Source organism: Zea mays, chromosome 5 (genome assembly GCF_902167145.1).
Source record: "Zea mays cultivar B73 chromosome 5, Zm-B73-REFERENCE-NAM-5.0, whole genome shotgun sequence".
Classification (NCBI taxonomy): domain Eukaryota; kingdom Viridiplantae; phylum Streptophyta; class Magnoliopsida; order Poales; family Poaceae; genus Zea; species Zea mays.
This window is the reverse complement of record NC_050100.1, coordinates 80,976,693-81,048,781: the sequence shown is the minus strand read 5'-3', so window position 1 is coordinate 81,048,781 and position 72,089 is coordinate 80,976,693. Positions and strand designations below refer to the sequence as shown.

Below are 72,089 nucleotides of genomic sequence, written 5' to 3'. Positions count from 1 at the left end.
TTGAATGGACTATGGACTATTTATGTATATGTGAATGTGTTTTGTGAATTATGTATTTTGCTTGTGAATCTGTATATGTGAATTGTGATATTGTGTATTTTGCTGTGAATTATTAATAGGTGCAGAAAAATCTGTTTTGGGGGAACCATCAATTTTCGTCGGCCTCGGTGGTGGCCGACGAAAATATGTTCCCAGGATATTTTCATCGGACACCACCCGAGGCCGACGAAAATATCCTGGGAACATATTTTTGTCGGCCACCACCCGAGGCCGACGAAAATATCCTGGGAACATATTTTCGTCGGCCTCCACCGAGGCCGACAAAAATAGTGAGTCGACCAACTATTTTCGTCGGCCCTGGGAAAGCCGGCGAAAATAGGTATTGTTCGTCGGTACCGACGGAAATAGGTGCTTATTTTCGTCGAACTTATTTTCGGTGGCTATTTTTGTCGGCAGGCCGACGAAAATAGCCTATTTTCGTCGGTTTAGGCTTATTTTCGTGGGTTTTTGGCCCACGAAAATTTAGGCGTTTCCTGTAGTGCAAGGAGAGGTGCTTATCCCAGTTCTTGCCACAATCAATTGCACAAGCTCTCAGCATATCCTCCAGGATTTGGTTTACCCTTTCCGTCTGACCATCAGTCTGTGGGTGGTAAGCTGAACTTCTGATTAGCTTGGTTCCCAAAGACTCTTGCAATTGTTCCCAAAATCTGGCAACAAATTGGGCTCCTCGGTTAGAAACAATGGTGCAAGGTAATCCGTGCAAACACACGATCCGGTCAATATACAATTCTGCATACTTCTGAGCCTTATCAGTGGTGTGCACAGGAAGAAAATGTGCCACTTTCGTCAGTCGGTCCACAATAACCCAAATCGAATCATGATGACGAGAGGTGTTGGGCAGACCCACAATGAAATCCATGCTGATGTCATCCCACTTCCACGAAGGTATAGACAGGGGTTGCAAAGCTCCAGCTGATTTCAAGTGGCTTGCCTTTATCCTCTGATAGGTGTCACATTCTGATACATACTGGGCTATCTCCCTCTTCATTCTGGTCCACCAATACAAAGGCTTTAGATCATGGTACATTTTGGTGCTTCCCGGATGCATAGAGAATTTGGAGAGATGAGCCTCATCTAAGATTTTCCTCTTGAGGTCCTGGTTTTTAGGAATCACCAATCTGTTTTTGAACCATAACACACCCTTTTCATCTTGGCGGAAACAATTATACTTCTCAACCTTCTGATGGAGATTCTTCTTGATAATCTGCACTCCCTTGTCACTGAGCTGGGCCATGATGATCTGGTCTTGCAAAGCTGGCTCGACAGAAATGTGAGACAGAGCACCAGAAGGAATCACTTCAATTTGCATCTTGCTCAACTCATCACACAAGGTGTTGATGCGAGAATCCACCAGAATACAATTGCATTGCAACTTCCGACTCAAGGCATCTGCTACCACATTGGCCTTTCCTAGGTGATAATGTACCTCCAGGTCATAATCTTTGATCAGCTCTAGCCATCTTCTTTGCCTCATGTTGAGATCAGCCTGAGTAAAGATGTACTTAAGGCTCTTATGATCAGTGAAGATGTTGCAGTGGGTCCCCATTAAATAGTGCCTCCACATTTTTAATGCATGAACCACTGCTGCCAACTCGAGGTCATGAGTGGGATAATTCTGCTCATGAGGCCTGAGTGCTCTTGAGGCATAAGCGATGACTCGGTTGTCTTGCATCAAGACACAACCTAGCCCAGTGCCAGAGGCATCGCAATACACATCAAAAGGCTTGCTGTTGTCGGGTTGCGCTAATACTGGTGCTGTGGTCAGATGCTGCCTCAATGCATGGAAGGCATCTTCGCACTTCTGACTCCAAACAAACTTGGCTTCTTTCATTAGAAACTCAGTTATAGGCTTCGCAATTCAAGAGAAATCCAGAATAAATCTTCGGTAATAACCAGCTAATCCCAGAAAACTCCGAATCTGACGGATAGTTGTTGGTGGCTTCCAGTTCATCACCTCTTGCACTTTATCAGGATCAACAGCTATTCCTGCCTGAGAGATAGTGTGACCCAAGAATTTGATTTCCTTTAGCCAAAAATCACACTTGGATAACTTGGCATAAAGGTGGTGCTCTCGCAGACGTTGAAGCACTACATGCAAATGCCCGGCATGTTCTTCTTCGTTCTTTGAGTACACCAAAATATCATCGATGAAAACCACTACGAACTTGTCCAATTCAGGCATGAAAACAGAATTCATCAGATACATGAAATATGCTGGTGCATTTGTCAACCCGAATGACATCACCAAAAATTCATATAGCCCATATCTGGTTGAGAATGCCGTCTTCGAAATATCGCTTGCTCGTATCTTGATCTGATGGTAGCCAGAGCGAAGGTCTATTTTGGAAAACACCTTGGCCCCGACCAATTGGTCAAAAAGAACATCAATACGAGGCAAAGGATACTTGTTCTTGATAGTTACCGCGTTAAGAGGGCGATAATCTATACACAGCCTCAAGCTTTCATCCTTCTTCTTCACGAACAGTGCTGGACATCCCCAAGGCGAAGTACTTGGGCAAATAAATCCCTTATCTAGCAACTCCTGCAATTGCTTCTTCAATTCTGCCAACTCAGCGGGTGGCATTCGGTAGGGCCTCTTGGAAATTGGTGTCGTTCCCGGTTGCAACTCGATGGCAAAATCAATATCCCGGTCTGGTGGCATTCCTGGCAATTCATCAGGAAAGACATCTGCATACTCACAGACCACTGGGATCTTCTTCAGAGGTAACTCTGTCATAGAGAAAGCACATGACTGAGTAGAACCTTGACTGGGCAGAATTAAGGTAAAGTTCCCGCAGAACGGAGAATTAACTTCCACGGTACGGCTGGCTACATCAAGCACAACTTGGTGCAAGGTCATCCAATTAGCTCCCAGAATAATGTCCACATTTTCCAAACCCAAAACAAGAAGAGTGGTTTTGACAATGTGGCTTCCCAGTTGAATAGGCACACTTTGGTTTAATTGATTAGTTGAAATTTTACCCCCAGGTGTGACTATCAAGAATGACCCTTTATAGTGAGAGAATGGCAGTTCACATTTAGCACTGAACTTCTGGCTAATGAAACTATGAGATGCACCAGAATCAAACAGAATTAAAGCAGGTTGATTATAAACTGAAAAGATACCGGTCATGATAGGAGCTCCCTTAGGTACTTCCTCTAGAGTAGTGAAGTTGAGCTTCCCTTGCCTGACTTGCACCTTCTGCTTTCTTCCCTTGTCTTGATTTGGTGCTGGCATCTGCCTCTGCTGGTTCCTGGGACAATTCTTGGCATAGTGGCCCACATTGCCACAAGTGAAACACTTGTTCCTATTGCCCTGGCGGAACTGCTGCTGCTGCGGAGGCTGATTGTTCCTTGGAGCGGGAGCTTGAAAGCGGTTGGGTGCCGGCTGCTGCTGCTGAGGTAGCCTGATCACCCATCTGCCTGCCTGCTGCTGGAAACCCCTGCTCTGATTGTGAGAAACAATCTGGAACCTCTGAGCCTGAGCGGATGGTGCTGCCATTGGTGCCTTTCTCTTATTTTCTGCCCGGTGAGCTACAATGCAATCCTCCTGGGAGATGGCCATGCTGACCAACTCATTGAAGCTATCAGCCTGGATAGTGTTGAGTCGTTCCCACAGCTTGGTATTGAGACCCATGCGGAAGCGGTCTCTCTTCTTTTCATCAGAATCAGCATGGTACCCTGCATACTGGCATAAGTCGTTGAAGGCTTGCGCATACTGCAGTACCGTGCGGGTTCCTTGATTAAGTGCTAGAAATTCATTCAGCTTCCGATCAAGAATGCCAGCTAGGATGTGGTGTCCTCTGAAAGCAGTCTTGAATTCCTCCCAAGACACTTCACGATCAGCGGGGAGCATAGCACGGAAGTGGTCCCACCAAGTCCGAGCAGGGCCACGAAGCTGCTGCGTGGTGAAGCGAGCCTTGGCTTCATCAGGACAGTCTCCCGTGAGGAGTGGAAACTTGGACTCAATGACGCGGAGCCACACGTCGGCGTCCAACGGATCCTCTACCTTGGTGAACAAGGGTGGCTGCGTACTCAGGAACTCCTGGTAGGTTTCCATTGCCGGAGGTCGCTGATGCTGGCCTCCACCATGCTGCTGAGGGTGGGGCTGGCGCTGCAAGAGCTGTCGCAGAATCTCGTTCTGCTGGGCCATCAGCTCCTGCACTGTGGGAGCTGGAGGAGGTGGCGGGGGAACCTACTCGTTATGCCCGCGACGCTGCCTAGCTGCCATCTGAAAACAGAGATTGCCGCCATTGTAATCCCAACTCACAATTTCGAACGACAAGATATCATCTCAGATGGAAAAGAAAAATGCCATAATCATAATATTAGGTTCGAAATGAAGATAACATGGTGACAAACATCCCACAGATTTCAAAAGTTCACAGGGTTACATTAATCAGGGGAAAGTACCCGTAAGCCTAGTCCAAAATCTGATATTAACTAAGCTCGCATAGGTTTCTATCCGCCTAAAAGTGTCGAAGTGACTGCTTAACCCTGAGCGGTGGAAGCGACACTGGATACGGGTGAAGGAGGCATCGCGGAGGTAGTCCCATGGGCACCAGGGGCTGGTCCTAGCTCCTCGGGAGCCTCTTCTCCCTCGCTTCCGGCCTCATTGGCCTCCATCTCCAGGTGGTGCATGTCCAGGTGGTCATTTTCTTCTTCGAGTTCCCTCTGCACATCGTGAAGCTGGTTCTCCAAGACATCAATAGTGTTGTCTCGGATCTCCACCTGCTGCTCCAAGGTGGTAATGCGCTGGCTCAGCCTCTCCACCTGCAGATCCTTCTCTACCAACTCGGTGGATAGATCGACCACAAAATCTTCTCGACTGTCGAGAGTGAGCTTGGCGGTTTGAGTGGTGTTAGCAAGGAGTGCCATAGCATCGCCCTAAAGGGCCTGAAGGCGGTACAGCGCACTCATGCACTGAACGGTGACCCTCCCAACCAAGTCAGGATACATTGCCCACACATCCTTCGCATGGCTCACGCGGTTACACCACATGGGATCATCCTTCTTCTCAGCAGGGAAGAGTCCCAAGGGGTGCATCACCATCTCCAGGGGATGGTAGCCACAGAAAGTCGTCAGAGTCTTCATGGTTGCTGCTTCAACGGTGTCGTCCGTCCTGAGTCCAATCGTCTCAGAATCAAGAGAACGCCAACCCGGCTGAAGGGGATGAGCCTCCAAAGTCAGCCAGACCCGACAACGAGGTACCCGATGCTCCTCATACAACTGCACCGTGTACAAAGGGGGAGTAGGGTAACCGGCGGAGTTAAGCACTTCCCACAAGATGGAAGGAAAGCCATCGCGAGAAAGGAAGTCGGAACTAAAATGAGTGTCTCCTCCACTAGCGGGGGTGGGTGAATTCATCTGCGAAAGGGAATCAAAGGTAAAGATTATGAGAGCCCGGATGGTTTTAAAGGAAGTGGGTTAGCTCAAGTTTTTAATTCCTCTTTGTGTTTATGATGCATGCATGCTAAAAGTAACGTTGCCTCTCCAACAATAGGGTGCTCTTAGGGCATCCTTAAAAATATAAGTACTGGCCCACGGGGCCTAATTAATGAGCCACCTATTTCTCCCTCTATGCCTAAGGCCTTTCGTCCTAGGTCTAGCGGTCTAGTCCTGACGATCCGTAGCAGTTTCTAGGCAAGTTTTAGATTTTTGAAAATGGTATTCATGGTTTATTATCCTTCTCTGTGGTGGAATTTGCTCCGATACCAGCTGTGGCAGAACCACCCGAATTATTCCAGCTTAAGTGCCTAAGTCACGCCTCAGGGGCCGTAACACACTTAAATCGGAATAACCCGTCAGTCCCTCAGATCTAGTCTGATAGAGCCACTTAACCAGGATCAAATTCCACAGTCTCACTCGAAGGTGAGTCACAGAAGAAATACAATAAAACAGGAAACCTCAAATTAAGTGCTGAATTATTACATAGATCGGAGTTTTTGCGTAGCAAATAAGAGTTCACAAAATAAAGTGCAGCGGATAATCGATGTCGTCGGTATCGAGGAAATGGGCAAGGCCTAGCCCACTACTCCTCGTGCTCCTCTCCTGCCGAAGCAACATCCCACTCGACCGTCCAACCCGGTGGCAGGGTGGTAGGCCAAGTGAAAGTGCATTTATCCCTTTTGTGAGTTTTGGTGATTTGGATAACAACACATTTAAAGGTCTAACAAGTTTGCTAAGTGTTGAACAGGAAATTTAGTATGATGAACATACTTGAATAGTGTATAATGATCAGTGAACAAGGTTCAACACAAGGTCAAATAACCAGTGAGACAATGCAAATGGATATAATATGGTCTCTATATTGGTTTGAATATATGGACAAGTCCTGAGAAATCACTATGCATAAATATGATCATAATAGAGGTTGAAGTGATTAAGAGGATTGGTCAAGCCAAAGTGAATAAGATATGAGGAATCGTGAATTGACTTGACCATATTACTATTAGTCCATATATGAATATATGAGAATCAAACTAGAGCTTGATTGATCTTAGCAGTTATATCTAGATGACATTCAAGCAAGGTTCACAATATTGAAGAAATGATTCTCTCAATGGATGCTCAATAGGATGTGACTCAAGAATGGCTTGATAGGGTGAAGATAGCAAGGAAAGGGCTTCGAGGAACTAAGCGAAGGTGAAGGCCAAGCGACGGCTTGTAGACCGAGGTACCATGGCTAAGGTGAAGAAGAGAGTACTTGCACTAAATCGATGAACTAATCAGCTATGAAGAGTTACAACATGTTGATGCATCAGTAAGGTGACTTGAAGCCATGATTTGAACTCATATATGGTGAAATGGCACAAGTCACAGGCTCGATTTGTGTTTGCTTCAAAAGGTGAGACAAAGATATTTGTGATCCTTATGAAGCAACACCATGGAGAAATCACACTTAAGACACCAATGACTCAAGGAGTTTACTTAATTATATTTTATCTAACTTGAGTATAGGAATCGTCGTACTATCAAGAGGGATCCATAAAGAAGGTTGGTGTTGGTACTAAAGCTCAAAATCCTTGATCTAAAACTTCCATTTTACCCTTGTTTCACTTCACTTTTCTCAAAATCTGCGCAACAGTTTCAAAAATTGGTTCAACCGAATTTAAAAAACGGAGCAACCGAATTTTGGCCTGACTCAACCGAATTTGGAAAACGGACCAACCGAATTTTGGCCCGGCTCAACCGAATTTGAAAAACGGAGCAACCGAATTTTGGCCTGACTCAACCGAATTTGGAAAACGGGCCAACCGAATTTTGGCCCGGCTCAACCGAATTTGAAAAACGGAGCAACCGAATTTCGGCCTGACTCAACCGAATTTTGCAAACCGGTTCAACCGGTTTCTGCACTGTTCCCCTCTGTCACTGACAGTCTGTCAGTCAGTCCTGTCAGAAAAAGTCGTGTGCAGATTTTTGGAAAACCGGTTCAACCGAATTTGAAACCGGTTCAACCGAATTTGAAACCGGTTCAACCGAATTTGAAACCGGTTGAACCGAATTTGAGTCCGGTCCAGTCTCCGACTGAGTCCGCCAGTGAACCGAAAACCGACTGGTGGAATCCGGTTCAACCGGTTTTAGAACCGGTTCAACTGAATTTCAGTCAGATTTCCCCAATGGCCACCAGCTTTTGGGGGCACCTTTATATACACCTCCCACACTCTTCCCCTCAGCAGAGTACGCACAAAACTTCATTCCCAACCTGAGAAACACCTCCCACTCTCTCTCACACACCTCTTGCCTCTCCCATTTCAAATCTTTGGAGAGAAATCTTTGAGTGAGTTTGAGAGCTGCGGTTTTTGTGCTTCATCTCCAAATCTCTCTTACTCTTCTTCATTCGAGCTTTGGTACTACATCGAGTTCTTTGTGGATTCATTACTCTTGGAGCTTCTAGCTCCTAGATGACTAGGTGTCTCTTGTGAGTCTCCAAATTTTGTGGAAGACCACAAGAAAGTTTGTATTACCCGCTCGTTTGAGCAAAGATTATTGTGTGGGCTTGACCTTTGTGGTCGGCAAAGGGAGGATTAGGGTTGAAAGAGACCTGGCTCTTTGTGGGCGCCTCAACGAGGAAGTAGGGCACCTTGGTGGTGTGACCGAACCTCGGGATAAATCTTGTGTCTCTTGTGTTCTTGCTCATTGTGTTTGTTTATGTTCTTCGTTCTCTCACCACTCCGTGAAAGATTTGTTTATATCTTTTAGGTGTGTGGATTTTGAGAAGTGCCCTTCTCAGATCTACTACTTTGAACCCTGTGGATCATTTAGAACATCTCATTTCCAAAGTTAACTGGATGAATTTCGAGATCAATTCAGTTTTACCCAGTTTGCTTCTAGTTTTTTGTTGAAAAAGTTTTAACTTGCCTATTCACCCCCCCTCTAGGCAACTTTCAATTGGTATCAGAGCCTAATCCTCGTTCTAACGCTTAACCGCGTGTGGAAAAGATCATGTCGGGGGGGGCTAAGAAATGAAAGTGCTTCTAAGCTTGAAAAAGTTGAGGTTGCCTTGACTTTATCTTTTGGTGCAGATGTTGATCCTAGGGCAATAGATCTTGCCATGAGAATCGCCGAAAGGATGTTCCTCAAAATGAAGGAAGATGAGGCGAAGAACAAGATTGAAGAAGAAGAAAATGATCGATGGAGACCAAACGATGAATCCACCTCTTCACAAGGTTCGTCTTTCAAATCCACTTCTCATATGTGCTTTGTCGCTAATGGGAGTGACAGTGAAAGCGAAAGTGAGGATGAGGAGGAGCATGAAAGTGATAGTGAAGATGAGGATGATCTTCAAAAATTCTTCGCTCAACTAAGCAAGAAGAACCGGATGAGCTTGCTCAATCTCATGAAAAGAGCAGAAGAACAAAAGGAAATGCTTCATAAGCAAGAAGACATCCTCATCGAAAAAATCAAAGACTTGGAGAAGTTGACCAAAGAGCATGAGAAGCTAAAGTGCTCTCATGATGATTTGGTCCAAAGGTATGAAGACATTTCAATTGAGCAAATTAAAGTTGTTCATCATTCATCATATATTGCTCAATTAGAAAATAAAAATGCTATGCTCAAGAACACAATAGAAAAGATAAATATTGAAAATGTAGCTTTGCAAGAAAAACATGATATGCTTATGTACTCTCATAATAAATTTATGGATTCACATATCATGTTAGAAATGGCTCATGAGGTTGTGTTAACTAATTTGAAATCATACCAACCTCACATATGCACATGTACTCAAATAGAAACTATATTACCATGTGCTAACAATTGTTGTTATCAAGCAAGCCAATCTTCCATTGAGCTAGAAATTTCAGGAATTAGTGATATTTCTATCACACAAGAAAATAAAGAGCTCAAGGAAGAAAATGAGAGGCTAAAAAGGAGCTTGACTCAATTGAAGGGAAAGTGTCATGCTCAACCTTCTCAAGATAACCGTGATAATATGGTGAAAAAGCTTGAGAAGGGGACAACCGTAGCATGCACAAAACCTCTTCAAAAGAATACCAAGCTTTCCAAGAAGGGCATGAGCAAAATCCATGGTGAGAAAATTAATGCTCATATGATTTGCTCTAACAATGTACCTATGTGCTTCAACAAAGAAAGATCAAAGAGAAGCGATAGGAGGTGCTATGGATGCAAGGAGAAGGGCCATGAAATTGATTCATGCCCCCACATGAAGAATCAAGACCTTGCACGATCAAGAAAGATGGCCATCAAAAAGGATGAAAGCAAAAGGCAAATGCATTGCAAGGACAAGCATCACATTTGCTACAATTGCCGTGAAAAAGGTCATCTATTCAAGGTTTGTCCAAAGGGTAAAACTCCTAAGCCTAACTTGTCAATACATTCAAATATGCTTAGGAGACCCAAATTTGACTCTTGTGGTAGAAAGGTGATGAGTTCACCACATTCTAGGACCAAGGCTATTTGGGTGCCTAAGTCCTTATTGGCTAACCTTGATGGACCTATCATGAGATGGGTACCAAAATGTACTTAATAAGTTTTGCAGGTACCTAGAGATGATATGAAGCTTTGGGGTGCTTGAGCGGTTTAACTCAATTCTTATCTCGAGCTATCAATCTTACATTATCTATCCTTAAGATTGACCCAAAGATGAATTGAGTTGTTATATCACTAACTTCATATTCATCTGTAGCAAGAACTTGTGTTGTAGGGAATAAGGATTAACCTTTGTGGGAATCAAGCAAAAGGCCTACAACCAAGTGATATCCAAAGGATGGTAACAATTAATTCTTAAGTGCACATTGCTTTTAATTGGTATATTCCTTTGTGTCTTTTGTAGCCACATAGGAAAAATGAAGCACTTGAGAATGAACTTAAAAGATTTTACCTTGCTTTGGAAAGGATCTAATTATATGGTAGATTGCAAGTTCATATTTTTATATTATGACAATCTACATGCTTTAATTTGGTTGTATGTATCTTGTGGCATATTTCAAATTGATTATCGTATTATTGCCATGACCTAGACATAAAGAGGATTATCCCATGTTCTTAAATGAATAGAGTGCTAAGTAAGAAATTCAAATTCTTAAAGCACTTACCAAAAGGGAAATTCTCTATATGACTAGAGTTGTGAGGCTAATGTTTTTATCTAAGTGATTTATGTAGTTTCACAACATGAGAATGTGTTTCCCAAATGGAGTGTGACATTCAACGTTCAAAGAAGATCTAACCAATACTATGTGATGTATTCATTCTCATTTAAATTGGTTTTGAGTCTTCTACATTAATCACTTACCATGCTATGAATTAAACTTGCCATGTAAACTTAATTAAATAATCATGCTACTTTCATCTTTTTTACAATTGATGTTATGCATGATGCTTGTAAGGGTAATTTAGTTCATATCATGAGGTTTCCTTATTTTAGTAACCTTCTTGTCATTCATATACTAGAGGTTGCTAAATAGGAAACTATTGCTTGTGTTACTAATACAATCTCTTTTAAGATATTTCATGGAAATTCATAAGTAAAGATTGTGCTCTTTCAATTGGTAAAATCACAAGCTTTAAAGGTTAATCTTCACCTAAAAGAAAGATTAGGAATGCTCAAGGCAAAGGTATTGAACTAATTGCTTCAATTGGTTGTTGATCAATGGTAGTTCCTTTCAAGTGACATTCTTTCAATTGCTAATAATATATTCTATGAAAAGAAATGTCAATATGAAGATTAAATTCCTTTTGGCTTAAATTTGTAAATTGGTGCATATTGTTAATTCACTCCTCCATGTGCATTAACTTAAAAGGAATTTAGTTTATGCCTTTATGCCTCATAAATGATGATTTGTTTGACATTCAGATATAGATATCATCATTCATTAAATACTTCCTTGTACTACTAATACCTCTTTTCAAAGTGTTTTATCGACTAGTTTTAAAAGGAAAAGAGATAACAAAGAAGGAAGTCTCCACAAATGATGAAAAGAAGAATACTAAGGTGACACCACCACAGATAGTAAGATCTGTCAAATTGGTATAACAAAAGGTACATTCTATATGGTGGTAAGTATTCTTAGGCATAAGTTAATTCATTGCAAATTTGTCATGCCTTGACCATGATATGTAATGTACTCCTCATGAGACTCTTAACTGAATTGAAAGTGCATGTGGCAAGTCATTCAAATACTTGATGCACATATCTAGTGGGAGAACATTATATATCTTGTGTCATAGAGAATACCTTTCACTTGAGTGAACTATACTAAGACAATCCAAAATGGTAAATTTGTATCTCATTCATATGGATTGTAATCTTTGTTTTCTAAATAGCTACTCTTGATGCAGTTTAAAATTCCCTTATCGTTAAATCTAAAAGTGCATAAGAATCTTTTTGTTGATATTCATGACATACATATGCACTAACATGGATATGATTTTTAAACTATAAAAGGTACAATTAGTGATCCATACTCTCTAAATTTTGGAAACCCATATTTTAATATCTTAGAAATCTACTTCAATCAGTATCCATATGCTTCACATTGAATTGGATCACTAGGTTGTAAATTCCATGCATAACTTGTCTTTATGATATGAATGCTTGTGCGACTAACCTTGATAAGCTAGGTGCACCCAAAGTCAAGGTAGGTTCATCATCAAGAAGGCAACACAATGATGTATTAATAAAAGGAGAAAAGGCTCCTATTCTTAACTCTAGTTTTTATCTATGTGATTAAATATTGACTTGAAACCATGTAAGATGGTTGTCAAGTATATGTGGTTGCCTGCACAAACAGAAAGGCCACAATAAGGATTGTGTGGGTACTCAAGGCTCTTACTACTAATCTCAAAGGACCCAATTCAAATTGGGTACCAAGATATGAAGCTTAAACTTGTTTTGCAGGATCACTCCTTCAATGGATCAAGTTGGGTGCTCGATAATGAATGTATAAATCATCTTTGGAGATAGTAGCTAGGGTGGTAACAACTGAATCTCAAGTGCATATTATTTTCAAATCTTATCTTTTTGTGACTTGTGTAGCCACTAAGGGAAAAGAAGCACTTGAGGATATACACCAGTTGTTGATTATGAAATAAAGGTCTAATTGGAAGTTGAATGAATATTATCATATGGTGAACAATCCAAAATTATGTGACGTATTCTCTATCTAGTTAATTTGGATTTGATTCTTCTATATTAGACACTCACCATAATATGGATTAAGTCATCCCTTTAGACTTCATTGAATAACCATGCATATTATCCATGTCATTCAAAATATATTGTGCATGAGGGATCAAGGGAAATTTAGTCCATATTATGAGGTTTCTCTATTTTAGCAACTCGTTTGCCTTTCACATATAAAGGGTTGCTAAATAAGAAACTAGTGCTTGTGCTACTAATGCCATCTCTTGTGTTGAGTTTATCCATAGAAAATCTATGTTAAGAGATGGTGCTTGTTTTAAATTGGATAAATCACAAGCTTAAAGGATACTATTCAACTAAAGTAAGATGAAGTTGATAAGAGGCCAAGGTATGAAAACTTCCTATCCTTCAGTTGTTTTAGTATTCTATCCTTAGTGGGATGTACCATAGTATAGGTTAAATTCATTGCATTATAAAATGTTCAATAGTGCATATAACTTCGACATCAACTATATGTGTGCACTAATTTAAAGGAATTTAGTCTATCCTTTTGGGTTTCAAGAATGATGGTTCATTTTCATCCACATATAAGGATCATCATTTGTGAAACCTTCCCATGTGTTTTTAATGCTCTCTTTTCTAAGTGTTTGAACAAGGTCCTTCCAAGTGCTTTCAAGATGGATTCAAAATCTACGGATATAACAGTCTTGGTTATTTCAATCATTGAGTTTCAATGGGTCTCATATCATGTATGATTGAACCATGCCAAGATGAATGAAGTTCAAGATTGCCTGGTTGGATGAAATCATAAAGAGAAAAGAGATCACAGTGAATCAAGAAGGGGTTATATATTTTTTTTGTCAACCAAATAATGAAGATGTAGTGACATATTTATATGATATCCTTCATTATGAGGTTGAGGTTCATATTAGCATGCTTTACCCTCCAAGATTTCAATTGATATACTTTTAGTTCTTAAACTTTTAATTGGTTTAATTTTCATCATCTATGTAAAGCATGTTATGCTAAACCAAGATATAGTGCAAACATCTCCTTTAACCTCGTATTGTTAATGTGCATAAGTGTACTTTGTGTACTCTTGCATGCACAAATTGAGGAAGAGTTTAGCCCATATCTTGTGAGGCTAATGATTTCTTCAAGTTCATGTTTTGTAGTCTCACACCTTGGAGAACATCAAATGAGGATGAGTGGTTCCAAGGAAATGATCAAATATTTACCACATGTCACCCCATGGATTAGTTCTATTGGGGAACGATATGTGTTCTCTAGCATAAATTCAATTGTTTCAAATATATTATGCCTTGACCAAGATATATGATGAACTCCTCTAAGAATCTTAATTGAATCAAGTGCATGTTACAAGTAATTCGAGTACTTGATGCATACATTTAGGGGGAGCTCATTCTATATCTTGTGTCCTTAAAGACTAACATTTTCTTTTAGTGAATTTGTGTAGTTCTTTGAAGAGAATGAGTTTCTCTTGATCGTTTAAAGAGGATAAGTTTCTCTTTGAAATGTCAAGCCTATCAAAAGCTAAGATAGAAATTCATGATTATAATGAAGACCATATGGCATGGAACAAAGGTGTGTCACTCCATGAACTATTGTATTACATTTGTGTATCTAGGCTCTTACAAGTTAGTGTATGCATGTATATGCAATATCTTAAGTCACATCATAAGGTTGCACTTGAATCTTGGCTTAAAATATTGCATATCATGTCTATTAGTATACCGTTTGATTATGAGTAATTCCTTAAATTGGTGCAATTTCATATTTTCATACTTTATTTGTACCAAGGTTCAAATTGTAGAACTTAATCCCCTGGCCTCACAAGTCCAAGTGCATAAGCTAAACAAGTATTCATCACTTGTATGCACACATTTTGGGGGAGAATGGTCTATAATTTGAATCTTTGAGACTAACTTCATTTTCAAGTCTATTATGTGTGTAGTCTCAAATTAGAAAGGAATCTTCAAGCAAAGACAATCGCTTCCACTGCAAATTTTGATGGGTATCAAAGATTCTTTGCTCCAATAAATGTATCTTCTATACATTTCATAAGAGAATGAGTTTCTCTTGTATATGCTACTCCAAAATCATCTAAAACTGGTAAACATGTATCATATTCTTTTAGATTGCAAATGTCTAAAGTAGCATAGCTTATAAATTCTCCTGTCTAGAACTTAATTGATTAAATAGTGCACATGTTTCTTATGTTGCATGATTATGTTCAATTGATACTCCTTTTATGCCAATGGTACTTTAAGTTGCAAATAAGTACTCTCAACAGATATCAATTGAATTCATATATATGTGTGCACTAAAACTTGAGGAGAACTTAGTGTAATATGCTATTAGTGATATGCTTATCTATCAAATTGTATCAATTGGTGTTTTTCAATTGATATTTTTCATACATGATCACTAGTTGTATAATCCATACTTGTGCAATTTTCATGCTGCCTCTTGTTTTGATAAGAAAATGCTAGGTGACATCTAGACTCCAGGTATCAAGATTTATCTATCAATTAGTATGACAATATTCATTTGATATCTTGGACCTATGTCACAATTATGCCAACAAGGGATTGCAAAATGAACTCTAAATACAACACAAGTGTGGAACACCCCTTGAAAAGGTAAAATGCAAAGGTACATCACTTTATGTCACTTCTCCATTACCTTTGTGCCATCTAAGGACCCTTTTCATAATAGTGTGTTCCCATCTTGCTTAATCATAATTTCTACCCTTTATATTCTTTGTATCCTTTTGGAGATTTATGACAAAGGGGGAGAAATTGTGCATTAAAGCTTACCTTTAGTCTTATGTAACTAAGTGTAGACTTTAAAAAGGGGAGAAATAATTAAAAATAAGGAAGTCATAAGAAAAACATAAGATGTAGAAAGTTGATTAGTGCATACTATGTCATGAGCATCACGTTTATTTTATGACGCACTGCATCCTATGAATAGTATGATATAAGTTGTCTCCATACTTTGACCCAAATATGTGCTTTTGGCATTTGAGTACAAAATTGGTATTTTCTGAAATGCACATATTTAGGGGGAGGAAACTATATCATAGGATTCAAAATCTTATTTATCAAATCTTATGTAAGCTTTAAATGTGTTGTCATCAATCACCAAAAAGGGGGAGATTGAAAGTGCATTTATCCCTTTTGTGAGTTTTGGTGATTTGGATAACAACACATTTAAAGGTCTAACAAGTTTGCTAAGTGTTGAACAGGAAATTTAGTATGATGAACATACTTGAATAGTGTATAATGATCAGTGAACAAGGTTCAACACAAGGTCAAATAACCAGTGAGACAATGCAAATGGATATAATATGGTCTCTATATTGGTTTGAATATATGGACAAGTCCTGAGAAATCACTATGCATAAATATGATCATAATAGAGGTTGAAGTGATTAAGAGGATTGGTCAAGCCAAAGTGAATAAGATATGAGGAATCGTGAATTGACTTGACCATATTACTATTAGTCCATATATGAATATATGAGAATCAAACTAGAGCTTGATTGATCTTAGCAGTTATATCTAGATGACATTCAAGCAAGGTTCACAATATTGAAGAAATGATTCTCTCAATGGATGCTCAATAGGATGTGACTCAAGAATGGCTTGATAGGGTGAAGATAGCAAGGAAAGGGCTTCGAGGAACTAAGCGAAGGTGAAGGCCAAGCGACGGCTTATAGACCGAGGTACCATGGCTAAGGTGAAGAAGAGAGTACTTGCACTAAATCGATGAACTAATCAGCTATGAAGAGTTACAACATGTTGATGCATCAGTAAGGTGACTTGAAGCCATGATTTGAACTCATATATGGTGAAATGGCACAAGTCACAGGCTCGATTTGTGTTTGCTTCAAAAGGTGAGACAAAGATATTTGTGATCCTTATGAAGCAACACCATGGAGAAATCACACTTAAGACACCAATGACTCAAGGAGTTTACTTAATTATATTTTATCTAACTTGAGTATAGGAATCGTCGTACTATCAAGAGGGATCCATAAAGAAGGTTGGTGTTGGTACTAAAGCTCAAAATCCTTGATCTAAAACTTCCATTTTACCCTTGTTTCACTTCACTTTTCTCAAAATCTGCGCAACAGTTTCAAAAATTGGTTCAACCGAATTTAAAAAACGGAGCAACCGAATTTTGGCCTGACTCAACCGAATTTGGAAAACGGACCAACCGAATTTTGGCCCGGCTCAACCGAATTTGAAAAACGGAGCAACCGAATTTTGGCCTGACTCAACCGAATTTGGAAAACGGACCAACCGAATTTTGGCCCGGCTCAACCGAATTTGAAAAACGGAGCAACCGAATTTCGGCCTGACTCAACCGAATTTTGCAAACCGGTTCAACCGAATTTGCAAACCAGTTCAACCGGTTTCTGCACTGTTCCCCTCTGTCACTGCCAGTCTGCCAGTCAGTCCTGTCAGAAAAAGTCGTGTGCAGATTTTTGGAAAACCGGTTCAACCGAATTTGAAACCGGTTCAACCGAATTTGAAACCGGTTCAACCGAATTTGAAACCGGTTGAACCGAATTTGAGTCCGGTCCAGTCTCCGACTGAGTCCGCCAGTGAACCGAAAACCGACTGGTGGAATCCGGTTCAACCGGTTTTAGAACCGGTTCAACCGAATTTCAGTCAGATTTCCCCAACGGCCACCAGCTTTTGGGGGCACCTTTATATACACCTCCCACACTCTTCCCCTCAGCAGAGTACGCACAAAACTTCATTCCCAACCTGAGAAACACCTCCCACTCTCTCTCACACACCTCTTGCCTCTCCCATTTCAAATCTTTGGAGAGAAATCTTTGAGTGAGTTTGAGAGCTGCGGTTTTTGTGCTTCATCTCCAAATCTCTCTTACTCTTCTTCATTCGAGCTTTGGTACTACATCGAGTTCTTTGTGGATTCATTACTCTTGGAGCTTCTAGCTCCTAGACGACTACGTGTCTCTTGTGAGTCTCCAAATTTTGTGGAAGACCACAAGAAAGTTTGTATTACCCGCTCGTTTGAGCAAAGATTATTGTGTGGGCTTGACCTTTGTGGTCGGCAAAGGGAGGATTAGGGTTGAAAGAGACCTGGCTCTTTGTGGGCGCCTCAACGAGGAAGTAGGGCACCTTGGTGGTGTGACCGAACCTCGGGATAAATCTTGTGTCTCTTGTGTTCTTGCTCATTGTGTTTGTTTATGTTCTTCGTTCTCTCACCACTCCGTGAAAGATTTGTTTATATCTTTTAGGTGTGTGGATTTTGAGAAGTGCCTTTCTCAGATCTACTACTTTGAACTCTGTGGATCATTTAGAACATCTCATTTCCAAAGTTAACTGGGTGAATTTCGAGATCAATTCAGTTTTACCCAGTTTGCTTCTAGTTTTTTGTTGAAAAAGTTTTAACTTGCCTATTCACCCCCCCTCTAGGCAACTTTCACCAAGTCACACCATCAACCATTTCCTGAATGGTACCTGCAAAAATTTTGCCACAAGTAAGGCTGAGTATACTAATACTCAGCTAGACTTAACCGGTGTGATGAGTCTACTCCTCTACCTCTAGACTATGCAGCTGTTTGGCTGAGGGGTTTGGTTTGCCAAAAGCACTAGCTGTTTCTAAAATCAATTTTTAGCTTTTCAAATTCTATCCTCATTAACTTAGCTAGATTTGCTCCTTCTAAGCATACATGGTAACAAGCATTTAATTCAATCAACAAATTATCTCATTGTAACCTCATTTCACTTCTTACTCGATGCAGTACAAGGGGTCAAGCAGTCTCATTAGCTGCGAGAAGCAGACGATTCGAATTGAGTTTTATCCTTGCAAGGTAAACCTAAACACACGGCATGTCAGGGTACTCCGACCCCACACATGACAACCGTCCCCATCGATTCCCCGTTCGCGTCCAGGCCTCATTGCCTTGGCATACAATGCTCCACTGACCCCGGCTGCCGCCGTGCAGTGACCGCACTTGTACCCACCATAGCTAGCATGGGAGACCCAGTCTCAGGTCGCATGAGGGATAAAGTCCGCGCCCGGCTTCACTCAGGTACTAGGTTTATCGGTTACCATTTTTCCCGGCATGTGCTTAGTACGTTCAAAAGCTTGACTCAGGTATCCACACATTAATCCTTAATTCCTTTTCCCGTCTCATGGTCAAGGCATCCTCCCTGGATCCAAGTCCATAGACTAACATAGATCCCGTTATCAAAATGAATACAATCAATTCCTGACCTCGCGCGAGTGCTAGAAAAATCACTCGACTTCTACCGAGATCCTGATTAGCAAGCAGCTACTCGACCTAGCATACTAGTATTCATCTCAAAAAGGAATCCTAAGTTCATGCAACTAGAGGTTTCAAGCAATTCCTACACTTAAGTGCACATCACAATCCTACAAACATTAAGTGTAGTAAAGTAGCATATAATAATACGGTTATGCATAAAACCGGGGCTTGCCTTCAATTGCTGGGGCTGCGGGGAGATCCTCAACAGCAGCCTCGGAAGCTTGCTCCTGGTCCTCCTCTTGGACAGATCCTTGCTCGGGGATGAGCACGTACTCTCCGTCGGCAAGATTACAATCTAATGAATGCAATGCATAAGATATATGCATGATATGATATGTGCTTTAGAAATTACAACTTTTGACGGTGTATGATCTTCTTGAGTTAGACAAGGTTAAACTTCACTTATGTAAGACCTTTGGGTGGTATACTTGGTAAATTGGGTCAAACTTAGCTAAGGTAAGTGGTAGGTTTATTTTTGGGGTTCCACTGAATTCTTTTTAAGCCTTAGTGAGAATTGATAAGAATTCAAGTTGGACTTATTGGGGTGAGGTTTATTTCTTCTTTCTTTTTCTTTCATTCTCTTTAATGTTTTGGAGTGTGTTTGAACTACAAGTTGCTTTAATAAAACTCCAAAAATTCTGCAAAAAATACAGTGGCTTGGTACTGGTGTATAATTTTCTGTCTCAAAATGTGGGGATCAGAAAGTGAATAGTTTTCTCTGGACAAAATTACCAAGTTTTAGGGCAGAAAGGGTGCTTTGAACTACAACTATTAATTAAAAGTAGGTAATTCTCTAAAACTTATTTTTGTTGGCTTTTAGGTGCTATAACAAGACTTGGCACAAAATTTTAGCTATTAATACTTATTAGTTATTTTACTAGGGTTTTCTCAAGTTTCTAGCCAAAGAGGTGCTTTCTACTACCACTATATTTGAAAAATATCAAACAACAGATTTCTGGTTTTTCTTAGCTTTTATTTTGCGCAAGAGCAATTATTCTGAAGTTTGGCATCTTTTTGCTTAAGAAAAGGGGTGGTTTGTATTAATTGGATTAAATGGCCTTTCTTATAAGATGTTAGCAATAGGTATTATTTTGCATCTTTTTAATAGGTTTGCATTTTTCTCTGGTGGCTTTTCTCATCATTGACTTAGCAAAATTTTGGTTGCCTATTTTGCATTATCATGGGTTACTTCATGGTTTATTTGGAAAATGCATCATTATCATGTTAGATTTATTTTCCCTACTTAAAATGTTGGGCTGAGGTGTTCATTATTTTTGCAGTGGGGTTCTGGTGGTTACAAGTCCACTGAATTTTTATTATCAATTTTGGGTCTAGTTTTGTAATTCTAATAATTGATTTTCAGTTGGAATAATGCTAAATAAAACATTTTAATTTAAAACTGATCTGAACTAAAGGTCTTTTTATTTTTCCTAGGTTCTCTGTTATTTAAGCAAACTAGGAAAAATAATTTTACTCACTGTTCATTAATTTCTAATGCCTTTCTGATTTTCCCTAAGTTTTGGGCAAAACAGCTTTAAATGGATATCTACACTATATTCTTCAATACTGGGGTTTCTACTATTTTTAAACAGTGCTTAAATGAGGTTTGAACATCTACAAATTTTCTTAGGTTCAGCCCAGAAGCAAAACTACTTTTCCTTAATTAAACAAGGTTTGGTCAGTATCTGTTTTTAATTTTAAACTCTAAAAATTAGAACAAAAAGCATAGGGTTTATCATTTTTAAATGATAGTTCATAATATTTTGGATCTAGCAAATTTAGTTTGACAACTTTTGATTAAGAATTCATCAAGTTATGGATTTTCTAAGTTCTCTGGTTATTTAAAAAGATTAACATAATTGATTAAATGGAAAACTACTTTGCACTGGGGTCCCTAGCGGGTGTTTTAAGTTTTCCTCGCGGATCAGTCCCTGGGCTACTATTCAAATGAGTCACTGACATTGCAGAAAACCCCCCGGATTCTTCTAATCCTAACCCGAGGTCCTTTTCCTAACTTAAACAGTAACCGCGGCGAAAGAAAGGGCGGAGGGGCTTACCGGCGGCGAGATTGCTCCGGTGAGGTGGTCGAGAACGTAGGGGAGGTCTCGGGGATCGCAGCGATGTGCGGGTTGCCGTCGGGGATGGTCGGAGTCGGCCGGTCCACGTGCGCAGGCGGGGGTGCTCGTCGGCGGCGAGGAGTCCGGCCTGCTCACGGCGCGATAGGTCAATTGAACGGGTCAGAGAGCTTCACCAGGGAACAAGGAAGGGGTGTGCGCGAGGAATTGAAGAATGGCTCACTGGAGAGCTTGGTCCACGCGTGCAGGCAGGCGACCGAAGTCCGGTGAAGTCGATCTCGGGCTTCCGGTGAAGTTCTGCTGGGTCCGAGGGCTTGGAAAGCTTCACGGGCCACTAGCGGAGCTAGCCGAAGCACTGGCTCGACTTGGGGGTGGCCGGAGTGGGCTGGCCACGGTGGCCGAGGTTCTGGTGGCAGTGGCGGGCGGAAAAGAGCTCGCTGGAGCTAAGGAGGGGTGGCTGGCCGGTGATGGTGAGCGAGGGGTGAAGTTAGGCGCGTCCGGTGAGGCTTTATAGGCGCGGGCGGGCACGGCCGAGAGCAAGGGCGCGCGATGGACTTGACCGAACGCCGGGGCGAGCACGCGCGCGGGTTGGGTGAGCGCCGGCGTGCCGACCAGGGTCGAACACGTGTGCCCGTGCGTTCTGCCCAAGTTCTGGCGCGTATGTTCACTCATCCGAGCCTGCTCTCGCCTTGGTCAGTGCACAAAACCTCTTCTCCTCCCTACAAGATACCGATCTTGTGTGGGGGTCATAGGATTTTGCCTACTGGTTGCAGAGATATGGAGCCCAGAAATCCGGTCTGTCTCCCTGCTCAAACCCGAGGCAAAACTAGGGTTTTGTCGTGTCTAGGGCTCGCGTCCCAATGCCATCTTCTGGCACACGACAGAGGGGTTAGTTAGGCACATTTTTGATAATGGGGCCATTAGGATTTGAGTTAGGGATCAAGGTGAACACGCTTGATCTTTGGCTCAAGGTCTGAAATTCAGAATTCTAAAATTCAGAATTCCCCATTGAGTCCCCACATGAGAAGCTTGTTTTGGGGTTTTAATTGAGTTATTTTGGCCAAGCTTTCTCAATCTTTATTGTTGCTTAATGAATATACTTCAATGTTTATAATTGGCCCAAGCCATGATTTTAATTTTTTCATACCCTTTTCCCCATTTTCTTGAATTTTGCACATAGGGCTCACTTAGGGTTTTTATTAGGGTTGCAACATTACTACCTTTTTGAAAGACTCATTTGTTTTGATCATGATACTTTTAAGTATAGGCTTGGTGGATTCTTCATTCTTAAGTCAATTTGATGCTCATGCTCAATTTGGTTCACATAAAATGATGGTTCTTGGTTTAGCACTTTGAGAGAAACCCTAGGTGACACTGGGGTGTCACAAAAATCGCGGCCATCACCAACATGGGGCCTATCAAAGATTTGAAAGGAGTACAAAGGGTCATGGGATGCCTTGCGGCTCTGAGCCGCCTCATCTCGTGCCTCGGCGAGAAAGGGTTACCCTTGTACCGCCTCTTAAGGAAGGCCGAGCTCTTCACTTGGACCCCCGAGGCCGAGGAAGCCCTCGGAAACTTAAAGGCGCTCCTTACAAATGCACCCATCTTGGTGCCCCCCGCTGCGGGAGAACCCCTCTTGATCTACGTAGCCGCAACCACTCAGGTGGTCAGCGCCACGATTGTAGTCGAGAGACGAGAAGAAGGGCATGCGCTGCTCGTCCAGAGGCCGGTCTACTTCATCAGTGAAGTGCTATCCGAGACCAAGATCCGCTACCCGCAAATTCAGAAGCTACTATACGCAGTAATTCTGACGCGGCGAAAGTTGCGACACAACTTCGAGTCTCATCCGGTAACTGTGGTGTCATCCTTCCCCCTGGGGGAGATCATCCAGTGCCGAGAGGCCTCGGGTAGGATAGCAAAGTGGGCAGTGGAGCTCATGGGCAAAACACTCTCATTCGTCCCTCGGAAGGCCATAAAGTCCCAAGTCTTGGCGGATTTCCTGGCGGAATGGGTCGACACCCAATTGCCAACAGCTCCGATCCAACCGAAACTTTGGACCATGTACTTTGATGGGTCGCTGATGAAAACAGGAGCAGGTGCTGGCCTGCTCTTCGTCTCACCCCTCGGGAAACATCTCCACTACGTGTTGTGCCTCCATTTCATGGCGTCAAACAACATGGCCGGGTACGAGGCTCTGGTTAATGGGTTGCGCATCGCCATCGAGCTAGGGGTTTGGCGCCTCGACGCTCGTGGCGACTCGCAGCTTGTCATTGACCAAGTCATGAAGAACTCCCACTGCCGCGACCGAAAGATGGAGGCCTACTGCGACGAAGTTCGACGCCTGGAAGACAAGTTCTACGGGCTTGAACTCAACCATATCGCTCGACAGTACAACGAGACTGCGGATGAGCTGGCTAAAATAGCCTTGGGGCGGACAACGGTTCCCCGTGACGTCTTCTCCAGAGACATACATCAACCCTCCGTCAAGATCGACGACATGCCCGAGCCCGAGGAGGCCTCGGCCCAGCCCGAGGTATCCTCGGCCGCTGAGGGTGAGGCCCTGCGCGTCGAGGGAGAGCGGAATGGGGTCACGCCTAACCCGAACTGGCAGGCCCCGTACCTGGAATATCTCCTCCGAGGAGAGCTACCCCTCGACAAGACCGAAGCTCAGCGACTGGCGCGGCGCGCCAAGTCGTTCGTCTTACTGGGTGATGAAAAGGAGCTCTACCACCGCAGCCCCTCAGGCATTCTCCAACGATGCATATCCATCACCGAAGGACAGGAACTATTGCAAGAAATACACTCGGGGGCTTGCGGTCACCATGTAGCACCTCGAGCCCTCATGGGGAACGCCTTCCGACAAGGTTTCTACTGGCCGACCGTGGTGGCCGACGCCACTAGGATTGTACGCTCCTGCCAAGGGTGTCAATTCTACGCAAGACAGACGCACCTGCCCGCTCAGGCCCTGCAGACAATACCCATCACCTGGCCGTTTGCCGTGTGGGATCTGGACCTCGTCGGTCCCTTGCAGAAGGCACCCGGGGGCTTCTCACACCTGCTGATCTCCATCGACAAATTCTCCAAGTGGATCGAGGTATGACCCCTTACCAGCATCAGGTCCGAGCAGGCGGTGGCGTTCTTCACAAACATCATCCATCGCTTTGGGGTCCCAAACTCCATCATCACCGACAATGGCACGCAGTTCACTGGGAAGAAGTTCCTGGACTTCTACGAGGACCACCACATCCGTGTGGACTGGGCCGCCGTAGCTCACCCCATGACGAATGGGCAGGTGGAGCGTGCCAACGGTATGATTCTGCAGGGACTTAAACCGATGATCTACAACGACCTCAACAAGTTTGGCAAGCGATGGATGAAAGAGCTACCCTCGGTGGTCTGGAGTCTGAGGACGATGCCGAGCCGAGCCACGGGTTTCTCGTCGTTCTTTCTAGTCTATGGGGCTGAGGCTATCTTACCCACAGACTTAGAATACGGTTCCCCGAGGACAAAGGCATATGACGACCGAAGCAACCAGACCAGCCGAGAAGACTCACTGGACCAGCTCGAAGAGGCTCGGGACGTGGCCTTACTACACTCGGCGTGGTATCAGCAGTCTCTGCGACGCTACCACGCCCGAGGGGTTCGACCCCGAGGCTTCCAGGTGGGAGACTTGGTACTTCGGCCACGGTAGGACGCCCGAGGGCGCCACAAGCTTACTCCTCTATTAGGAAAATGACCCCGGGCCATTTAGCTCAATAGGTTTTGGTGTTTGATGATCAACATAACCTGTGGACTAATGTATTTCCCAAGTATTTGTGTGTTGTAGTTCACAGGATGCGAAGTGGATTGGACTGAGGCTCTAAGGATGTAACACCTCAAAGAAGACATTATAAGACTCATAGAAGACATTACAAAGTAATATTTAAGACACTTTATACATGCTAAGAGTCCAACACATCAAGAAGTAGAAGTGAGATACAAAGCTCCAAAACAAAAGTGAAGTTGATAAAGTTGAGAGGAAGGGCTGACTGAATTGGAAATGTTTCATAACATCAAATCTATTCAAACTGACATGGCTTCAACTCTGAGATGTAGACAATTTTATAAGCTTTCCAAAAAGTCCAAGATCATCAAAATCGGAGTTCGGAGCTAAAAGTTATGCCCACAACACGAAGTCGGGGATGTCCGGTGCACACTGGCCTGTCCGGTGTGCCAAATTTACTCAAACTGATATGGCTTCAACTCTGGGATGTAGAGAATTTCATAAGCTTTCCAAAAAGTACAAGATCATCAAAATCGGAGTTCGGAGCTAAAAGTTATGGCCAAAATACAACAAGCGGACATGGGCTGTCCGGTGCACACCGGACCGTCCGGTGCGCCATGTCCGGTGCGCCATCTTCGGAAGCTCCAACGGCTACTTTTAATGGCTAGTACACGTGGCATGTCCGGTGCACCACCGGACAGTCCGGTGCACCTGTCCGGTGCGCCACAGAAAGCTGCAGAACTGCTTTCCAACGGCTATATTTGAGTTGGGGCCTATATATACTTTACCCAACCGGCCATTTGAAGGTGTGGGAGCCCAAGCAACATACCAAGGCATATAGTGCACATTTCCAAGAGCTCAAACACCCAAGTGCTTAATAGAATCACTCAGTGATTAGCGTAGGTGCTTTGCGAAGTGCTTAGGTTAGTTAGACCGCTTTAGCGCTTGCTCTAGGTGAACCCTAGATTGTTGAGTGAGTTTAGACATACCTCACAACCTCGGCTCTTGGGTGAGTCGTTGTAATTGTACCGAGTGGGGCGAGAGTCTTGCAAGACCGTGACAACCGTGTTTGTGTCACGGCCGCCACCGTGTACCGGAGGGAACGAGGCCCACGACGTTTCGGCCGGAAGCTCGATAGTGGAGACGGCGGGGAGCGTCCGAGAGGAGCCGGAAGCGGAGCACCACTTGCGCGTGGAGAAGGCCTGTGGCTCTCTACGGAGTTACTCGACCGAGGTGCTTGGCCCTCGCGTGGGCTTCCCTTTGTGTAGGGGCACCAACGAGGATTAGTCGGGACCTTGCGCGGTTCCGGATACCTCGGTAAAAATACCGGTGTCATCCACGAGAGTTTGCTTCTCTACTTTGCTCTTTAAGTTTCCGCATTTATATTAAGCATTTAAGTTTCAATCTTGTATTCATACTTATCTAGTGTAGATTGAAACTTAGCCTTTGCGGTAGAGATAGCAACACTTAGACAAAACCTAGTTTGCACATTCTAGTTTGATTATTGGCATAGCTTTTGCTCTAGGGATTTAATTGTGGCCTAGTTTAGTAAAAGTTTTAGAAGTCCTAATTCACCCCCCCCTCTTAGGCATCACTCGTTTCCTTCAATTGGTATCAGAGCCTGGTTTTGGCTCATTTGAAACGCTTTAGCTTCACCGCTAAAAGAGCTGACGCTTTTTAGAGGAAGGGATGGATACCCATAGGCCACCACACTTCGACGGCACTAACTTCCCATATTATAGTGCTAGAATGGCTTGTTACCTAGAGGTCGTTGATCTAGGTGTTTGGAGAGTCACTCGTGACGAGATGAAACCCCCCAAGAATCCCGAGAAACCCACCGCGAGTGAGGAAAAAGAAATTCATTTAAATGCTAGAGCCAAAAATTGCTTGTATGAATCTCTTAGCATGGATATTTTTAATCAAGTATTTACCTTGAAAACTGCTAATGAGATTTGGTTAAAATTGCATGAGCTCCATGAAGGCACATCAAATGTCCGTGAGCATAAACATTGCCTAGTCTTAAATGAGTATAATACTTTTGCTATGAGAGATGATGAGCTTGTTAGAGACATGTATTCTCGTTTAAATCTAATCATCAATGAGCTCAACTCTATTGGCATAAATAAGCTAGGTGATGCGGACATTGTGAGGAAGATTATCTCCCTGCTACCACAACGAAGATATGGGAGCATCATCACCATCCTTCACAACATGGAGGACTTGAGTAACATGACCCCGACCATTGTAATTGGGAAAATCACGGCTTTTGAGATGTCACGAAAAATGTCTCGGGGAGAGGAGCCAACTTCCTCAAGGCCATATGCTTTTGCATGTGATGAAAGGAAGGGCAAAAAGAAGGCCCCCACTCCAAGTTCCTCAAGTGAAGAAGAGGAAGAAGAAGAAAGTGATGATGATGAAGATAATCAACCATGCACATCATCCTCCGAGGACGAAGAAACAATCCGACGCGTCGGAAAGGTAATGGGGATGATCCGCAAGATTAATCTAATGGGTGTGCCCCTGCAGGTCGAAGATATTCTCTTTAACATTGACAGGAAAAAGCAAAGAAAGAGAGGATGCTTCGCATGTGGGGAGAAGGGCCACTTCGGGGACAGCTGTCCAACTATGGCCAAACCCAAAAAGGAAAGGAGCAAAGGCAAGGCGCTAACAAGTGTCAGAACTTGGGATGATTCTTCAAGTGAAGATGAACCTCCAAGAACGCGCAGCCATCGGTCCTCATCACGCTCATCATGGTCATCACACAAATGCCTTATGGCAAAAGGTAAAATGAGCATTCCATCCTCTAGTGATGAAGTAGTAGTGATGATGATGGTGAGGGAAAGCCCTCTGTAGATGAACTTGCGGAAGCCGTTAAATTTTTCCAGGATGTTTGCACTAAGCAAAAAGCACAACTTAAAACTTTGAAAATTAAGTTGATTAGCTCCCAAAATGATTACAAAGGATTGCTAGAAAAATTTGAAACTTTTGCAAACCTAAATTGTGAGCTGTCAACTAAAATTGAGCTATTAGAGTCGAGTGCTCCATCCACTGCTACTGATGATGGTCTGATTAAAAAGAATGAAAAACTTAAGGCTAAGTTAGCTAGCTCCCAAGAAGCTATTGAAAATTTGCTAAAGAAAATAGAAATTCTTAGCATACACAATAATGAGCTAACTACTAAGCTAGAGAACATCGGTAGCACCCCAGCAGCATCTTTAGTTGAAATACCTAAAATTATTAAGAAAGATGCTTCTACTTCTTGCTTTGATTTAATTGATGATTCTAACCCCTGCAACCAAGTTTTTGTTGAGAATATTGTTGTAGAAACATGTTCGGATGATGTTGCAAAGGAAAATGAACAATTAAGGCAGGAAGTGGCTCGCCTTGGCAAGACTTTGTATGACAAGAAAGGCAAAGCCAAACAAATCCGACCTCCACAGGATAACACCACTGCGGGAGTGAACAAGCCTATGGAGGGAGAAACTGTGATTTGTAGGCTATGCCACATGGAAGGCCATAAGTCTTTCCAATGCAAGGCGACGACCGGGGATAAACAAAGGCAAAAGCTCAAGCAAAAGTCATCAAGCAAAATCTCCAACACCTACATCAAAAAGGTGGACAAAAAGGCTGCTACACCATATTTGATCAAGAATAAAAAGAATGGAAAGGTGATAGCAATCAAGGCCAACAAGCAAGCCAACAAAGGAAAGGGGGCCAAACGCATCTGGGTGCCAAAGGAAATAATTTCAACTATGAAAAGCACCAAGAAGGTTTGGATCCTGAAAGGGAAGTGAGTGGACCAAAGGTCAACGGGAAATTTGGAGACTTGGCAAAGTTAGGATGTATATCATGGGATACATCACATTGGATCAAGTTTATTGCCAAGAGGGTTAGTAGATACTTTGGACCCAAATTTCCCCACCCATGACTAAGGTAACTAGATTTATTGTATTCCTTATTTTTAGATATGCGTATCTATTTTCTTGTATCTAGTTTTACCTCTCATGCCTAGTATTACAATTTGTACTTACTTTTTCTTAAACGCATGCATACTAGGTAAATCACATGGTAGGACTGCTTGTTTTCAATTCATACACTTAAGCAAACCTACACGGTTTAAAATGTGTATTTAAGCACGGCACATAGCTTCTTTATCACTCCATAGTAAATGATACATCAATTAATAATTTTAAATGCTACAGGTAAAACACTCATATTCTACAAGTTGTATCATTTAACTTATATGTGCCAAAGTTCGGATTATAGATAATTTGCCCCTCTTGATATCAAATCAAAGTGCATGTCTCCTACAAGTATTCAAAACTTGTATGTACAAATCCAGGGGGAGGTTACTCTATAATCTAAGACTTTGAGACTAACACCTTTTCAAGTCTATTTTTATGTGATAGTCTCATTGTAAGGAAAATGAAGTCCCCGGAGAATGACAACAATCTTCCACTGCAAAATCTCCAAGAACTTTCATGTCTCACAAGCCTGCCATTGGTTTTCAATTGGGCCGCCATTGACTTTCGATTGGTATCTTTGAGACTACATTAAGTATCATTTACATGTCTTCTCCAATATTTGATTAGACTATATTTCATATCTTATACTTCCCATGTTGATATAAATGCGTATACTATTAACTCATATTTTGTTACATATGCATAAGGGAAGTTAGTCTATTCAAATTATGTCTTGCACCTCTATTTCTCATATGCTTTTTCCTAAGTAGAAGATCTATGTCAGGGGGAGTTTTTCTTCGTCTCTAAAGGGGGAGAAAATTCTTTCTAAAGGAGAACACTCATTTAGGGGGAGTAATCTTTTAGTGCTTCTATTGCTATTAATTGATAATTCTTTAGAGAGGGCAAGTCTTATTTGCTTCCTATATGCTTTTAATGTCTTCCTTTTCGGTGGTTGATGCCAAAGGGGGAGAAGTTGTAGGGACCAAAGCAATGAAAATGTTATCAAACACCAAACACCACCAAATTAAAATTTTGATCTTTCAAGTGGTTTTTGCATTTTGGACTAAAATAGGAAGTAAGTGAATTATGGAGTTAGGGGGAGGCTTAAGTCCATAATCTCACTCTATGAGGACAATCATGCATCCTAGCAAGTAGATTGCATATTTTCATTCAAATGTTTGTTATATTTGCTTGTTTTGGTTGTGTTGTCATCAATCACCAAAAAGGGGGAGATTGTAAGGAAAATGACCCCGGGCCATTTAGCTCAATAGGTTTTGGTGTTTGATGATCAACATAATCTGTGGACTAATGTATTTCCCAAGTATTTGTGTGTTGTAGTTCACAGGATGCGAAGTGGATTGGACTGAGGCTCTAAGGATGTAACACCTCAAAGAAGACATTATAAGACTCATAGAAGACATTACAAAGTAATATTGAAGACACTTTATACATGCTAAGAGTCCAACACATCAAGAAGTAGAAGTGAGATACAAAGCTCCAAAACAAAAGTGAAGTTGATAAAGTTGAGAGGAAGGGCTGACTGAATTGTAAGTGTTTCATAACATCAAATCTATTCAAACTGATATGGCTTCAACTCTGAGATGTAGACAATTTTATAAGCATTCCAAAAAGTCCAAGTTCATCAAAATCGGAGTTCGGAGCTAAAAGTTATGCCCACAATACGAAGTCGGGGATGTCCGGTGCACACTGGCCTGTCCGGTGTGCCAAATTTACTCAAACTGATATGGCTTGAACTCTGGGATGTAGAGAATTTCATAAGCTTTCCAAAAAGTACAAGATCATCAAAATCGGAGTTCGGAGCTAAAAGTTATGGCCAAAATACAACAAGCGGACATCGGCTGTCCGGTGCACACCGGACCGTCCGGTGCGCCATGTCCGGTGCGCCATCTTTGGAAGCTCCAACAGCTACTTTTAACGGCTAGTACACGTGGCATATCCGGTGCACCACCAGACAGTCCGGTGCACATGTCCGGTGCGCCACAGAAAGCTGCAGAACTGCTTTCCAACGGCTATATTTGAGTTGGGGCCTATATATACTTCACCCAACCGGCCATTTGAAGGTGTGGGAGCCCAAGCAACATACCAAGGCATATAGTGCACATTTCCAAGAGCTCAAACACCCAAGTGCTTAATAGAATCACTCGGTGATTAGCGTAGGTGCTTTGCGAAGTGCTTAGGTTAGTTAGACCGCTTTAGCGCTTGATCTAGGTGAACCCTAGATTGTTGAGTGAGTTTAGACAAACCTCACAACCCCTCGGCTCTTGCGTGAGTCGTTGTAATTGTACCGAGTGAGGCGAGAGTCTTGCAAGACCGTGACAACCGCGTTTGTGTCACTGTCGCCACCGTGTACCGGAGGGAACGAGGCCCGCGGCGTTTCGGCCGGAAGCTCGATAGTGGAGATGGCGGGGAGCATCCGAGAGGAGCCGGAAGCGGAGCACCACTTGCGCGTGGAGAAGGCCCGTGGCTCTCTACGGAGTTACTCGACCGAGGTGCTTGGCCCTCGCGTGGGCTTCCCTTTGCGTAGGGGCACCAACGAGGATTAGTCGGGACCTTGCGCGGTTCCGGATACCTCGGTAAAAATACCGACGTCATCCATGAGAATTTGCTTCTCTACTTTGTTCTTTAAGTTTTCGCATTTATATTAAGCATTTAAGTTTCAATCTTGTATTCATACTTATCTAGTGTAGATTGAAACTTAGCCTTTGCGGTAGAGATAGCAACACTTAGACAAAACCTAGTTTGCACATTCTAGTTTGATTATTGGCATAGGTTTTGCTCTAGGGATTTAATTATGGCCTAGCTTAGTAAAAGTTTTAGAAGTCCTAATTCACCCCCCTCTTAGGCGTCACCTGTTTCCTTCATCCTCCCTGGGAAGGGCCGTTCATCATCGCCAAGATTTTGAAGCCCGGAACATACAAGCTAGCCAACGATCAAGGCGAGGTCTACAACAACGCTTGAAACATCCAACAGCTACGTCGCTTCTACCCTTAAAATGTTTCAAGTCGTTCATATTCCTCGTTCTCTTTACATACACAAATAAAGTCTAACCGTCAAGGAAGGGTCAGCCTTGCCTCAGCAAAGCCCGACCCTCCCTCGGGGGCTAGAAGGGGGGAACCCCCTCCGCGTCAAAATTTTCCTCGGAAAAGTCTTTTGCTAGAACGTCTTTCGCGCTTTTCGACTGCTTCGATAGCGAGGTCCTGAAAATGACAAGAGTACACGTAAGCGGCAAGGCCGACCGAGCCGAGGGACTCCTACGCCTCCGAGATATGGATACCTCACTCATCACCTTCCGCGATAAGTAACTCACGCTCAGATAAGCCATTCTGCTACCGAACGAGTCCTAATGCTCGAAAACTTTTCTGCCATAACGACTTTCGTGCCTTCACGACTATATTGATAACAGAATCCTGCAAACGAGTAAGAGTGCACGTAAGCGGCAAGGACGACCGAGCCAAGGGACTCCTACGCCTCCGGGATACGGATACCCCACTCATCACCTTCCGTGAAAAGTAACTCTTGCTCGGATAAGCGATTCTGCTACCGACGAACAAGTCCTGATACTCGAAACAAGAGGAAAGGAAGCGCAGCTTTATAATACGACAATAAGATGTTTAGGCCTCGGCTGCCGCAAAAAACATACGCATACTACAGACAAACTGTTCCTGCAGGTTCAAACATCAGCAGAGGGAGCAGCAACACCCGTGGCGTCGTTTCCACCTTCGGCGGAATCTGGCCCAGCCTCGGACGGCGACATGGGCGGAAGGATCTCCACCTCGAAGGAGGACGCCAGCACCTCGCTTGGACCCTCACAGCCCGGGTCTCCGCCAGGACCCCGGCCCAAGCAGACACCTCGGTTGGTCGCTCCGTAGCCTCAGCCAGCTGTCCCCCGGGGACCTTAGCCCGGCTCACGGCCTCGGTAGCATGACTCCGAGGTTGGTCCCGCTCGCGGATGACCTGGCCAAGCTTTAGCCGCCGCTGCTGCACCTCCTCGGCCTGGGAAGCCACATGCTCCCGGGCCGACGAAGCCTCTTATCGAGCCGACTCCGCCTCTGTCCACGCCGACGCCGCTGCCTCCGGCTCCAGCTCATCGCAGAGCGGCCGAAGGTTCTAAAACTGAGCAAGAGAAGCCTTGAGCGGCAAGGCCGACCGAGCCGAGGGACTCCTACACCTCTGGGATACGGATACCTCACTCGTCACCTTCCGCGCAAAGCAACTCACGCTCGGTTAAGTGGCTCAGCTAGCCGACAGGCGAGTCCTAGTGCTCGAAATGAGGAAGAAACAAGCGGGACTCCGGTTCCACTCCCGCGGGTATGAACAACCTCCACACCAGAGGGCCTGCGGGACAACAAACTCTAGGTGGCTCGCCGGCAACCGCTGCACCAGCAGCACGGCAACGAACTCCGTCTCAGGTGGCTAGACAGCAGCAGCGATGGCCCCAGGGCAAACGCTACCGCTGGAAGGCCCTCATTCACGTCCCCTCACGGGGGACGAGAACCAGCCATTAAAGCCAAAGAGCCGGAGGCCCGGAGCGCAGGTGGCACTGACGGTCTCGTCAGCGGGGGCAACCGCTTCAGCAGAAGCAGCCTCACCTATGGCGACCACCACCTCAGCACCGACGACAGCAGCCACCTGCCCACCAACACCGCACCAGCAAGCGGCGGCCGCCCCAAAGTGCACTGATAGGTCCTCACTCCCGTTCTCGCCACAAGAACGAGAATGGGACCGTCCCAAAACATGAGTACCGCCCTCGCGGCGTACGACGTGTTGTGCAGCTGACGGCGCAGGGAGGACATGAATATAGCCGGCCCGCGTGCGGCACGGCCGTCACCCGGGTGGAGGACAGACAGCTGCACCCTGGCCCGGCAGCAGCAGTTCGCCTTCCCCCGCATGGCTGGAGGATGCCTCCTCCGCAGAGCTGGAGGATGCCCCTCTCCCCCGAATCCCGGAGGAAGAAGCAGGTCGCCGGCCCATGGAGCCAGGCCCCGACTTGCCCCGCCCTCCTCCCTAGCACGGATGATGAAGATCCTTGAAGCTGAGGGCGAGGCAGAGGCTGCAGCCCGACTTGCTTCTCCCCACCACCGAACTGGTGGTCATCATCCTGGATGACCATTGGTGAGGGAATGTAGCCGGGCTGCATGATGAAAATCCTTGAAGCCAAGCGATGGCTGAAGGGCGCCAACCCCCGCGAAGTCGCGCTCCTCCAACAGCAGCAAGACGAAGGCAACACGGATGCTCCCCATCCGGGGGCTCGGAAGGTGGAAGGGCGCGATGCATGAGGGGAGTGCGAAGACATGGCTATCGCCCGGGGGATCGACCCCTTTTCAAAGGCGGCTCTCCCCACTCGCATCCTCAAGCGTCACGGGCAAAGTCTTCACCGACGTGCTCCAGGGTCCTCCCCCCTACGACATGGGGGCTGGGTCCCACACGTCATGCAAGCTGACCCAAAACGGAAGAAGCCAAACCACCGCACGGGGAGCATGTAACCACCCCGCGGTTACAAGCACTCCTCCATCCTCGCCGAAACCAGTGGTCGAAAGGGCAGACCGCCATGCAGGTGGCATACAACCGCACTGCGGTGGCGCACCCCTTCGGCTTTGTTGCATCCGGCATGGAGGCCCAGGCCCACACGTCATGTAACCGGCGCGCCGGTTACTACGTGCAAGAAACCGCACCACCACTTGCGTCAATGTCGCGCCTTCTCGACTGCAGAACCGGTGCCGCGACTCGAGGCAGCCCTGCGCATGACCCAATAGTGCCAATCGAGCACAACGATCACGGGTCAGTCAGCCACGGGAGGAGGCACGACGGTTGATGTGGCTAAAAGTGGACCGGCAGTAATGGCGGCAGCAGACGAGCGGAAGCAGCGGTCAAATCGCCTGCAGGCTCGCGTCCCCTCCTGAAGCGGCAAGGGAGCCCTCTCCCATGGCGTGAAGACGACGCACCCGTGTTCCGTTCCTCGAACGACCCGCGCACGCGGCCGCCCCGTGAATCGCCCGCCCCGTCGCATTAACTCCTCGGCAGGGCAAGCGACACCTTTGGCAGGCGAAGCGGGCGTCGTTTCACCTCCGCCATGATGACCGCGTCAAAAAAAGGTGCGCCACACTATTTAAATTCACATCCTTTTCCTCTTCCCCTTTCTCTCTCTTGCTAACAGGGACCGGGAAAGGGGATATTTCGAAAGGGATCCTTCTCCGCGAAGGAAGCGGCCCCCGAGCCCTCCTAGTGATCAGGGGTTCGAAGGTTGGCCCCTCGGAAGGGTTCGACAGCCACCCCAAAGCACTCGGGCTCCGCGCCCACTACTGATCAGGGGTTCGAAGCCTGCCCCTCAGAAGGGTTCGACAGCCGCCCCAGAGCACTCAGGCTCCGCACCCACTACTGATCAGGGGTTCGAAGGCTGGCCCCTCGGAAGGGTTCGACAGCCGCCCCTAGACATGTCCAAACGGGTGGGCCGTGCCGGCCCGGCACGGGCCCGCCTTCGGCCCGGCACGTTTTGGCCCGGCACGTTTCAGCCCGTTAGGGTGACGGGCCGTGCCGGGCTGGGCCACCGTGCCACATCCCAGGCCCAGGCACGGCCCGCACATAGCCGGGCCGTGCCGGGCCGGCCCGCAACCCGTTAAGGCCCGCCGTGCTTTGACCGGGTGGGAAGAAAATGAAGTAAAAAAAAGACAGAAAATTCACTTTGCTAGGATTCGAACCTTGGTTGGAGCATTGGAATGCCTAGCTACACCACTCTAGCCAACTAAACCAAACTTATTTTGTGTCTAAACTATTAAAGTTGCTTCTAATATACAAATAAATGCTCTGAAAAATAAAATAAAAAAACCGGGCCGTGCTCGGGCCGGCACGGCGTGCCACGGCAGCGGCCCAAGCCCGGCCCGACTAACGGGCCGTGCCGGCCCGAGCCCGTCAACCACCGGGCCGTGCCGTGTTCGTGACGGGCCAAAACCGTGCCGTGCCACGGGCCGCCCGATGGGCACGGCCCATTTGGACATCTCTAGCCGCCCCAGAACACGCAGAGCGAGGGATGACTCTGGGTACGTCCGTTACATGACTGAGGCTCGGGCTACGCTCCCGAGGTACCCTAGGACATTTCCGAGACCAGCAGGAGCGATTTTGTAATGGAATCCCATCAGAGGGAGGCATCGAGCCCTCGGACCCTATCGAATGGGTCCAGGTCCGGCAAATCACCTGCAGGTACTTTTGGAGCGCGCCTCTGGGCCACTAGCCGACCCTTATCGAACGGGGCACGGGCGTCCACTCGGATCACCCATTAGCAACTCACTGGAAACACCATGTTCGGCGCCCTCCGAGGGCAACATGACGCTTTCCCCCTTCCTCCTTGCGGAAAGGCGACGGAGGGGCGTATGATAAAAGTCGAGACAGTCCTTGATCGTCCTCTCGCTTCGTGTAGGGGCTCGGGGGCTGCTCTCGCAACCCGGCTACGGACAAACCTTGACAACGTCAACAAACCAGCCTAAAAACTCGGAACCTGACCATGCACCCGGGCTACGGCCAGACCGCATGAGGGAACAACAAGGTCGGCCGAAGCATCAGGAAAAGCATTAAGACCTCAGAGGAGTCAAACCACTCCTCCGAGGCCTCGGGGGCTACACCCGGCGGGTGCGCTCACGCGCACCCACCGGAACAAAGTATAACCGAGAAAGGCCGGTCCCCTCACAAAAAAGTGCGGCAAAGCCTCCAAGCGAGTACCAACACTCCCTTCGAGGCTCGGGGGCTACTGTCGGGTACCGTAATTAGGGGTACCCCCAACACTCCTAAACACGGTTGGTAACCACCCACAGCACAAACCGCAAAGACTGATGGGCACGGTTCAGGTCAAGGCTTCGTCTACCCAAGGGACACGATCTCGCCTCGCCCGAGCCCAACCTCGGGCGGGCACTGAAGTCCCGGACGAAGTTACGTCTCGCCCGAGGGCCTCCTCAGGCAGTGGGCGCACCCTCGGCACGCCCGAGGCCCAGCTTCGTCGAGAAGCAACCTTGGCCAAATCGCCTCTCCAACCGACCGTATCGCAGGCGCATTCAATGCGAGGATCGCCTGACACCTTATCCTGACACGCGCGCCTCAGTCGGCAAGATCGAAGTGACCGCAGTCACTTTGCCCTTCCACTGACCGATATGACAGGAAAACAGCGCCACTCACCCCGCTCCGACTGCTGTGCCAGCCACCCGGGCAAGGATGACAACAGCAAGTTCAGCCTCGGGCGCAACAGGAAGCTCCGCCTCGCCCGACCTTAGGCCTCGGCCTCGAGAGGAGGTCTCCGCCTCGCCCGACCCCAAGACTCGACCTCAGCCTCGGCCTCGGGAGGAATCGCGTCCTCGCCCGACCCCGGCCTCGGCTTCAGGAGAAGTCTCCGCCTCGCCCGACCTTGGGCTCGGACCGACCGCGCCACAAGGGATACATCATTACCCTCCCCTAGCTAGCTCAGGCTACGAGGGAACAAGACCGGCGTCCCATCTGGCTCGTCCCGGTAACAGGTAATGATGGCTCCCCGCGTGCGTCCATGACGACGGTGGCTCTCAGCCCCCTACGGAAGCAAGGAGACGTCAGCAGGATCCCAGCAGCACCGACAGCTGTGCTTCTACAGGGCTCAGGCACTTCTCTGACGGCCACGTTATCGCCTACGCAGGGCTCAAGCACTTCTCCAACAGCCACGTTGGCATGTACACAGGGCTCAGGCACTTTCCTGCCAGACACGTTAGCGCCTAGCTATACCCCTCATTGTACACCTGGACCCTCTCCTTGCATCTATAAAAGGGAGGTCCAAGGCCTTCATGCGGGAGGGTCGCGCGGGGGGAACGAGCTAACGAACAGGCTCACTCTCCCTCTCTCGCGAACGCTTGTAACCCCTACTACGAGCACACCCCCTGGTGCGAGATAATACGAGCCGTGTTTTCCCCCTTGTGTTCCATCTCGCGCCAACCCATATGGGCAGGGGCACGCAGCGACAAATTTACTCGTCGGTCCAGGGACCCCCGAGTCCGAAACGCCGACAAACATAGCATAGATTTTGTTTTAATAAAGCACAAAATATATGTTTCCTATCGATTAGGTAGGTGTAAATGTGGAGCCAATAATCAAGGTTCAAACACTCACTTATACATAATTTCACCTTATTTTTTACATAAACTCTTTTATTATAATATTAGAGAAGAGATTATAGGAGTGCGGGTTGGTTCTAAAGAAATATAGGGGTTTTTTAAAAAAATTGACGCGGGACGACCGTTGAAACTGATGCTTTAATATAGTAGAGATGTGTAAATTTTATGTAGAGAAGATAAATGAGTTTATAAAGTTTAGGATCTAGAAAATGATAGACTTCTATCACGATGACCCGGCCGATTGTATTCATATTGATTTTGTATGATTTTCACAAAAAATGATTATTATATAAATAGACTCAAAAGTTAGTCGTTTAACAGTTCACAACACCTGATGGCTAGACTCAACCAAAAAAAACTTAAACGAATATGTATTGGGTGATTCCTTTGCGTGTCCATGACGTGCTCCACAGTTTTTTCCTCAGTGATATTAACTGCGTAATTAATCCTTTCAAGTCTAATTAGTATAATACTCATGTGTTGCTATGACACACAATTATATTTAATTTCTATAAAAAATAATTTAATATTAAATATCAAAGTAAACATATGATCTACTTATCAGATAGTAAACAGATAAGAACAAATATTATACCCGTTTTGATGTAGATATTACAGGACAAAATTAGGAATTGGAATAAACTTTTTAGAATTATACTATTTGGTTGCGCGTGGAATTGAAATTTGGAATCAGAGACTCAAATCCTTGGAATTGGACTACAACTAGAAACTCGTTCTTCCAATACAGAGCATCAGCCCTTTGATTGTGTGGAATTGGACCACACAATTCTAAACTTCAATTCAATGACATCCAAACAATAAAATTAGAATTACATCTCATTTCAATACCATGAATGATTTGGTATTAAACCTAATTCAACTCTATATCCTCTAATATCGACATCCAAACGGAGCATTACACTTTATCACGAGTTAAAAATGAGCACGACCATTATTTTATAGCTCACTCGTGGCTCGTCTATCTTCAGCTAGCGATGTGTACTGTATGAAAGCGCTACGCTTGCTTGTGGCTTCTTGTTGTGTTGGACTTAAATGATTTCTCACGGTAGGGTAACAACCTACTAATAGGAGCTTAATGCTTGGGTGATTTTGTGCTCTAGCTTCGCCACTAGAAACTAGTGCTTTATATTAGTAAAGATTACTAGATAACAATATTATTACAGATATTATTCATTCTAGCTTCTAAAAATGGTGTATAAAAGTTAAATATCTTAGTTAAAATGTAAAGATAGAGTTGGATAGAGAGAATGTTTGGAGGGAATGGTTAGAGAACAGGAGAAATAGAGGGTGGAATGGATGAGGTATTTAAAAATGGATAGAAAGAGCAAATAGAGTGATCAAATTGATCAGCATCACAGCATGTTTCAATACTGTTCGTCCCAACAACAGTCAACAGGTTCATATAAAAAAAACTTTATGTACAGCATCCAACTGCCCAGCTCCGCCAAAAACACCCTCTACTGAACGACTGGAGAACATTTTATTTTTCTACTTCTGGTCATATGCCTGTACCGACTGTCTCAACCATGAGCACGTCCTCTCAACTTCCGAAAGGCAGGGTTACACAGAATGTGATCTGTTGAACTGAATCACCAGGCAGTTGATGCGCCGAGGAGACCAAGTGAGTAATGTCGAAATAACATATTGCACTACGTATATACTAATAGCGTGTAAACAAAAAGAGGATATCAAGGTCAGTTAGATGTACAGGATGCTACCCTTATAGACACAGAAGACTATAGAACACGAGGGGGATGAAGGCATTGTCCAGCTGTGCAGTGTATGCCTCCAATAACCCGCTCAATGTGACAGCTATCAGGAGCGATAGCCAATTCTGTGTCAGAGAAAATATGGTCAGTAAGTTACATTAAAGCTTGCTTTGTTGGTTTTGTTGTCGGTAGCAAGCTTAGAAGCAAGAGCGAAGCCGAACCTGCGAAAGAATGTACCCACTGGAAGCCAAGAGTGACACCAGGATCGAGCAGGCTGCTAGCACCGATGTTATGCCCGCTGCCGTGCCCTCGATTGTTTTCTCTATCATTTCAGAAAAGATTAAAGCGTAAGAGTCCAGAGATCCAAGGACTAGAAGGGCATAGCGAATAAGAAACTGGACTCACTTCCTGTCTTGCTCCATCTTAACACGCCATACTTGTACCCTATCATTGATGCCTAGGTAAAAAGGAAAACTAAAAGAATTCATGATATGATCAAAGATAGTGATTAACAGATCAGACACAGAACTTACCATGGTATCACCTATCCCCAAGCTGAGAATTCCGGCAAAAGGGGCAAGTGGTCGGTCATTTAATCCAGATGACATCCATTTCGGAAGTGCACAGCCCAGTAAGAGTGAAAAATGGCTGCACACCGATAATATTAGGTTCTCAACCACAGAACATGACAAGAAGTGGGATACGAAATGAAGAAAATGAAGCCTATTAAAGCACACCTACCTGACAATAAGAATCTCAGAATCACGATGATCAGTAAAGGCGTTCATAAACTGATGCACAACACGTCCAAGAGGGTATATTTCCCAAATCTGAGGCATGGTTAACATTTTGTTGGGGGCAAATGAGGGACGGGCTACTCAAATTAAATGAGGAAAAGAACTTGGGAAGACAGAAGAATAGGGTCTCTTACTCGTAACATCTCCAATATCAAGAAAACTGCAAATGCTGCACCAAATGCCAAGTCCAAGAAAGCAGGCTGCAAAATATTTTTCAGACCAAAATACTTAATATCTTGCTGGAAATTGAACCTTGTTTTAGGACTGATTGAAATCAAACCTAAAAACGCACAAACTACCTGAAATATAACTGCAGGAGAGAAAATGAGAACAGCGACAAGATGATAATACTTGCGCAAAAGAATCCTCTCTGTCTTGCTTTGCTTTGATATACTGTAGAACCTTCTAACTGATACATATATTACACATATCCAGTATGCACATAAAACAAGTCGCTCATGTGAATCAGTGAACATATAGTTAACAATCCTGTGAAATAATGAAGCATTAAGAAAACATGAGTGAACGTCTTAAAAAGATTTTACAAGTAATAACATCTCACGACGTGAAAATAGTCCATTCAAAAAATGTTCTCCAGCTAGTCTATTCACATAGACCAAGGAGTCCCTATTAAATTATGTCTATCAACCACTAAAAGGGGGCGTTTGGAAGCAAAGTATTTTTGGAGTTTTGAGGTAAAACCATGGTATTGGAGAATACCATAGTATTTTCTTTTTTGCCAAAAGGTGTTTGGGTACATTGTAAAAAACTCTGTTTTGAATACTATGGTTTTGCTGATACCATGGTATTTTTGGAAGTATTTGAAACTCTACTCCAACCCAAAGTTTTTGCCTATGACTAGACTCGCATATGTATACTAAATACTATTACCACCTGATTGGATGCCTGAGCACGCCGAGCCACGCTCGCAGGAGCTTGGCCGACTGGGTACGCCAGATTCCGTCGTATGCTTAGATGCACCCAAATAGTCTCAAAATGACTTATTTTGTATCTGCTCATACAGGTCGGGTCTTCCTTATACAGTCAACCAAACACAAGCTTGCACAAAGTCAACGCATATAGTGGCCCAGGACAAGATGATGCGAGCAACCAATCAAGCCATTAGTGTACCCGTTAGGGTTTTGGGGTTAGCCCCTTGTAATTACAGTCTCACCCCTGTGTAATGGGTTGGGCCCATCTAACTTGGACTATTAATACAAACACCCAACCTTGAGTTAGGGTTAGAGTTTCCCACATGGTATAGAGCTAGGTTTCCAACTCTCTCTTCTCCCCCCTCCTAGCCGCCAGCCACCTCTCCTCTCTCAGCAGCCCGCCGCCACCCCTCTCAGTTCGCCGGCCACCGCCGCCCTGCTCCGGCCGCCACCATGGCGGACTCCATCCCTCCCCTGGCGCGAGTCTCCTCTTGGCCGCCGAATCCCCCACGGGTGCAGCCACTCGCGAATCCGCGATCTCGACGCACCCGGCCACCACGACGCGGACGTCGCCGCTCGCTGTGCCGCCGCGGCCATCGTCAGTGCCGACTATATCCTAGGCGTGAAGCACCCCGACCTCCACGCACCCAGCCTCGGTCTCCACGGCTCGGACGCCACTGCACGCCACACCACGGACTTCGCCGGCGGCGACTCCCTCTTCCCTCCTGGCGGCTCCCTTCACCACGCCGACGACTCCCTCTACCCCCCGGTGGCTCCCTCTCCTATGCAGCAGTTGTTGGTCCAGCCCTCCTCCCCGACCTTTGAAAGGGAAAATAGCCTTAACCATTTTCCATAATTGATTTGGTGTTTGACGCCCATCACAAATCTTATGGACTAACTAGTTTGCCTAGTTGATCATTTCTCAGGTGCATAAGTTCATCTACAACTATTCTAAGTCGACTGTCCGGAATAACGTAGATTATTCCGGACAGGAGAAACTTTTTGGAAATTCACCTATGCACGGACCATCTAGGCCCTTACAGCGGACCGTCCGCGACACTAGGGCGAGCCTCGGACAGGAACACTGAAAAAACAACGTTTACACTGTGGACTGTCCGAAGGAGAAGCGAGCACCGTCTGAGACCAAGCGCGGACCGTCCGACCGTTGAAAAACCAGAAAAACCGAAGGTGACGGGTTCGGTAAAATGCATTTTAGCGTCCTCGCGGACCGTCCGGGGTGCACGGCCGGACTGTCCGCGACTGCTCTGACTGACATCTGACGATGCATTAAATGCACTTGTAGCCGTTGATATAGCCGTTACTGCTGACCGTTGTGATTTCAGCCGTTGATGTACAGGGGCGGACCGTCCGAACCAGGGGCGTAGTCCATCCACGGTTGGCAGAAAAGGAGCAACGACTAGGAAGTGATTGGTGGCTATAAATACAACCCCAACCACCTCCATTCAACACATCCAAGCATTCCACTCATACACATTCAATACAAGAGATAGCAATCCATTCCAATACATTCAAAGCTTCCAATCTCCTCAAGTGCCACACTTAAGACAAGCGATCATTAGTGATTAGTGACTTGAGAGAGTGTGATTCGTGTTTCATTTGTTGCTCTTGTTGCTTGGCTTTTAATCATGCTTTTTCATCTCCTTCTAAACTCTCTAGTGACTTGTAAAGCTAACAAGAGACACCTAAGTGTGGTGATCCTTGTGGGGTCTTTGTGATCCTTGAGATTAAGAAGAAGCACTCAATCGGACTGAGTGATTGATTGAGAGAGGGAAATGGTTGAAAAAGACCCAACCTTCGTGGCCTACTCAACTTCAAGGTTGCTTGCTTTAATCCTTTTCTAACTTGCCTTGATTGACAACTTCCAAGATGACTACGTGAAAGGGAAATGTGCCCTTGGGCTATTTCCATATTGTTTTGGTGATTAGATGCACAACACACTTGGTGAGAACTAACAAAGGTTAAGCAAAAGTATATCTAGATGGATCAAGTGTGAAGGTAAGTTCTAGACACTTGATCAATTATTTCATGTGCTAAACATGCTTGTCTAAGTGCCAGAAACTCAATTAAGTCAAGTTCAAAAAGAGCAAAAGGAGTTCAGCTGAAACAGCCAGTGGAGCACCAGCTGCGTGTGCATCGGACACTGTCCAGTGTGCACCGGACACTGTTCGGTGCACAGGCTGCTCAGCGACGAACTTGCTGCTCTCGGGAATCGCAAAGGACGCTGCGGTTAAAATTCACCGGACTGTCCAGTGTGCATTTTTAGCGTCCTCGCGGATCGTCCGGGGTGCACAACTGGACCATCCGCGACTGCTCTGACTGACATCTGACGATGCATTAAATGCACTTGTAGTCGTTGATATAGCCGTTACTGCTGACCGTTGTGATTTCAGCCGTTGATGTATAGGGGTGGACCGTCCGCGGTTGGCAGAAAAGGAACAACGACTAGGAAGTGGTTGGTGGCAATAAATACAACCCCAACCACCTCTATTAAACACATCCAAGCATTCCACTCATACACATTCAATACAAGAGATAGCAATCCATTCCAAGACACATTCAAAGCTTTCAATCTCCTCAAGTGCCACACTTAAGACAAGTGATCATTAGTGATTAGTGACTTGAGGGAGTGTGATTCATGTTTCATTTGTTGCTCTTGTTGCTTGGCTTTTAATCGTGCTTTCTTCATCTCCTTCTAAACTCTCTAGTGACTTGCAAAGCTAGCAAAAGACACCTAAGTGTGTGGTGATCCTTGCGGGGCCTTTGTGATCCTTGAGTTTAAGAAGAAGCACACAATCTGTCTGAGTGATCGATTGAGACTGGGAAATGGTTGAAAAGACCCAGCCTTTGTGGCCTCCTCAACGGGGAGTAGGTTCATTGGAACCGAACCTCGGGAAACAAATCGTTGTGTTCATTTGTGTTGATCTTCACCATACGATTTGATTCCTCCTCTTCTCTCTCTCTCTCTATGTTCTCTTGCTTACAATCTTTTGAGTTAGCTCCCAAAGTTATCCGCATTGATTGAGCAACTCATAGCAAGAACTCTCTTCCGCACTTCGTATTCATTATTATTTGTTTCTAATCCTAACCCTGGGTAAAGTTCGTGTTCAAAGTTTATAATTTACAGGTTTCGCCTTTCAGCCCCTCTAGGTGACTTTCAACCCTGCCGCGTCCAACGCCGCGGCCGCGGCCAGTGCAGCCGCGGCGGCCCGCACCACCACTGTGCTCGGGTCGTTGACGTCCTCCCACTACCCTCGTTGGCGAGCTCAGGTCGTTCTCACGCTTCGGCTGTACGCTCTCACCGACCACGTCCTCGACGACCTCGTCGCCCCGCTGTCTCCATCGTGGTACCAGATGGATAGCGTGGTCCTCTCGTGGCTCCACAGCACCATCACCGTTGAGCTACAGGACATCATCCGGACCAGGCGGACACTACTTTCTAGGCGTGGCTCGCTCTCGAGGGACAGTTCCTCGAGAACCGGGAGGCTCAGGCGCTCCACCTCGATGCCTAGTTTCACCAGTTCTCTCAGAGGATCTCTCTGTGGGAGAATACTGCCGCCAAATGAAGGGCATGGCGGACTCTCTCCACGACCTCGACGAGCCCATCGCCGACCGTACTTGGTGCTGAACCTTTTGTGTGACCTCAGCCCCCGCTACGGCCACCTGAATGCTCTCACAAAAGGATCGTGCCCTTCCCCGCCTTCTACGCCGTCCGCAACGAGCTTCTCCTCGAGGAGCTCACCATGGAGACTGAGGCCCCTGTGAAAGTAGCCTAGAGGGGGGTGAATAGGCTAAACCTGAAAATTATCACCACAAACTTCGAAATACTATTAAAACTACAGTTCAACTGGTGCAGACCAGTTCAACTGCTACACGGGCAAGTTGAACTACTCTGAACCAGTCCAACTGTTAAAGTAAATCTAGACTATGAACTATGCGAAAAATATAATATGAATTTCTTATAGAGGAAAAATTCAAGCGATAAGAAAAGTGTGGATGGTGAAGATACGAGAGTTATTTCACCACAAGATCCACCCGACGAGCAAACCCATATGTCTATCTTGCCAAACAAAAACACAATCACAGAACGAGCAGGAACACAAGACACAAGATTTATCCCGAGGTTCGGCCACACCACAAAGGTGTCCTACTCCCCGTTGAGGAGCCCACAAAGGGCCGAGTCTTTTTCAACCCTAATCCTCCACAACCCGACCACCAAGGTCAAGGGATTCTTTTTCTCAAACGTTGCTCACAAGAGCGGGGATTACAAACTTCTTGGGGTCGTCCACAAATTTGGAGACTCCCAAGCAACCTCAAACCGTCTTGAAACTCTAGGGTTTCAAGAACACCAAAATCGCACAAGATGTGTTTGCAACAAGATCAAGAGATTAGAATGAGATGGGAGAGGAAAACCAAATCTGTGAGCACAAGCACAAACCTCACACCAAAGGGCTCCTTCAAACGAGTTGAATCTAGAGCAAGTTTGGGTGAGAGAGGAAGAAGTGTGCCTTTGTCTCAAGTTAGGTGAGCAATGAATGTGGGGGTGACCAGCAGCATTAAATAGAGAGGTGTGGGGGTCTATATATATAGTCACGGCTCAAAACTAGCCGTTTGACCAGATTTTTCGAATCGGAACCTGTTGAACCGCCCTAGGGGGCGGTTCAACCGCCCCTGGCAGACTGCTGCACAGTCTGGTCAATTTGACCAAAACCGGTTGAACCGCCCTGGCATATCTGTCAGCTTGTCTGACTGGCAGACTGCTGGACAGTCTGAGCAGAGGGGTCAGGAACCAGTTGAACTGCCCCTGGGGACCAGTTCAACTGGTCTTTACCAGAAAGTTCAGGAGAGAAAACCCCAGTTCAACTGCCCCGGAGGCAGGTTCCACTGGTGTATGGTCAGAGAGGTTTACAATTGAAGTTGAAGTTTAACTACTGTTGAGAAAGCTCAACTGTAGCTGAAAAAGCTCAACTGTAGTTGAAGAAGTTCAACTCAGCTGAAGTTCAACTCAGCTGAAGTTTAACTCAGCTGAAAAAACTCAACTGCAGATGAAGAAGTTCAAGTGCTTTTCAACAAGAACACTCTCAGTTTCTCAAACCTAACAACGGTCAGAAACAGAGCGCTTAAGAGATTTTGGTTTTCAAAATAGCTTTTGAATTTGGAGGCCTGATCTATAGCAAACACCATTACACCATTACCTGTGCGAAAACTACTAAGGAAGAATTAGATCATGCGACTCAAGATATACATAAAATTTTATACGTCTGTCGCATAGAGTCTTTACAAGGGTACCGCTTATGTATTTTCTTTGTCCTTGAAACTTCCTATTTGATTTCTCAACAATGGCTGTGACTCCTTTAGTTCCTGTACATTCTGAGCATATACTAGGAGCATACTCGTTAGTACCCTTATTTGTTTTGTCATTAGATCACCAAAACCCTCAGTTAGGGTTGATTGCACTTACACCCTGCTCTAGCGCTGGCCCACTATAGTGCTCCTCCAGGCGGTCAGGCACCCTCGGGAGGCCAGGCCCCTAGCCCTCCGTCGACTGGGGCCACTACCCGCACTCCACTCGCCGCTCCTGCGGCCCCTCCTCTGGCTTCCAATGCCAACGGAGGTTGCCGTTCCCGCAAGGGCGGCCGCGGGAACGACGGCTCCCCGAGGTGGTCCCTCCGATCGGGGTGGCGGCCAGGCATAGCCGTCATTCTGCAACCCCTGGACCGAGACCATCACCATGTGGTCGGGCCAGGCCTCGAGTGCCTCCCGCCCTCCTACGCTGGCCCTCCTGACTGTGCCTCCCTACGGCGTGCCCCTCCGCCTCCGCCCCAGCTCCCACCCCGACTGGCTGGAGGGTGGGACCCAGCCGCCCTCGCCGCCGCCTTCAGCACTATGGCGATGACCACCCCCGTCCGACTGGGTGGTCGACTCCGGTGTGTCTTACCACACCACCTCCACCACTAGCATGTTATCCCGCTCCTCCCCCATCCCTCCCATCCCTCATCGATCGTCATTGGAAACAGTTCCACTCTGCCGGACACCTCAGTATGTGCCTCGGTTCTCCTTGGACCGTTCTATCTCAACAATGTTCTCGTAGCTCCTCACATTACTCACAATCTTCTTTCTGTTCGTCGGTTCACCATCGCCAATTCTTGTTCCATTGAGTTTGACCCTTTTGGTTTCTCTGTGAAGGATCTGGCCACCAGGACCCCCCTCGTCCGCTGTGAATCTGTGATAGCTCGGGGCCCCTCTACATGCTTCAGCCTTCCTCCACCGGCGCGTCCTCCCAACCCGTTATGGTCTCCACCACCTCCTCCACCACTTGGCATCGTCGTCTCGGCCATCCAGGACCCGATGTCATGACCAAGCTCACCAGTAATTTAGATATTTCATGTAGTAGGGTGACATTCTGAGGGCTTCTATCATGCTTGTCAGTTAGGCCGACATACTCGTCTCCCATTTCCTACTACTTCTAGAGCTGAGCAGGCTTTTGATTTAGTTCATTGTGATCTCTAGATTTCTCCTATACTCAAGTCTTTCTAGATATAAATACTACTTGGTGATTTTGGATGATTTTTCTCACTTTCTTTGGACTTTTCCTCTTCGGCTAAAGTCCGACACGTTCGTCACCCTCACTCACTTCTTCGCCTGGGTCTCCACCCAGTTCGGTCGCCCGGTTTGTGCCCTTCAGTGCGATAACAACCGAGAGTTTGACAACAACGCCTCTCGCTCCTTCCTCTCCCACGGCGTTCAATTGCGTCTCTCGTGCCCTTACACCTCTTCCCAGAACGTCCGAGCAGAATGCATCATTCGCACCACCACCAACTAGATCCGCTGCCTCCTCTTTCAGGTGTCTCACCCTGCCAGCTACTAGGCAGAGGCCCTGAACACCGCTACACATCTCAATCGCCTCCCCTTGAAGGCGGTGAGCCATCCCACTCCCCACTTCGCCTTGTATGGCACAGCCCCCTCCTACAACCACCTTCGCGTGTTCGGTTGTGCCTGCTATTACAACACTTCATCGCTCCCCATAAGTTATCTCCTCGCTCCACTCGCTGTCTCTTCCTCGGTTACTCCCCTAACCACAAGGGGTATCGATGTCTTGACCAGTTGACCTCGCCACCCACCGCATACTCATCTCTTGTCACGTCGTTTTCGACGAAGATGTGTTTCCCCTTGCTGGCTCCTCCCCACTCGTCGATCTCGACTCTCTCCTTGAGTCTGATCCGGTTCTCCCTCAACCCTGGTCGCTCCCGTCTGCTTCTCCGTAGGCTTAGACGCCACCGCTCGCGCCTCTACCCTCACCACGTGCGACCTAGACGCCCCGCCTTGCGTCGTTACCCGCACCACGTGTCCCCCGCTCGCGTCTCTTCCCACGCCGCGTGCGGCCCCGTCGACCACGCCAACGCCACACACGGCCCGTCGACCACGCCCGCTCCACGTGAGGACCGCTTCGCCGACTCCACTCTCGTCTACCACCGCCGCGAACGGGCCACTCCCTCGGGCCCCGCCGAACCGGCACCGTCGACGAGCGCGGCTCGCTTCGCCGACCCTGCCCTCGTCTACCACCGCCACGAGCTGGCCCCTCCCTTGGCTCCTGACGACCCGTTGGCCCGCACCGAGCCTTCTGTGTACCACCCGATCGTCATCCACCGTGACCCCGGGCACGTCCACCCGATGGTGACTTGTCGTGAAGTCGGCGTTCTCCGCCCCATCGACTAGCTGATCCTGGCGGCTGACAGGCAGTCAACACGGCTGCCACTCCTCCGGATGCCTCCCCGGTTCCCTCCTCTGTTCGCGCCGCCCTCGACGATCCCCACTGGCGGCTACGCGGCCCCTGCTGGCCAACCACACCTAGGATCTGATGCCGTGTCCACCAGGCACCAACGTGGTCACGGGCAAGTAGCTCTTTCGCCACAAGCTGACCTCGGACGGCTCCCTCGACCGCTACAAGGACCGTTAGGGCATCACCTAGCGTCCCGGAGTGGACTACGACGAGACCTTCAGCCCCATCGTCAAGTTCGCCATCGTTCGAGTCGTCCTCTCCCTCTACTGGGATTGGACGATCCATCAGCTTGATGTCAAAAATGCCTTCCTCTACGGCACTCTAACGAAGACTGTCTACTGCAGCCAGCCCACCGGCTTCATCGACACCGCTCGTTCGAACCTGGTCTGTTGGTTGAACCGCTCCCTGTACGGCCTCAAGCAGGTGCCACGGGCATGGTATAGTCGCTCTGCCTCCTACTTGGCCTCCATCGGCTTGTCGAGGCCAAGTCGAACATGTCCCTGTTCATCAACCGGCGCGGCGACATTGTGCTCACGGCATTCACCGCCGACCTTCTACAGCGCAGGATCGCCGCCCTTCAACGAGAGTTCACGATGATGGACCTAGGGCCTCTTCACCACTTCCTCAGCATCACTGCCGAGAGCCGGCCTCAGGGTCTCTTCCTCCACCAGCGCCAGTACGCCATCGACATCCTGAAGCGGGCTGGCATGTTCGACTGCAAGCCCTGCTCCACGCCTGTCGACACCCAGGCGAAGCTCTCTAAGGACGACGGGCCTCCGGTCATCCTACCGGAGCCTAACCGGCACGCTCCAGTACCTAACCTTCTCCAGGCCCGACATCGCCTACACTGTCCAGCAGGTGTGCCTGCATATGCACACCCCGCGAGAGCCCCATCTCACCGCTCTCAAGCGGATCCTACGCTACCGCTGCGACTCCCTCGACTACAACCTTCTACTCCAACCCTCCCAAACGTTAGAGCTCGTAGTCTACACTGACTCTGACTGGGTTGACTATCCCGACATGCGCCGGTCCACTTCCGGTTATGTCGTGTTCTTGGGCGCCAACCTCGTTGGGCCACCAAGCGGTAGCCCGTCGTCTCCCGCTCCAGTGTAGAGACCGAGTTCCGTGTTGTAGCCAACGGCGTGGCAGAGGCCTCCTAGCTGCACCAGCTACTCTAGGAGCTCCACAACCCCCTACAGCGTGTCACCCTCGTCTACTGCGACAACGTCGGTGTGGTCTACCTCTCCACCAATCTCGTGCAGCATCAGAGCACGAAGCGCGTGGAAATCGACCTGCACTTCGTCCGCGAGAGTGTCACTACCAGTGACATTGGGGTTCTCAGCGTCCTCACCACGCTACAGTTCACCGACATCTTCACCAAGGGGCTACCGCCGAGTGTATTCACCGACTTCGATCCAATCTCGACATCTGTACAGGATAGAGTTGAGACTGCGAGGGGGGTAGAGTACCTGTTAGGGTTTTGGGATTAGCCCTTGTAATTAAAGTCTCACCCCTGTGTAATGGGCCAGACCCATCTAACTTGGTCTATTAATACAAACACTCAACCCTGAGTTAGGGTTTCCCACTAATACCATAGTTTGAGATACTTTGTCTCCAAACACGTATTGCTAAGAGTGATGTAAAAAATACTATGGTTGTGTCATGGGCTCATGGCATCTTAAAACCGTAGTATTCCAAAACCATGGTTTTGAAATACTTCGTTTCCAAACACTCCTTGATAGTGCAGGTATAAGATGAACAAAATAACTTTGCTATTATATCATAGAATATATAATTTGACATGTGGAATCCCATTAACAAAACAACTATATTTAAACACAGGGGATATTCAATTTAAGAGTGTTAAATTAAATGAAGTGTATTGACAAACAGACGCATGGCCATGTGCATGCCTTCTAGCCTCTTCTCATAAAGAGGTGAACTGTGATGCTTACCAAACAAAAGGATGCACTTTGAGGCCTTGGACAAGGTGTGTCCATGATGGCAGTAAAAATATTAACACCACCGCCAACGAGATATAGAATATGGCAGAATCAATTCTTATTCGCTTATGTTCCTCAGGTGTTTGTGTTTGTTGCTTTCTCTCCTTTGTCCAGCAATACCAAACTTTAAGAGAACTCTTGTATAGTAACGGAAGTAGAAAAAGGACAAGTAAAATCCCCTACCAGAATGAAAGCGGGTAAGCATAAATGTGCAATGGGACTCATGTCACACAATCAAAAGCAACCCTACCTGAATAATTGCGGTCATATCGCTTCTAGTTTGAGGTGTGTGAATGAATGCTTTTGATGACATGGAGAACTCCATCTGACATCACAAATGCAAGGGAAAATAATTAAGCAAATAAAGAATCATCTTTGTCACTAGCTGGTAGAATAAAGCATACCTTTGAAAGTGTATGTGCCAACATATCACCAAAGTAGAGAACAAGACCACCTGACACCAAAAGCGCCTCCCCTGAAATATGCAAAAGTGTACATACATGAGGGGGGGGGAGTGAATAAGTCCAAGAAGACCACAAGCGATTATTAGACCTGTATATAAGATATATAATGAATTTCTACTAGCACATGAAACTAGGCACAATGAAAAAGAAGGGAAATGAAGTTCTAGTTACATCTTAGGCTTTAGTTACAAACCAAAAGATGCGCATGAGGGAAACTTCTCTAGGATATGCTTGATTAAGATCACAGCAGCCACTCCATGACAGAGCATATACGCCATATTGGTCGTTACCATCAAGCCTACAATAAATCCAGCAAGTAGATCAGTTTGAGAACTTCCTTGGTTATGCAGTATGCTGGACCTAAATTACATTTAAATGTGGGTTACACATGTGTGTTACCTTCATCAGTCTTCAGTAGAAAGGACAAAAAGAATGTCATGAGATATAAAACTATAAACAATGAGCCGTACTCCAAATGTTTAGAGATCCCATTGCTGGGAGACTTCTGTAGATGCCAAAGGAATAAAGCTAGCACACTGAGACAGCTGATTGATGCTGCCCAGTACTGCATTTCCAGGTATGCAAATTCTGGAAATGTAAGACAGATTATAATTAGCAAATTGTGTCCATGACATTAAAGAAACTGATGGACAATGAAATAGATAACAAATATCACTTCGAAACCCTTTGAATTGTTAAATTTGAATGTGGGATTGAGGCAGATCTTCATTTAATAGCCAACACGATCAAGACAACAAAATAGAAACACACCTTTAGGTCCATTAGGATCAGCTGGTAGGAGCCTTGACAGTTGAATTAACCGAGAAAGCATGACGCTGGGCAGAGTAGTGGCGCCAAGAAGTATGCCTGACGAAGCACCTGGCCTGTAGCACACAATACATCATTGTAATGGCTTTCCTTTTTTATTTGTCTTGCTAGAAGCACAGATAAGAGCACTTATCGAGTATACACTACAAAGCAAGCATACATCGCAAGAGGCGAACTAAGAGCTTAGCAACTACATTAGGGTACAGGCGGTGTAGCCCCAAGAGAGCATGCAAGTGGTCTCGGATATCACAGAGTCCCAATTAATCTGAAAAGGAGTCCACTGGATAGTTACTAGACACTAAGGCACATTTCGATGCCATGGAGAGCGAACCACAATTGGATTGCATGTCAAAGCCGACAACCTGACTGGATACGAAGTCAGACCTTACGCATGACGCTGTCTCCAGCGCACCTATAATGCATATTTGCTTCCCAATTTTAACGCGTGCAATGCAGCCCACACGCTGAAGAATTCTGAATTTGATCATCACCCGCACGAATCAGCCTTCAGGTTTTCCTGCTCCACCAGGAGCTTTGAGCACTTCACTACCACTCGCTTAAAAAGGAGCTCCTACACCCCTGGCCCTAGCCTTTGTTGGGGAGCTTCACTTCAATTTACTCCGCATCAATAAGATACCCACACGATACCGGGATCCGCACGAAACCGAATCCCGAAGATCCCCGACCCAATTGGACGGCGATAAGGGAGAGGGACAGCACCGGACGAGAGAGAGAGAGGAGGTGCGCAGCCTGCCCGCCCGCACCTGGTCCTGAAGCGGCGAAGCGGGGCGGAGCCGGAGCCGTCCACGGCGAGCTCGACGGCGAGGGCGGCCGCCACGAGGACCGCGAGCGCCGCGGCGAGGTGCACCGGGGCCGCGAGTGCCACGCGGGCCGCGAAGAGGAAGACCACGAGGCGCTCGCCGGTGAGCAGCGCCGCCGCCGGTGACGGGGACGCGGGGGCGGTGGCGCGCGCGAACCCGGCCATTGGTTGGACCGTTACGCCAACGCGTCGGCGGGTCGCGTGGGCTTGGTCCTGTCCTGTGTGATGCTGGTGCCGTGGTGCGGCGCGAAGGGGTGGGGTGATGCGGTGGGTCAAAGTTGGTGAGCGACTGGGCAACGCGTCTCGAGCACGGCATGGCTCGTGTCATACGCCAGCAAACGTGGGTTTCATTACGGCTAGCTGGTTTCATATAATCTAAGGTATTGATAAATATTTTAACCGTTGGATCAAATCTCTCTCAATCTCCTCCAATTTAGAGCATATTCGTTTGTGCTGGATTTTTCCCGAAATTGCTTTAGCTCATCAAACCTTAAAAAAATTATCAATCCAGCTAGAAATTGTTCCAGGTGTTCAATCCCCCGGAACCGAACAGACACTTATATAGATTGAAATTAAAACAAACATAAATATCTTCAACAGGATACCTCAAATACGACACATATTTTAGGAAATAAAATTTTACTTTCGTCCTAAATTAGAATTCATTTGATTTTTTTGCCAAATTTAATTGGCTCGTCCTTTTTTTTTGCCAAAATCCAAAGCCACATTTAAAGTATATTATAGGATAAAACAGTATCACATTTAAAATTAACATTAATTATAAAATTTTTGATTAAGACAAGCCAGTCAAATTTAGACCAAGTTCGGTTTATTTCCAATCCATGTGGATTGAGTGGGATTGAGATATATTTTGACTTGCTATTGATTTAAACCGACTCGATCCTACCTAATCCAATCTCTTGTGCTTATTGCTTGTGGTTTGTTTGTTCTCTCCCTCTCTACGTTCTCTTGCGCTACTCTTTTCTTATATTATATTGTGTTGCTTCAAGTTAAATTCTCATTTAGAGAAGCAACTCCTTGCAAGAAAGAACTTGTGTTTATTGTCTTCTTATCTAAGCTCTCTTGCATTATTCTCCACTAACATTTCTAGTAGTATTGTTATTGATTAAATTCCACACTCTTTGGAAACAATACTCGTTGCAAACAAAGGACTTAGTTTTATACTCCGATAATTGTGAATCTTGTTCTAACTACTAATCAAGGGATCTAGTTTGGATTTAGTATTATAATTTTTAGGTTTCGCCTATCCACCCCCCTCTAGGTGACTTTCAATTAGTATCGGAGCTAGGCACTTCATATTGAGTCTAACAACTCGAAGTGATGGCTCGTAGAAGATCCCAAAAGAACAAGAAGACACCTCTGAAGGAAACAATGAGGTAACTCTTGAGATATTACTTTCCGATTGTTCTAATTATAATTCATGGTCTACTAGGGTAATAAATGCTTTTAGAATCGTAGATCCACAATTAGAACAAATTCTAGACAAGAGTATCATTCCTTCTAGCTATGATAGAAAAAATGCTTCCGAGTAAGATCTAAGATGTATACGCTTAAACTATCTAGCTTATGACATCTTAAGTAAATCTCTTAGCAAAGAATATTATCGTGCCTTCATAATAAGATATGATGAACCTATTTGTGATGTGCATGATATTTGGACTAGAATTAAAACCAAATTTTATGAGTCCAAACATGATGGTTTATTTTGTGCTTCTACTTCCTTTGGTATTTGTGAAACTAACCCTTTGAAGGAAGAAGAAGAAAATGAACGATGGAGACCAAACGATGAATCCACCTCTCCAAAAGGTTTGTCTTCCCATTTTGATTCTGAAAGTCGCCTAGAGGGGGTGAATAGGGTGAATCTGAAATTTACAAACTTTACGCACAACTACAAGCCGGGGTTAGCGTTAGAAATATAAACGAGTCCGAAAGAGAGGGCGAAAACAAATCACAAGTAAATAAGGCGGATGACACGGTGATTTGTTTTACTGAGGTTCGGTTCTTGCAAACCTACTCCCCGTTGAGGTGGTCACAAAGACCGGGTCTCTTTCAACCCTTTCCCTCTCTCAAACGGTCACCTAGACCGAGTGAGCCTTTCTCTTCAATCAAATGTGACACTAAGTCCGCTACAAGGACCACCACACAATTGGTGTCTCTTGTCTTGGTTACAATTGAGTTGGAATCAAGAAAGAAAGAAGAAGAAAAGCAATCCAAGTGCAAGAGCTCAAATGAACACAAATGTCTCTCTCTAGTCACTAATTTGGTTGGAGTGATTCCGGACTTGGGAGAGGATTTGATCTCTTTGTTTGTGTCTTGTATTGAATGCTATAGCTCTTGTATGAGGTGTGAAGGCTGAAAATTTGGATGCAATGAATGGTGGGTGGTTGGGGGTATTTATAGCCCCAACCACCAAAGGAGTCGTTGGTGGAGGCTGCTGTCGCATGGCGCACCGGACAGTCCGGTGCGCCACCGGACACTGTCCGGTGCGCCAGCCACGTCACCCGGCCGTTGGATTCTGACCGTTGGAGCTTCTGACATCTGGGCCACCAGACTGTCCGGTGGTGCACCGGACAGGTCCTGTAGACTGTCCGGTGCGCCTTCTGGCTCTGCTCTGACTTCTGCGCGCACTGTAGCGCATTAACTGCTCTCTGCAGACGACCGTTGGCGCGAAGTAGCCGTTGCTCCGCTGGTGCACCAGACAGTCCGATGAATTATAGCAGAGCGGCTACCAGATTTCCCGAAGGTGGCAAGTTTTGAGTCTGGTTCCCTGGTGCACCGGACACTGTCCGGTGCGCTAGACCAGGGCACACTTCGGTTGTCTTTTGCTCTCTTTATTTGAATCCTTTCTTGGTCTTTTTATTGGTTTGTTGTGAACCTTTGGCACCTGTAGAACTTATAATCTAGAGCAAACTAGTTAGTCCAATTGTTTGTGTTGGGCAATTCAACCACCAAAATTAATTAGGAAAAGGTGTAAGCCTATTTCCCTTTCAATCTCCCCCTTTTTGGTGATTGATGCCAACACAAACCAAAGCAAATGTATAAGTGCATAATTGAACTAGTTTGCATAATGTAAGTGTAAAGGTTACTTAGAATTGAACCAATATTCATTCTCATAGGATGTGCATGGATGCTTTCTTCATATTTAAAATTTTGGACCCGTTTACACCACTTGTTTTGTTTTTGCAAATGTTTTGGACATTCTTTTTCAAAATTCTTTTGCAAATAGTCAAAGATATATGTCGGGGACCATAATTAGGGGTACCCCCAAGACTCCTAAATCTCAGCTAGTAACCCCCATCAGCACAAAGCTGCAAAGGCCTGATGGGCGCGATTAAGGTCAAGGCTCAGTCCACTCAAGGGACATGATCTTGCCTCGCCCGAGCCCGACCTCGGGCAAAGACAGTCGACCCCGGAAGATTCACGCCTCGCCCGAGGGTCCCCTCAAGCAACGGACGCACCGTCGACTCGCCCGAGGCATAGCTCGGGTAGGCTTCGCGGAGAAGCAACCTTGGCCAAATCACCACACCAACCGACCATATCGCAGGAGCATTTAATGCAAGGATCGCCTGACATCTTATCTTGACGCACGCTCTTCAGTCGACAGGGCCGAAGTGACCACAGTCACTTTGCCGCTCCACTGACCGACCCGACAGGAATACAGCGCCACCTGCCCTGCTCCGACTGCCGTGCCACTCGCCAGAGTGAGGTCGACAGCGGCTAAGTCTAGCCTCGGGCGACATAGGAAGCTCCGCCTCGCCCGACCCCAGGGTTCGGCCCCCGTCTCGGCCTCGGAAGATGGACTTCGCCTCGCCCGACCCCAGGGCTCGGACTCAACCACGACTTAGAAGACGACGAACTCCGCCTCGCCCGACCCCAGGGCTCGGACTCAGCCTCGGCTTCGGAAGACGACGAACTCCGCCTTGCCCGACACTAGGGCTCGGACTCAGCCTCGGCTTCGGAAGACGACGAACTCCGCCTCGCCCGACCCCAGGGCTCGGACTCAGCCTCGGCTGCGGAAGACGATGGACTCCGCCTCGCCCGACCCCAGGGCTCGGACTCAACCTCGACCTCAGAGGAATCGCCACCTCGCCCAAACTTGGGTCCGGACCGGCCACGTCGCTAGGGGGGCCATCATTACCCTGCCCCTAGCTAGCTCAGGCTACGGGGAACAAGACCGGCGTCCCATCTGGCTCGCCCCAGTAAACAAGTAATGATGACACCCCGCACGCTCCATGACGACGGCAGCTCCCAGCCCCTTACGTTAGCAAGGAGACGTCAGCAAGGATCCGACAGCCCCGACACCTGTACTTCCGCAGGGCTCCAGCTCTCCTCCGACGGCCACGACATCACATGAACAGGGTGCCAAAACCTCTCCGACTGCCACGACGGCATGTACTTAGGGCTCTAGCTCCTCTCTGCTAGACACGTTAGCACACTGCTACACCCCCCATTGTACACCTGGACCCTCTCCTTACGCCTATAAAAGGAAGGTCCAGGGCTCTCGTACGAGAAGGTTGGCCGCACGGGAGAACGGGCCGACGCATAAGGCTCTCGCCCTCTCTCTCTCCCACGCGAACGCTTGTAACCCCCTACTGCAAGCGCATCCATCCGCCCTGGGCGCAGAACAACATGAAGGCCACTGTTTCCCCTTACTGTTCTCCCCCCTTTGTGTCCTGTCTCGCGCCGACCCATCTGGGCTGGGACACGCAGCGACAATTTACTCGTCGGTCCAGGGACCCCCCGGGGTCGAAACGCCGACAGTTGGCGCGCCAGGTAGGGGCCTGCTGCGTGTTGACGAACAGCTTCCCGTCAAGCTCCAGATGGGTAGTCTCCAGCAACCTTTCCAACCCAGGACGATGCTCCGTTTCGGGAGTCTTGAGTTCATGTCCCTCGACGGCGGCTACGACATGATACTCCTTCCTCCGCCGTGCGACAGCGACAATGGCGGCCGTCAGCCCGCCCGCCGGCGGCGGAATCAACGAGGTCTTCCCCACATGGCGGAAGAACAACATCCGTGTTTGTCCCGTCACCTCCCCCACCGACGGAGGAGGAGGCGGGGCAACCATGGCCAAGCAGGAGGCGACACCTTGTCGGTTGTCGAGCAAGTCGACAACGTCGGCGCCCCAGCGGGGGACACGTCGGGCTTCGACCTTACGTCTGAGACGAAGACGAGCGCTATTTCCCCGCAACACGCCAACCCCAAGCAGACAAACGACGCCAGCACGCTCGCGAAAGACTTGCTGGGCGTTGCCCTCGTACCTGAGACAACGGTGCAGTCCGCCCCTGACGCGACTTCGTCACCGCCCGTCGACCAAGAGGTACCGACCGATTCCCATCTCGTGTCTTTTGGATTCAGCTTCGACCCACCAAGCGACCTCGCTTCGGTGGAAGCCTTCATAGAGGCATGTACCAATCCTCCGGGGTACCATATGCGGTCGCCCTGGGACAGACTGACGGCCGTCTCGACCTACGGACCCTCGGGTTCCGAGGAAGATGTCGAGCCCAACTTTTGTTGGGATTTCTCCGGGCTCGGTAACCCTAGTGCCATGCAGGACTTCATGACCGCATGCGACTACTGCCTCTCTGATTGTTCCGATGGTAGCCGCAGCTTCGGCGACGAGGACTGCAGCCCAAGTCGTGAATGTTTCCACGTCGATCTAGGGGGTCCCGGCGAAGGCAACCATCTTGGTATGCCGGAGAGCGGTGATCCCCCTAGGCCTGTGCCTCGCGTTGACATCCTTCGGGAGCTAGCTGTGGTCCCAGTCCCTGCGGGGGGTCAGGACGCACAACTTGAGCAAATCCGCGAGATGCAGGCCAGGCTCGACGAGGGAGCAGGAACACTTGAGCAGTTCCGGCGGAACATCGGGCAGGAATGGGCAGACCAAGCTCCGTCCGGAGAAGCGCGTCATCTACCCCAGGGCATCCAGCACCGCATTGCTGACAACGTTAGGGCAAGGCCGCCACCGGCTTCCAGTGGGGTCGGCCAGAACCTGGCTGTAGCAGCAATACTACTCCGCGTGATGCCGGAACCATCGACCACCGAAGGGCGGCGTATCCAGAGAGAGCTCAAGAATCTCCTAGAGGATGTCGCGGTCCGACGGGCCGAAAGCTCTGCCTCCCGAAGGCAGGGGTACCCCTCGGAGCATCGCGCCGCGACTTCCCGATTCGTGCGGGAAGCCTCGGTCCACACCGGGCGCACGCGCAACACAGCGCATGCGGCCCCGGGTCGCCTCGGCAATGAGCACCACCACCGCAACCGTCAAGCCCACCTCGACGAGAGGGTGCGCCGAGGCTTTTACCCCAGGCGTGGGGGATGCTACGACAATGGGGAGGATCGGAGCCCCTCGCCTGAACCACCCAGTCCGCAGGCTTTCAGCCGGGCCATACGACGGGCGCCGTTCCCGACCCGGTTCCGAACCCCGACTACCATCACAAAGTACTCGGGGGAGACGAGGTCGGAACTGTGGCTCGCGGACTACCGACTGGCCTGCCAGCTGGGTGGAACGCACGATGACAACCTCATCATCCGCAACCTCCCCCTGTTCCTCTCCGACACCGCTCGAGCCTGGCTGGAGCATCTGCCTCCGGGGCAGATCTCCAACTGGGACGACCTAGTCCAAGCCTTCGCCGGCAACTTCCAGGGCACGTACGTGCGCCCTGGGAACTCCTTGGATCTCCGAAGCTGCCGCCAGCAGCCGGGAGAGTCCCTCCGGGACTACATCCAGCGATTCTCGAAGCAGCGCACCGAGCTGCCCAACGTCACGGACTCGGACGTCATCGGCGCGTTCCTCGCCGGCACCACCTGCCACGACCTGGTGAGCAAGCTGGGTCGCAAGACCCCCACCAGGGCGAGCGAGCTGATGGACATCGCCACCAAGTTTGCCTCTGGCCAGGAGGCGGTTGAGGCCATCTTCCGAAAGGACAAGCAGCCCCAGGGCCGCCAGCCGGAAGACGTCCCCGAGGCGTCCGCTCAGCGCGGCACCAAGAAGAAGAACAAGAAGAAGTCGCAAGCGAAACGCGACGCCGCCGATGCGGACCTTGTCGCCGCCGCTGAGTATAAGAACCCTCGGAAACCTCCAGGATGTGCCAATCTCTTCGATAAGATGCTCAAGGAGTCGTGCCCCTATCATCAGGGGCCTGTCAAGCACACCCTTGAGGAGTGTGTCATGCTTCGGCGCCACTTTCACAAGGCCGGACCACCGGTGGAAGGTGGCAGGGCCCACAACAACGACAAGAAGGAGGATCACAAGGCAGAGGAGTTCCCCGAGGTCCACGACTGCTTCATGATCTACGGTGGGCAAATGGCGAACGCCTCGGCTCGGCACCGCAAGCAAGAGCGTCAGGAGGTCTGCTCGGTAAAGGTGGCGGCGCCAGTCTACCTAGACTGGTCCGACAAGCCCATCACCTTCGACCAGGGCGACCACCCCGACCGCGTGCCGAGCCAGGGGAAATATCCGCTCGTTGCCGACCCCGTCATCGGCAACGTCAGGCTCACCAAGGTCCTCATGGACGGAGGCAGCAACCTCAACATCATCTACGCCGAGACCCTCGGGCTCCTGCAGATCGATCTGTCCTCGATCCGGACAGGCGCGGCGCCTTTTCACGGGATCATCCCCGGGAAACGCGTCCAACCCCTCGGACAACTCGATCTGCCCGTCTGCTTCGGGACTCCCTCCAACTTCCGAAGGGAAACCCTCACGTTCGAAGTGGTCGGGTTCCGAGGAACCTACCACGCAGTACTGGGGAGGCCATGCTACGCCAAGTTCATGGCCGTCCCCAACTACACCTACCTAAAGCTCAAAATGTCGGGCCCCAACGGGGTCATCACCGTCGGCCCCACGTACCGACACGCGTACGAATGCGACGTGGAGTGTGTGGAGTACGCCGAGGCCCTCATCGTCGACCTGGAGAGCCTCTCCAAGGAGGCGCCAGATGCGAAGCGCCACGCTGGCAACTTCGAGCCAGCAGAGACGGTTAAGTCCGTCCCTCTCGACCCCAGCAACGACGCCTCCAAGCAGATCCGGATCGGCTCCGAGCTCGACCCCAAATAGGAAGAAGTGCTCGTCGACTTTCTCCGTGCAAACGCCGAATTTTTCGCGTGGAGTCCCTCGGACATGCCTGGCATACAGAGGGATGTCGCCGAGCACTCGCTGGATATCCGAGCTGGATCCTGACCCGTGAAGCAGCCTCTGCGCAGATTCGACGAAGAAAAGCGCAGAGCCATAGGCGAGGAGATCCACAAACTGATGGCTGCAGGGTTCATCAAAGAGGTATTCCATCCTGAATGGCTTGCCAACCCTGTGCTTGTAAGAAAGAAAGGAGGGAAATGGCGGATGTGTGTAGACTACACTGGTCTAAACAAAGCATGTCCGAAGGTTCCCTACCCTCTGCCTCGCATCGATCAAATCGTGGATTCCACTGCTGGGTGTGAAACCCTGTCATTCCTCGACGCCTACTCAGGGTATCACCAAATCAAGATGAAAGAGTCCAACCAGCTCGCGACTTCTTTCATCACACCTTTTGGCATGTACTGCTACGTTACTATGCCATTTGGTTTGAGGAATGCGGGTGCGACATACCAAAGGTGCATTAATCATGTGTTTGGCGAACACATTGGTCGGACCATCGAGGCTTACGTCGATGACATCGTAGTCAAGACGAGGAAAGCCTCCGACCACCTCTCCGACCTTGAAATGACATTCAAGTGTCTCAAGGCGAAAGGCGTAAAACTCAATCCCGAGAAGTGCGTCTTCGGAGTCCCCCGAGGCATGCTCTTGGGGTTCATCGTCTCCGAGCGGGGCATCGAGGCCAACCCAGAGAAAATCACGGCCATCACCAACATGGGGCCCATCAAGGACTTGAAAGGCGTGCAGAGGGTCATGGGATGCCTTGCGGCTCTGAGCCGCTTCATCTTGTGCCTCGGCAAAAGAGGCCTACCTCTGTACCGCCTCTTAAGAAAGACCGAGTGCTTCGCTTGGACCCCCGAGGCCGAGGAAGCCCTCGGGAACCTGAAGGAGCTCCTTATGAACGCACCCATCCTGGTGCCTCCCGCTGCCGGAGAAGCCCTCTTGATCTACGTCGCCGCTACCACTCAGGTGGTCAGCGCCGCGATCGTGGTCGAAAGACGAGAAGAAGGGCATGCATTGCCCAACCAGAGGTCGGTCTACTTCATCAGTGAGGTACTGTCCGAGACCAAGATCTGCTACCCACAAATTCAGAAGCTGCTGTACGCGGTGATTCTGACGCGGCGAAAGTTGCGACACTACTTCGAGTCTCACCCGGTGACTGTGGTGTCATCCTTCCCCCTGGGGGAGATCATCCAGTGCCGAGAGGCATCGGGTAGGATTGCAAAGTGGGCGGTGGAAATCATGGGCGAGACAATCTCGTTCGCCCCTCGGAAGGCCATCAAGTCCCAAGTCTTGGCGGACTTTGTGGCTGAATGGGTCGACACCCAGCTCCCGGCGGCTCCGATCCAACCGGAACTCTGGACCATGTTTTTCGACGGGTCGCTGATAAAAACAGGGGCAGGCGCGGGTCTGCTCTTCATCTCGCCCCTCAGGAAGCACCTCCGCTACGTGCTGTGCCTCCATTTCCCGGCGTCCAACAACGTGGCTGAGTACGAGGCTCTGGTCAACGGGTTGCGCATCGCCATCGAGCTAGGGGTCCGACGCCTCGACGCTCGCGGTGACTCGTAGCTTGTCATCGACCAAGTCATGAAGAACTCCCACTGCCGCGACCCGAAGATGGAAGCCTACTGCGACGAGGTTCGGCATCTGTAGGACAAGTTCTACGGGCTCGAGGTCAACCACGTCACCCGACAGTACAACGAGACTGCGGACGAGCTGGCGAAGATAGCTTCGGCACGAACAACGGTTCCCCCGAACGTCTTCTCCCGGGACCTACATCAACCCTCAGTCAAGACAAACGACACGCCCGAGCCCGAGAAGGCCTCGGCCCGACCCGAGGCACCCTCGGCCCCGCCCGAGGCACCCTCGGCTACCGAGGGTGAGGCTCTGCGCATCGAGGAAGAGCGGAATGGGGTCACGCCTAATCGAAACTGGCAGACCTCGTACCTGCAATATCTCCACCGAGGAGAGCTACCCCTCGATAGAGCCGAAGCTCGACGACTGGCGCGGCGTGCCAAGTCATTCGTCTTGCTGGGTGACGGGAAGGAGCTCTACCACCGCAGCCCCTCCGGCATCCTCCAGCGATGCATATCCATCGCCGAAGGCCAGGAGCTCTTACAAGAAATACACTCGGGGGCTTGCGGTCATCATGCAGCGCCTCGAGCCCTTGTTGGAAACGCTTTCCGACAAGGTTTCTACTGGCCGACCGCGGTGGCCGACGCCACTAGAATTGTCCGCACCTGCCAAGGGTATCAATTCTACGCAAGGCAGACGCACCTACCTGCTCAGGCTCTGCAAACAATACCCATCACCTGGCTGTTTGCTGTGTGGGGTCTGGACCTCGTCGGTCCCTTGCAGAAGGCACCCAGGGGCTACACGCACCTACTGGTTGCCATCGACAAATTCTCCAAGTGGATCGAGGTTCGACCCCTAAACAGCATCAGGTCCGAACAGGCGGTGGCATTCTTCACCAACATCATCCATCGCTTTGGGGTCCCGAACTCCATCATCACCGACAACGGCACCCAGTTCACTGGCAGAAAGTTCCTGGACTTCTACGAAGACCACCACATCCGGGTGGACTGGGCCGCCGTGGCACACCCCATGACGAATGGGCAGGTAGAACGTGCCAATGGCATGATTCTGCAAGGACTCAAGCCGAGGATCTACAACGACCTCCACAAGTTCGGTAGGCGATGGATGAAGGAACTCCCCTTGGTGGTCTGGAGCCTGAGGACGACGCCAAGTCGAGCCACGGGTTTCACGCCGTTCTTTCTAGTCTATGGAGCCGAGGCCATCTTGCCCACAGACTTAGAATACGGTTCCCCAAGGACGAGGGCCTACAACGACCGACGCAACCAGACCAACCGAGAAGACTCACTGGACCAGCTGGAAGAGGCTCGGGACGTGGCCTTACTACACTCGGCGCGGTATCAGCAGTCCCTGCGACGCTACCACGCCCGAGGGGTTCGGTCCCGAGACCTCCAGGTGGGCGACTTGGTGCTTCGACTACGACAAGACGCCCGAGGGCGGCACAAGCTCACACCTCCCTGGGAAGGGCCGTTCGTCATCGCCAAGGTTTTGAAGCCCGGGACGTACAAGCTAGCCAACAGTCAAGGCGAGGTCTACAGCAACGCTTGGAACATCCGACAACTACGTCGCTTCTACCCTTAAGATGTTTTCAAGCCGTTCATATACCTCGTTTACATATGAAGTCTAACCATCAAGGAAGGGTTAGCCTTGCCTCGGCAAAGCCCGACCCTCCCTCGGGGGCTAGAAGGGGGGAACCCCCTCCGCGTCAAAATTTTCCTCGGAAAAAGTCTTTCTGCCAGAATATCTTTCGTGCTTTTCGACTACTTCGGTAGTGAGATCATGAAAACAACGGAGTACACGTAAGCAGGCAAGGCCGACCGAGCCGAGGGACTCCTACACCTCCGGGATACGGATACCTCACTCATCGCCTTCTGCGAGAAGTAACTCTCGTTCGGATGAGCGATCCTGCTGACCGAACAAGACTTAACGCTCAAAAGACTTTCTGCCGAAACGGTTTTTCGGGTTTTCTCGGCTATGTCGATAATAGAATCCCGTGGACGAGCAAGAGTACACGTAAGCGGCAAGGCCGACCGAGCCGAGGGATTCCTACGTCTCCGGGATATGGATACCTCACTCATCACCTTCCGTGAGAAGTAACTCTAGCTCGGATAAACGATTCTGCTACCGACGAGCAAGCCCTGATACTCGAAACAAGAGGAAAAGAAACACAACTTTACAACGCGACGACAGTATGTTTGGGCCTCGGCGGCCGCAAAAAAACATATGCATACTACAGGCGAACCGATCCTGCAGGCTCAGACGTCGATGGAGGGGGAGCAGCAGCACCCTCGGCGTCAACTCCACCTTCGGCGAAGTCCGACCGAGCCTCGGACGGCAACACGAGCGAAGGATCTCTGCTCCGAAGGACGACGTCAGCACCACGCCCGGGCCATCACCGCCAAGGTCTCCTCCAGGAACCCAGCCCGAGCAGACGGCTCGGTCGGCCGCCCCGAAGCCTCAGCCAGTTGTCCCCCGAGGACACCAGCCCGGCTCGTGGCCTCGACAACTCGACTGCGGCGTTGGTCCCGCCAGTGGACGACCCGGCCAAGCCCCGACCGACGAAGCTTCCTTTTTCGAGCCACCTCCGCCTCTGTCCACGCTGGCATCGCTGCCCTCGGCCCCGGCTCACCGTAGAGCAGTCGAGGGTTTCTTCGACTAAGCAAGTGAAGCCTCGGGCGGCAAGGCCGACTGAGCCGAGGGATTCCTACGCCTCCGGGATACGGATACCTCACTCGTCACCTTCCGCACAGAGCAACTCGCATTTGGTCAAGCGATTCGGCTAGCTGACAGGCGAGTTCTAGTGCTCAAAATGAGGAAAGGACACGATATTACACCAAAAATACCCAGATGTTCAGGCCCCGACAGCCACAATGAACAGGACACCGACACTCAAGGTGCCATTACAAACGGAACTCCGGTTCCGCCCCCGCAGGTACGAACAACCCCCCACATTGGAGGGCCTGCGGGACAACAGAACGCCGACAGGTGGCTCACCGCCGCCCGCTCTGGCAGCAGTGACGACGACCTCCGCTCCGAGCGGCCGAACAGCAGCAGCGATGACCTCAGGGCGGATGCTGCTGCCATAAGGCCCTCGTCCATGTCCCCACTCGAGGGGCGAGGACAAGCAGAAGGCCATAGAGTTGGAGGTCAGTCCGCGGGTGGCACCGACTATCTCGTCGGCAGAGAAACCTCTTCCGGCTGCCTCGGTGGGAGGTGGCACCGGAAGCAGCGCCGAAGCCACTCAGGCCGGAGAGCCAGACACGCGGCAGCTGCCAGCGCCACGAACGGCGGACGCCCTTCCCCCCGATCACTGAGGGAAGGAGCGGGCCGCTGCCCGCGCGGAGACAGGCCCCAACTCGGCGCACTCCCCTCCCCAGCACTGATGATGAACATCCTCGAAGCTGAGGGAGGGGCAGAGGCCGTAGCCCAGCTCGCTTCTCCCCACCATCGAACTGGTGGTCACCGTCTTGGGTGACCACCGGCGAGGGGATGCAGTCGGGCTGCCTGATGAAAATCCTTGAAGACGAGCGATGGCTGAAAGGTACCAACTTCTGCGAAGTTGCGTTCCTCCAACGACAGCAAGACGAAAGCGATGCGAGTGCTCCCCATCCGGGGGCTCGGAAGATGGAAGGACGCGATGCATGAAGGGAGTGCGAAGACATGGTTGCCATCCAAGGGGGTCACCCTCCTTTTAAAGGCGACTCTCCCCACTTGCGTCCTCAGCCGTCGCGGACTGAGTCTTCTCCAACACGCTCCAAGGTCCTCCCCCTACGACACGGGGGCTGGGTCCCACGCGTCATGCAAGCTGGCCTAGGACAGAAGAAGCCAAACCGTCGCGCGCGGAGCGCACAACAGCCCAACGGTTACAAGCATTCCTCCACTATCGCCCGGACCAGTGGGTGAAAGGGTGGACCGCCATGCAGGCGGCATGCAACCGCACCAAGGGGGCGCACCCTTTCGACTTCGACACGTCCAGCATGGAGGCCCAGGCCCACACGTCATGTAACCGGCGCGCCGGTTACTACGTGCGAGAAACTGCACCGCCACTCGCGCCAGTACCGCACCTCCTCGACTGCGGAACCGGTGCCGCGACTCGAGGCGACCCTGCGCATGACCCGACAGTGCCAACCGAGCACATCGGTCACGGGTCAGTCAGCTGCCGGAGAAGGCGCGACGGTCGATATGGCCAGAAATGGGCCGGCAGTAATGGCGGTGGCAGGCGGGCGGAAGCAGCAGTCAAGTCGTCAGCAAGCTCACGCCCCCTCCTGGGACAGCGAGAGAACCCTCTCCCACGGCGTGAAGACGACGCGCCCGTGCTCCGTTCCTCGAACGGCTCGCGCACGCACAACGGCTGCCCCGCGAACCACTCGTCCTGTCGCATTAACTCTGCAGCAGGACAGGCGGCACCTTTGGCAGGCAAAGCAGGCGACGCTTCACCTCCGCCATAATGACCGCGTCAAAAAAGGTGCGCCACGTCATTCGATTTCGTATCCTTTTCCACTTCCTCTTTCTCTCTCTTGCCATAGGGACCGGGAAAGGGGATACTCCGAAAGGGATCCTTCTCCGTGAAGGAAGTGGGCCCTGAGGCCCCCTACTGATCAGAGGTTCGAAGGCTGGCCCCTCGGAAGGGTTCAACAGCCGCCTTAGAGCACTCGGGCTCCGCGCCCACTACTGGTCAGAGGTTCGAAGGCTGGCCCCTCGGAAGGGTTCAACGGCCGCCTCAGGCCACTCGGGCTCCGCGCCCACTACTGATCAGGGGTTCATAGGCTGGCCCCCGAAGGGTTCGATAGCCGCCTCAGAGCACGCAGAGCGAGGGATGACCCTGGGTACGTTCGATACATAACCAAGGCTCGGGCTATGCTCCCGAGGTACCCTAGGACATTTCCGAGACTGACGAGAACGATTTTGTAACGGAATCCCACCAGAGGGAGGCATCGAGCCCTCGGATCCCGTCAAAAGGGGACCGGGTCCGGCAAATCACCCGCAGGTACTTTTGGAGCGCGCCTCCAGGCCACTAGCCGACCCCTAACGAATGGGGCACGGGCGTCCACTTGGATTACCCGTTAGCAACTCACTGGAGACACCATGTTCGGCGCCCTCCGAGGGCAACATGGCGCTTTCCCCCCTCCTCCTTGCGGAAAGGCGACGCAGGGGCGTATGAAAAAAGCCGAGTCTGTCCTTGACCGTCCTCTCGCTCTATGCGGAGGCTCGGGGGCTGCTCTCGCAAACCCGGCTCCGGCCAAACCATTGACAGCGTCAACATACCAGCCCGAGAACTTGTCACACCCGGTTTTAGAAGGCAAACCGAATGCGAACCATGTACGTGCCAGGATCAGTTATTCACGTACACAGCAGTTACATAACATGGACATCATCACACAGTGCTCAAAATAGTATTAATAAGGGAAATAGTCGATTACATTATACGTCTGAGACGTCCATATAGTCCTTACAATAAATCAAAGTGCGGAAAAGAAACGTAGATAACCGCGGCCTTCACAGGCAGCCGACTGGGGGTTGCCGCTAACCCACACCTAGAACTCGTCGTAGTCTTGGAACTCCTGGAAGTCTCCTTCCACGGCTTCATCTTCGCCTGAGTAGTGGTTGCAATGCTGACAACCTGGGGATGGGGGGGTTTGGTGTGTAGAGCAAGGGTGAGTACACATCAACATACTCAGCAAGTATCCTATTTGGCTGTAGTGGACTAGCTGTATGTGGGGATAAGTCAAGCAGTTGCTTTTAGTTGGTCAGATTATTATTTACTAGTAGAAAGCCATGTTTTAGCATTAACCCAAGTTATTAACCCGATGTACCCTTTCCAAACGGAAAGAATACCACTTACCAGCACCATAGTCATAACCGAAACCATCAATCTCATAACCACCTGTACCAAAGTATCTCTGATCAAGTACCACTAATCACTGGAGCTCCCTTGGCCGCTCATAACCGCGAGCACGGCTGATATATCAGTTTTCAAACACTCTGCAGAGGTTGTGCACTTTACCCACAAGCCGTGATTCCCTTTCTGCCCGGAGATCATGACTCTCCATTGATCACTACCAAGGTGACCCAGCAGGGCATCACTACGTAGCCTTTACAAAGATTCCCCGGGGCTGTAGCCACCCGTTAGGTTTCCTAAATGCATCGCACTCCTCCCCAAGGGGCGAACCCAAACTTGGCAGAGCGAGCCGCATACACCGAGCCCCATTGACGGCATGACGGCTAAGTGAACTACACCCCGGGATCCTCTAATTATTCAGCTAAGGGCATCCCATTCCACCCTCATGGTTGCACTGTTTTCCCGGGCGGTCATCCATAGAACAGGTCCTTACGGAGAGGCACTCGAGAAACCGCTCGAGCCCCCTTGATGACCACAAGTACAACATCATAATAAGAGAAGGGAAAACAGCGTATCATAGATAATCTCATCATGTTCATTGATTATAGTTGAGCAATAGCATAAAGCTAAACAGTAATAATCCAACCCAGATAGGTAAACAAGGACATGGATAACAAAAGCTAGTCAATCCTTAGGCATAAATGTGTAAAGCGGGAGGTGAATTAAATAATGAATAGGACAGAGATAGGTCAAGGGACACTTGCCTCCACCAACCGACTGCTGCTCAGGGGCTTCTCCTGCGGGTTCCTCGGGCTCTTCGACCGGATCGTTCTCTAAGCGGGTGCAAACATACATACATCCATCCATTGAAATTAGGAAACCAACAGTACACCATACGAGAGAACAAGTAAAGCAAATATGCATAGAATACCACATACGATAATGGATTTACCTTGGTTAGAAAGAAACGAGGGAAGGTTTCGCAGGGGTTAAGGCTTATGCTCGAGGGGCACTACGGGTTGGTGAATAACTAGACGTCATGTGTTCTAGTTCCAATTTGTTCTAACAAAAGAATTAGCTACATGCACTAATGTAAACGCGATCACTTTTAGTAGATTAACATTGAATAAGATAGACGATTGGCTATACAGATTAACTAACGTAACCAATTTCCAAATTGAGACTCCTATCTTATTAATATAAACGACGTGATTAGCGCATATAGGGTACGGGGGGGGTAGACGGGGGGTTAGGGGGTAGACGAGGCACGACGGGTCGTGCCAAGGCACGCGCACTACGCGGGCACGCACGCGGGGTCGCATGCACACGCCACGAACTAACCGTACGCACGTCGGGGCCGTGCGCTAGCCGAGCTCAAAGCCGCGCGCCTTAGGCACGCTGGGCCGAACTCAAGGCTACGCCGGGGCCGACACGACGCGAGCAAGGCACGGCGGGGCGGGCGGGCAAGCACGCCGGGGCAAGCGAGCGCGAGCGAGGACGCGGCCGGACGAGGCCGAGCGCGGGGACGGGGGCGGTTGAACCGGGGGGGAAGGCGGCCGAGCTCGCCGGGGGGGCGGCTGAGCCGGGGGTGGGCACGCGCGGGCGGCTCGCCGGAGCGGGCGCGAGGGCGGGGCCGAGCGGGCGCGGCCGGGCTCGCCGGGGCGGGGCCGAGCCGGACACGGGAGTGGGAGGGGCGGCTCGCCGGAGCGGGCGCGGGGGCGGGGCCGAGCGGGCGGCCGGGCTCGCCGGGGGCGCGGGCGGCCGAGCTCACCGGAGCCGGGCCGGGGCGCGGGATGGGGCGGGGCTCGCCGGGGGGCGACGAGGCGGGGCCGGCGCGGGCGCGGCCGGGCGCGACCTCGCCGGGGCGAGGCGGGGCCGACACGGGCGCGGCCGGGGTCGGGGACAGGGCCGAGGCGGCCGAGCTCGGGGCGCGGGGGAGGGCGGGGCGCGGCCGGGCGGGCGGCGCGGGGGCGCGAGCGGCCGGGCCGGGGGCTCGCCGGAGCGCGGGCGGCCGAGCTCGCCGGGCGCGGGCAGGGCGCGGGCGGCCGAGCTCGCCGGGCGCGGGGAAGGGCGGCGCCCATGGCGCGGGGGAGAGGGCGCCGGGGGGGAAGGGGAGGAGAAGGAGGGAGGAGAAGGGGTCTCACCGGAGGGGGGGGGGGGGCGGCGGCGGCGGCGCGGGGGAGCGGCGGCGGCGGCTAGGGTTAGGGTTGGGGTGAGAGAGAGAGAGAGAGATGACGGGCGGGGCCCGCGGGGGGGGGGATTTTTGGGAAAAAAAAGAAAAGGGTGGGGGGCGGCTGGGCCGGATGGGCCCAAAGTGGGGGAAGGGGGGGGGGGGGGCGCGGCTGGGCCGCCAGCTGGGCCGGCGCGCAAGGGGGGGGCGGCTGGGCCGAAATGGGAAAGGGAGGGAGGGAGAGAAAAAGAAAGAGTTTTCTTTTTCTAAAATCTAATTTTCTCGGGGTGAATGCTTTTACATTTTAAACAACCAAAAGTATGCATGGTTCGGCATGGTGCATCACACGAAGTAAAGTGTTTTAAGGTTTTGCTTTACACGAGGTCTAAAGCCAAAACCCGCTGCGACTTTGGAAAAGATCAAGGCTTAGCGAGAAGAAAAGGCAAAAGGAAAGAGTAACGCCTGAATTTGGTGAGAGAAAAGAAGAAAAAAATCTACCCCCAAATTCAGGGCGTTACAAACCTATCCCCCTTAAAAGAATCTCGCCCTCGAGATTCAGGGTTGGCTAACAAAGAGCTCAGGGTATTTGGCCATCAGATCATCTTCACGCTCCCAGGTTGATTCTTCCTCTGAGTGATGATCCCATCTGACTTTGCACCTTCTGATGGTCTTCCTTCGGGTGACTCTGTCTGCAACCTCAAGGATTTGCACTGGCTTCTCAACGTAGGTCAAGTCCTCCTGGACTTCAAGACCTTCCACTGGCAACTGCTCTTCTGGCACACGCAAGCACTTCTTCAACTGAGACACATGAAAGACATCATGCACAGCAGACAAATTCTCTGGTAGGCTGAGCTGATAGGCCACTTCTCCACGTCTTGCAAGAATCTGATACGGACCAATGTAGCGGGGTGCTAGCTTGCCTTTCACTCCGAATCTTCTGACTCCTCTGATCGGTGATACTTTCAGATAGACAAAGTCTCCGACTTCGAAACTCAGCTCTCTTCTTCTTGTGTCTGCATAGCTTCGC

At 48.9% G+C, this 72,089-nt stretch overlaps 1 protein-coding gene across 1 annotated transcript; it reads right to left on the bottom strand.

Annotated features, from left to right (window-relative positions):
• Positions 1-39,280: 39,280 nt before the first annotated feature.
• Positions 39,281-53,606, bottom strand: LOC103626608 (dolichol kinase EVAN). The gene is made up of 14 exons (XM_008647016.3): positions 53,258-53,606; positions 52,437-52,549; positions 52,065-52,253; positions 51,859-51,963; positions 51,606-51,676; positions 51,452-51,526; positions 51,154-51,380; positions 40,768-40,957; positions 40,603-40,668; positions 40,413-40,501; positions 40,205-40,319; positions 40,077-40,128; positions 39,893-39,993; positions 39,281-39,796 (listed from the first exon to the last, which is right to left on the bottom strand). Exons 1-14 carry the CDS (start codon positions 53,476-53,478, stop codon positions 39,683-39,685), a joined length of 1,728 nt encoding a protein of 575 aa, XP_008645238.1. The 5' UTR covers positions 53,479-53,606; the 3' UTR covers positions 39,281-39,682.
• Between the last annotated feature and the right edge of the window lie 18,483 nt (positions 53,607-72,089).

Excerpts from the sequence above, each read along its gene's own strand:
- LOC103626608 (XM_008647016.3), bottom strand. The coding sequence starts at position 53,478 with ATGGCCGGGTTCGCGCGCGCCACCGCCCCCGCGTCCCCGTCACCGGCG. Across the intron at positions 40,958-51,153 it reads AAAGTGCATCCTTTTGTTTG|GATTGTTAACTATATGTTCA; the intron begins GTAAGCATCACA and ends ATTATTTCACAG. Across the intron at positions 39,994-40,076 it reads AAGATGGAGCAAGACAGGAA|AGAAAACAATCGAGGGCACG; the intron begins GTGAGTCCAGTT and ends CTGAAATGATAG.